Source organism: Schistocerca americana, chromosome 4 (genome assembly GCF_021461395.2).
Source record: "Schistocerca americana isolate TAMUIC-IGC-003095 chromosome 4, iqSchAmer2.1, whole genome shotgun sequence".
Taxonomy (NCBI): Eukaryota; Metazoa; Arthropoda; class Insecta; order Orthoptera; family Acrididae; genus Schistocerca; species Schistocerca americana.
Window position 1 is genome coordinate 533,479,263 of NC_060122.1, and position 72,089 is coordinate 533,551,351.

Below are 72,089 nucleotides of genomic sequence, written 5' to 3' on the forward strand. Positions count from 1 at the left end.
GCCTGTAGAAGCGCCTTGTGACGTAGCTGGGTAGGCAGAGGGGGGGACTCGCTCGCTCGCTCTTCAGTTTACCGACAGACTATATAAGCGTGTCTAAACACACAGTGCACCGAAAAATCCTCCGCAGCCGACTACCCTTGGATGTGTGTGAATTCTTAAGGGACCAAACTGCTGAGGACATCGGTCGCTAGACTTACACTCTACTTAAACTAACTCAAACTAACTTCAACTAAGGACAACAAGCACACACATGCCCGAGGGAGGATTCAAACATCCGGCGGAGAGGCTGCGCAATTCGTGACATGATGCCTCTAACTGCGCAGCCACTCGGCGCTGCCCAATGTTAACACCACGACATCGGCAGCTGCGACTGAAATAGGGACATTACCATCGGCACTGGACGTTGGCGCACGCAAATCCGCCTTCTTCCAGGTTCCAACAGCTCTTTGACACCTGTACTGCGGGACAGAGACAAGCTGATGGCAGCTCCATTATGGTCGTGGGAAAATTCACGTGGGCATTCATGGATCCTGTGGAGCTCGAGCTCGTGCGAGGCACCACGAGGGCTAAGCAGTATCGCACCCTGGTTACAGGCCATGTACAACCCTTCATAATGATCATGTTTCCCGACAGCAGTGGCATTTTTCAACAAGACAATGCGCGATGCCACAAGGCCAGAAATGCGATGGAGTGCTTCGAGATAAAGAGTAACGAGATCCAATTGACGTGCAGCCCTCCCCCCAACTCGCCAGATCTGAACCCGATGGAGCACATCTGGGATGTGACTGAGCATGGCATCAAAACTCATCGTCCCCCTCCCCGCAATTTATTGGAAATAGATGACTTGTGTGTGCAAATGTGGTGCTAACTCCCTACAGCTACCTACCACGTCTTCATTGCTGCTGTGCAACGACGTTCGCCACTGTTTTACATGGCAAAAGCGGACATACTGCTACTAATTAGGTGGTCATAATATTCTGGCTGAGCGACGGCGTTCTTGTAATGCTACACAGTATTACAAATGTTCTTGAGACACTCTATGGGTAAGTCGGGAAGTCTGTGTATGTTCGTCAGCTCACTGTCATAGCCATGCACCTCGAACAAATGTAAATGGTCCATTGTCTGGATTTCCCTACACTCACTGTGCGAGACTGTCTGACAGGCCCCATTTGTTCATTAGCTGCTTACAACTAACAACACTCTTCCTAACGTGGTTCAAAGCTGTCCAAAATTTCCTTGGCAGTCTGCATCCATCGATCTTCTTTTTTGGTTCGTCCACCAAATATCGGTTCTTAAGTCCACTTACAGCAAATAGTCGTTTCCAAACTGTCTCCGAATCGAAGCCTTGCAGTTCTTGGCCGATTTTCAATAAAGAAGGCCTGGACTGAAGTCTGTTTGTAGTGGCTAGGTCTTGATGTAGAGGGAGTTCTGGGTTGTCTCGGATTTTTCTGTATAATCTCACAGCTAACTGCGATCGCCTAATTTCAGGGGGCTCTATGTTTGCTATGTTGTTCCACTGATTATCCACGTTGTCTCCTTTTGGCTGGACGTCCACTTTAGCTACGTGTGCATTTCTGAACCAGACTGGCAAACAGTATCCAGCCACGCTGTAAAGCAGCACTACTGCTGACATGCTGAGTGCGTTCGCTCCACAACCTCATGTTGTTCCTGATAGATTCGACAGAATAGCATTACGAAATTTTGGTTTCTGATTCGTGTCTTATAGATGTGTGTTATACGATAGAGTACGATCTGGCTATTGAACGTGCATGAATTCTGTTTAGCAAAATCGATGACACAAAAATGTGCTACTAAATGCAGTCATACACTGATGAGCCAAAACATATGACCAACTGCTTAATAGTTTGTCCGTCTTTGGAGCAAAATACATCACTGATTCTGCGTATCAAGGATCCGGCAGCTTTTTGGCCGGTTTGTGGAGGCATACGGCCTTAGATCTCTACACATAGACCAAGTTAATTCGCGTAAATAACAAGCCGCTTATTTGTATACGCGGTGATGGTGCCCAATAGCGACCCACGTGAGTTCCATAGGATATACATCAGGCGAATTTTGTCGTCGAGACATCAACGTGAGTTCACTTTAATCCTCCTCAAACCACTACAGTACGTTTCTCACTCAGCGACACCGATAATTATACTGCAGACCTCGTCGTCGGGGAAGACATCAAGCATGAAGGGGTGCAGGTGGTTCGCATCTGTCAGCGTGTCTTCGATTACTATCGTAGATTCCATGAGGCGCAGGAGAATGTCTCCCAAAGCATTATACTGTTCCCACCAACTTGTGTCCATAGCGCGCTGCACGTTTTGAATCACCATTCACCTCGATGGTGGAAAAAATCTGTTTCATTCGAAGATCCGACACGTTTCCATTGATCGACTGTCGAATCCTGACGGTCCGGTGCCTACTGCAGTAATTGATGATGTCGGGTCAACATGCAAATACGTAGAGGCGGTCTGCTGCGGGGCTCCATGTTCAACAGTCTACGATGAACGGTGTGCTCCGTAACACTTGTGCGTGCACCAACATTGTGCTCTTTCAGCAGAGATGCCACAGTTCACCATCTATCCTACTTCACAGAGCAAACAAGCCTCGGAACCTCACGTTCTGTGAAGAGTCGTGAACGTCCAATCATTTAGCGCCTAGTGGTAGTTCCACTGACTTCTACCTCTTTCCATAGATGCTCACAACAGCAGCACTTGAACATTCGACGAGGTTCACCGTTTTCGTGATACTCGTTCTCAGGCCCCGCATAATAATAATCTGCCCTTTGTAGAAGTCGACTGTCTCAATGGATTTCCTCATTTACAGCCCATTTCTTCGCTAGGGTGATCCCCCGTCCGTGTCTGCTACACTTACATTCTTTTGTTATCACATCACGTGTCCCCATCGGCACCAGGAGGCATCCAGCTTCACCGTCCCCAGTGGTCATAATGTTTTGCCTTACGATTGTAAATCAAACGTTGCAGTGCAGTGCAGTGAACGGTAATTTTTACTGCATATAAGAATAGTAATTCACTTACAAGGGATTAATTATGGCCGGCCAGTGTGGCCGTGCTGTTCTAGGCACTTCAGTCTGGAACCCCGTGACCGCTACGGTCGCAGGTTCGAATCCTGCCTCGGGCATGGATGTGTGTGATGTCCTTAGGTTAGTTAAGTTTAAGTAGTTCTAAGTTCTAGGGGACTGATGACCACAGATGTTAAGTCCCATAGTGCTCAGAGCCATTTTTTTTAATTAATCATGCAGCGATGGTGCACAACATTGAGTTATCAGTTAATGTAACCAAAATTAGCTAGTTCACAGCTGATATTCGCAGTGATTAGTCTACTTTCTCCACTGCATCTGTTGTCAACCCGAAGGTGACCTGATGCAGCTCTGCATTCCTGTGGCTCGCCAGCTCTATTCCTCAGTTCAGCATAACTGTTGTAGCCCACGTCACAAATGACACACAGAGACACAGGTAATTGTACTGCTGAAAGATGACCTCGCCGTCGGGGAAGACATCACGAATGAAGGCATGGAGGTGGCTCGCAGCTGTCAGCGTATCTTCGATTACTACCACAGGTCCCGTGCAACCGAAGAAGAGTGTCTCTCATAACATAATCACCAGCCTTCGTCCAGAGCTGCACATTTCGAGCCGCCGTTCACCTCGAAGGTGGCGTTTGTGGAGACGACCATCTACGTAGCGTAACAAAAGTCTGTTTCATTCGAAAAGCCGACACGTTTATATTGATTGACTGTCGAATCCCCATGGTCCCGTCTCCACTGCAGTCGTAACAGACGATACCGGCTCAACATGTCAATCCGTAGGGGTGGTCTGCTGCCGGGCTCCAAGTTCAACAGTCTACAATGAACAGTGTGCTCCGTAACACTAGTGCGTGCACCAACATTGTGCTCTTTCAGCAGAGATGCTGAAGTTCACCATCTATCCTACTTTACAAAGAAGACTGGCCATCGAACCCCACGTCCTGTGAAGATGCTCACAACAGTAGCCCGTGAATATTCAACCAACTTCGCCGTTTTAGTGGTACTCGTTCTCAGTCCCTGCGTAATAATAATCTCCCCAATGTCAAAGTCGATTATCTCAATGGGTTTTACAGCCCATATCTTTGCTAGGGTGATCCCACGTCCGTGTCTGCTCCACTTAGCATGCTTCTGTTACCGCACAAGTGCCCGCAACGCCACCCGGCGGCAGCTACCATCGCGGTAGGCAGTGGTCGTAATTTTTCGGCTGGTCAGTGTATATCGTTTCTATCTTGTATCCATCCACCTGTTCCAAGGCTGTCGTACCAATTTACAGTTCCTTTTTCTGTTAATAATTGATTGCATTCCTGATTCAGTGGATGAAACATTTTTGATGGCTTTTAGCGATAAATCATATTGTGATAGTGACCCTTAGATCCTTTTCATAGATCGATGGATTCCCCTATCAAGATTTCTGTGTTGGGTGCCATATCCATACTTTCATTTTTAATTGGGAAACGCCTACTAATATCATTAAATAAACCGCTATTTGTTACACTACCTTGTTTTCTTTTAATGCTCATGATCTTATGGGAAGTTTTCTATCGCTGTGGGTTTCTGGGAATAGAATCTGTAGCATCTCAGGGGGTGTGATAAATTGCTCAACCCACACCTCGAAATATACCAACTGACATCATCCACAAAGATCACATACGCCACCAGTACACATTCCACAGCTGATAACAACACTCAGTAGTTGGCAGTAGCATTCAAAACAACAATATCCAAAACAAAGCACGAGGAAATGTGTGTTTATATTCTCAGTGCTGTATAAGTGTAATTCGAAAGACTGGAAGCAGAACAGCAGCTACAAAACCGGCAAAGCGAGCACTCATGTAGAGCAGCAGCTACAAATCTTGTAAATAAAAATTTGGACTGTTATAGCGTTGTGGTAACTCAGAAGATGCCAGAAAAGTTTCTAAACAGGAATTACAATCTGTTATGTAAAAAAAAGTACACATAAACATCTACATATTTCAAACACTGATGCTGCTTTGCAGAAAATGAATGTGAAGCGCGTATGGAATGATAAAATTTAGCTTCATCAAGTGAAATACAGATGGATCTAAAGTGACACTTAAAAACATATTACAGGCAGCTGAAGATGGCAGGACAAAAATAATTTAAATATTATGATGGTATCTGTTCTTTCGGACATGCCTTGCATCTCTCGAAGAATGAAATTACAATGAAATCCAGACCATTACTTACTTACAGGCGTTGATAGATATCAGTGGGAACAGCTGAAAATGTGTGCTCTATCCGACTGAGTCACCGAGGACATAGACCATCGCGCGACTGTAGGGACTTATCTCTGGCATGCTCCCCGTGAGACCCACACTTCCAACATACTGTCCACACACAACATTTGTAGTGCCCCTGCCCTCTATACTCATAACTCGTGGCAGTCAAGTTACCGGTTTCCGTAAGATTTTGAGCAATTTCAGAGCATCAACACTGAATAATGTCATTGAGAGGTAAGCCTTATCTACATGAAGATGGTATCTGTTCTTTCGGACAGCTTGAAGCTCTCGAAGAATGAAATTACAACGAAATCCAGACCTTTAGCTGCTTACAGGCATTGGTAAATATCAACAGGGACAGTTGAAAATGTGTGCCCCGACCAGGCATCCGCACTGAAGATCATTGACGAGAAAGCCTTATCTATATGAAGATAGTATCTATTCTTTCGGACATGCCATCTTGTACGAAAGAACAGATACCTTTTCATATACAGGGTGATCGAAAAGTCAGTATAAACTTGAAAACTTAATAAACCACGGAATAATGTAGATAGAGAGTTAAAAATTGACACACATGATTGGAATGACATGGGGTTTTATTAGCACAAAAAAAAAACAAAATTCACAAAATGTCCGACAGATGGAGCTGGACAGCAAAACTGCTACCGTGACTGGTGAGAGGTACGCCGATATGTTACAGAATCGCATCATCCCCATCCTGGCTGATAAACACCTGCTGGAACGTACGACGTTTATGCAGGATGGCGCTACACCCCGTATTGCTAGACGCGTCAAAGATCTCTTGCGCGCGTCGTTTGGTGATGATCGTGTGCTCAGCCGCCACTTTCGTCATGCTTGGCCTCCCAGGTCCCCAGACCTCAGTCCGTACGATTACGGGCTCTGGGGTTACCTGAAGTCGCAAGTGTATCTTGATCGACCGACATCTCTACGGATGCTGAAAGACAGCATCAGACGCCAATGCCTCACCATAACTCCGGACATGCTTTACAGTGCTGTTCACAACATTATTCCTCGACTACAGCTATTGTTGACGAATGGTGGTGGACGTATTGAGCATTTCCTGTAAAGAACATCATCTTTGCTTTGTCTTACTTTGTTATGCTAATTATTGCTATTCTGATCAGATGAAGCGCCATCTGTAGGACATTTTTGAACGTTTGTATTTTGGTGGTTCTAATAAAACCCCATGTCATTCCAGCATGTGTATCAATTTGTACTTCTCTATCTACATTATTCCGTGATTTATTCAGTTTTCAAATTTATACTGACTTTTTGATCACCCGGTAGATAAGGCTGACTGGCCAATGATCTTCTTCGGTGCAGATGCACTCAAATTCCTCAAACTCTTATGGGAATCGGCAGATTGACTGCCGCGAGTAATGAGTGTAGTAGGCAGGGGCACTACAAATTAGTGTGTGAACAGTAAGTTGGAAATGTGGGGCTCACGGGGAGGGTGCTGCAGTCACACTGTCCTGTGTGTCCCTGGTGGCTCAATAGGATAGAGCGTCTGCTATGTAAGCAAAAGATCCTGGGTTCGAATCCAGGTCAGGGGGCACACATTCTCAACTGTCCCTGTCGTTCTTCCCGCGAACCATACGCGACTGGAACAGGAAAAGGAGGTAATGACAGTGGCACGTAAAGTGCCCTCCGCCACACACCGTTGGGTGGCTTGCGGAGTATCAATGTAGATGTAGGTGTAGATGTAGATATTTATCAACGCCTGTAAGCAGCTAATGTTCAGAACTTCATTGTAAAAAAGTTTTAAGCTGTTACAAAAATTCAACATTGTCTTAAGAAATACATGATAGACATGTTAGTAGTTCCCTTGGTGGTAATATTGCGTAGCGTTAATTAATTTATAATTTGTTTCAAAATATTTTATCTCTTAACTACCTCTAGCTATAAGGTAAGGTATCATGGCAGTTATTAATTCTAATTATTATTTACGAAACGTATGTGCTCAAGCAAATGCCCAAGGGTATTTGCGAAGAAGGGTCGCCTTTTTCGTGACATAGTATGAAAACAGCGAGTGATGCTGCAGTCTCTGCCTTCACTAATTTTGCTAAGATGGTGTAATGCTTTTCTTGACCTTACGCAAATATACCCTACAATAAAAACTTATACTTTTGTGCTACGAACTGGCTTAAATCAAACAGCTTTTCTAAAAAGCACAAAAGGACTCGGAACACTGCATGAGTGAATATACAGGCTGAACTATATTTTCAATTTGTTCACAGCCTCTGATTTTGACATTTGACTGCAACCCGATGCATAATTTCGGGGCAGGATTCCACATTAAACACAAGACACGTAAACCAGTGAAAAGTGATACGCCTTCATAAAAAGTCAGTAAGTTATCAATCCAATCATGCATTATCCTAGTCAATAAAGGACACCATTCTTTCGTCATTCATACCTCACATATCACTTCTTCCGCACTTGTAAAAAACTTGCTGAATCTCAACAACTATAATTACCCGGAATCATATTATTTCCTAGACTTTATACACCTTTTTTCATTGACTGTTAATCTCTGAGTCGTTGAAATAATTTCATACATTCGATGCCCATAAATATACCCGTCCATTCTGTCTCTCTCTCTCTCTCTCTCTCTCTCTCTCTCTCTCTCTCTCGCTCTCTCTTCACTCACTACCTCTTCTGTCAACTGCTCTCTCCTTGCTTTTAAACAGATATTGATCCTATTTTGGGTACAACGCTCATACAACAAAAAATTATACATGTACGATAATCACATACATACAGATTTAGATTTTAGGTAACATAGATAATACTAATTGAAGGAAAAGGTACAAAACCTATGAATAATCACACCTGAAAAGTTCTACCACACGTTCCAGAGTCACAATCCCCTTCGTTTGGTACGCTACAGAAACTTTTCATGTATTTTGCAACCAACGTGCTTCGTTTAGATAGGCAGGCTCCCAGAAATCTTTATAAAGTGATCACTTTGTGTGTGAATTATTTTCACTTTCTTAAGACTTGTTGCTTGGGAGCAACACAAAAGAAGAGATAGTACATTAAATATTTGATTGGGTGAAAAACGGCACAAAACTGATTCCTTCCAGCATTATCTGTACTGACGCGTTACCACCCTTAAATAAATTCAAGGACATAAATTTCAATGATTTAATATAAATTTAAAAAAGTGTAGGTGTCACCAGATGGTGGTTGCGCATATTGACGTCCGCAGTACGTACGGCTCGGCGGGGTAATACGGCCAATGCTTCATACAGAGTTCGGATGAAGCGGAGAATGCAACGTGTAAGACAAATTAAAAACCAAAAACTTTTAAATGTACGTGGGGCCTGTGTCCGACTGCTGTGACCGCACAACGGTGTCACTGTTAGTAAACGAATGACCGAATCATTATTAGCATAGTGTGCGTGAAAATCCTGCGAGATACACATAAAAAGACCGCTCCAAGTACCTGAGGGACGTAGAGCGTAAGACGCAATGAAAAACAATGGTTGAACACGAAAAGTGTTCGGTCATTAACGTCCACTAACAATGTGCCGTCGACGCCTCTGTTCCAACCGCGATTCTCTGAAAACACATCATACAAATTAAAAATCATATAAAAGTGACATGCTTTTTGTTAGAAATAAAAGGCAGAATAACTTTAACTTCATACCTAATTAAGAAAACCTAAATATCATCTACACAATAATACTTACAATGAGCACAGTAGAATAGCGTCTGGACCTTACGAGAGCGGACAACGAAAGACAGAACTCACAAGTGATAACAGAACATCCAAAGTACAAAAATATCAGACGAACGAAATTAGTACAGTGATTAGATATGAGGTTTTAGCGGTCGATACACTCATGTAAATGCGTAAATATGAAGTAACAGTATAGGTGCATTGTTATCACAGGTATTTCACAAACGGTTCATACACACAAAATAGGATGAAATAAAAAGTAATAATACATGGGCCCCTCGAAGGCTTTAAAGTATGTGAAACACAGTATACTTTAAAGTCTTCGACCACATTTAGGGTAAAAGCCGTGGTCCAATGGTTTGCCGTATTTTCATTCTGAAAAGTATTTCAGTTCATTACATAAGTTGATATAAACGTTAAGTGTTCATATACCTTAAGAAATTCAGGCCGTATTACATACAATAGGCGTCCTGAACGAGGGTCATATTTAACTTCAGTATCACCGAGTACGGCTTAAACACTCATCACTGTAGACTTCGTACATGATTTGTTGTGCCTCTGTAAAGGTCATCTTGAGTTGCAAGCAAAATTTAATGCATATCCGCTGCTCCTCTAGCTCTGCCATCCAGAAATTCGCGAAGTGTGCGACACAATGTTCTACTCAATACAACATTGAACAACAAATAAGTGAGAAAACCATGAAACTTCCGGCTGTTCCACATTAAACACAGGCGTGTGCAGGAATGCCAACCACATTTCGCTCCAAAACACCACTGGCTCGAAAGTACGAATGTTCTGGAATGTTTTGAACAGACCTCGTATTTTCCCAAGTTCGGAATTTATCGGTCAACAGGACACTTGCAAATGGTCCAAGGTCTAACAAATGAGATAAAAGATTGGGACAATTAGTCTCCTAAACCTGGACTTGACAGAAAGCAAAGCAAAACGACCACAGCTACAAAAGCAACAAGGCTCGCGAACGCAAATGCCAACACGGCAATACGACACAAGTTAACCCCACATGATGCACTTTTAAAATCAGCCCAGTAACTCATGTTCCGCATCACGTTCAGGACATAGACAAAATATACGTACTTATAGTTAAAGCATAAATTCAAATACACATGAGAAAAACATGTCATCTAATACATTATAGCAAACACAGGAAACATATAGTTTAAAACTGATTTACTAATTAGGCAATTAAGAATTACTTTCACTGAAATATTCAGTTCATGAATTTTAAAAAATTTTGGACCATTTGCTTCTAGCGATCTGTGTCTCACAGAAAGTTATCGAATAGCGACTAGAGCTAAATCCATGTTTGCTACGCTTTGTAATCTATGTAATGATTGGTTACGATTGTTATTATTAGATGCGCTTTAGGCACAAAAGTCATCCTCATACAGTAACTACAGTGATATTTCACTCACTAGTGACACATTTAACGAGAGGATCTTAATTCTCAATTATTGAATTCTAGATTACTGTTTACATTACATAAAAGAAAACATTAGACAAATGAGAAGTTAAATATTATTGGCTTGAATTTACTTACGTTACTAAAATTTGTAGTGCAGAAGGACTAACTAGTGTATAGTGGACACAACCCTCAAAACGTGAAACAACATTTGAATGCATTTGCATTCAGTATTTCCAGTGACAAGCTCTATCATTCATGCATTAATAGACAAAATGTCAATTCCTTTTAAGTACGCTACATTGACATACTTACGTGTACAAACTAAAAGATAAAAATGCAACGCGAATCAAAAAAGAGCAGATATAGCTATATACAATAATAAAAACAAAATTCTACTTATAAATTTCTTTAGCTTCCGGTGGTGATAAAGCCCTTTGACTTTACACAAGTTTGGATGCGCTAAGTGAAGCATCCATCATGTGGAATTTTCATTATTCGGTACAAGCCATTATATAATTACTGCCATTTAGTTTTTCTTTTCCTTTAGAAGAGATGGCTTAGGATGAGACCTAAGTAGCACCGTATCGTCTAGGACAAACGGCTGGGTTCGAACTATCTTTTTATCATGTGGTCTCACGCGCGTCACAGTGCTGGCATACAAGGTCACAAGCGCTTGGTGTTTTTTCTCTTCCCATGATATGTCGCATCTCGGGCGAGTGGAAGCAGAGCCAGCCAATCATTTTTCTCGACTTTGCTTAGCATAATTTCATTTGGTGTGAGCCCTGTGGAAAGATGTGAAAGATCGTTCATTAGCTCCTCAAACAGAGTGACAAAATCAACCCACTTTGTAGGATATGGGTTCCGCCTTTTTGCAAACACACTGCTTTTTCTTTTTACCCAAACATGTTTCAGCACCTCTGTGCCATCATCAGTGGGTTTTTTGTTTTTACCGAAAAAGTGTAAGTATTTTAGGTTATAATTGTTTTAACAAAGTGAGGCGTAAAGGAAGTTTTTGTTCGTTTTGCTCCTTACCGCGATTTTACATTACGTGGTTTTGCAGCACCAACTCTATTGTGTCCTGCACTGGTGGTTTGTCATCTGCAAACCAAACGATTTAAATGCAAATTTCATCGGCACTTGCACAGCCCTTGATTTTTACAAACTTGATTTTTGGCATGTCAAAATGATTTGCGTATATATTTGTTACTAATCACGTTTTCTTCTGACTGTTCCTTGTTTTGGATTCCAAGCTCACTGCAAACACATATTAATGTAATTTATTTCCTTATAAACTCCTTTTTACTTCGCAAGATGCGGTGAGCACTGTGTTGTGTTTACTAACCTCGTCGGCGTTCGTTTTTTCCCGAAAGAGTTTGGCGCCAAATTTGAATTTTGTTTACGATTTCTCTTTCTGTGTGTGTGTGTGTGTGTGTGTGTGTGTGTGTGTGTGTGTGTGTGTGAGTAGGTTCCTTTAGCTGTTTGTGTTGCCGTTTCTGTAAAGTTCCTTTAATGTGTTAAATAATGTGCCTTTACAGAGTGTAGTGCTTTAATTTAAAACTGTTTTGAGCCCGCATCTCGTGGTCGTGCGGTAGCGTTCTCGATTCCCGGCGGGGTCAGGGATTTTCTCTGCCTCGTGATGGCTGGGTGTTGTGTGCTGTCCTTAGGTTAGTTAGATTTAATTAGTTCTAAGTTCTAAGCGACTGATGACCTCAGCAGTTGAGTCGCATAGTGCTCAGAGCCATTTTTAAAACTGTTTTGCCTTCTGCTATTGCCTTCTGTATGTGAAAGTTCTCTTGAATTGTCAATGTTTGGTATAGGCTGCGGCTGGATTTCGATATTTTCAAATGTGTTTCTATTGTAATTATGTGGTGGTTATAGACTACTAAGTGGTCAGCAAATGTGTTAAAGGTGCTCTTACTTTTTAGGGCTCTGAGGTGTTCCGAGTATCTTATTTTAAAGTTCCTGCATGTTTGTCCTATGTATACTGACTGACAAGTATTACATGCGAGTCCATATATTCCTGATCTGTTGAATTTATCTGTGGTTGTTTACCGTGTTCCGAGTCTTTTCTGTGTTGTGTTGTCTGTCCTGTATCCTATTTGAAGACGCTGTTTCTTCAATAAACTGCCTATTCTGTGGACAACTTTGTTATTTTAAGTGAGTATATACGATCTTGTTTTGTATGTGTGTTGTTGTACTGTTGTACATGCATGTGTCATTTTTTGTACGTTGTGTTGCTCTGTGTTGTGTAGGATTTTGTGTGTGTGTTGAGCTTTCGTTCATTTTCTGTTTACAAATTTGTTGTTTTAAATCCTCCATCATGTGGGTCTTGTAACCATTTCCTTACGCTCCCTGTTTTATTGTATTTAGCTCCTGTGTGTAATTCAGTTTGCTTATGGGTGTTCTGTTCAATCTGTTGAGCATGAATCTGAAGCTTGCATGCTTGTGTGCTACCAGGTTGTGGCTACATCAGATCAGTTTTCTCGAGATTGGCGACAGATGGATACCTCTACCTAAGTCTAAAGAAAAAATCAATATGTTAGCTACTTAGCAACATATTATGTAATACGCATAAAACGCAAAATCATAGCGACCTCTATTTTTCATTGCACACGTTTCCGAATTTCGCGAAGTGTCATACTTCCACGTAAACGTCACAATAGCTAGGCCATTAACGAAATTATGGGAAAATCATCATGCACCTGACATACAAAGCTGTGAGTAAAGAAAAAATGAAATTTTTTACCGTGTACATTCTGTGCAAATGGAAATGAGCGTTTGGCGTCATTGTCCGGGAGGCCCCTTGCGGGGCAGGTCCGACCGCCTTGGTGCAGGTCTTATTACATTCGACGCCACATTGGACGACCTGCGCGCCGGATGGGAATGAAATGGCGAAGGAGAAAATCTCCGACCCAGCCGAGAATCTAACCCGGGCCCGTAGGTCGGCAATCCGTCGCGCTGACCACTCAGCTACCGGGGCGGACAATACTTCCTGTAAAATCGTTTGAGAAAGGTTGCAGGGCGCGCGCCTCGATTCTGACACCGTTGACCACCCGAAAACTTTCAGACACTGTCGGCCTAGCCTTCGGAACAAACAAATGAACTCGGCCAGCGCATCGGCCACCGTATCCGGCGCGAGCTATACCGTTAGACCCTTTAACCAATAAGAACGTGCACTCAACTGCTCCGTTCTCAGATTCTATTAAAACCAATACCGCTTCTTTACTCTTTTCATATGGGTGCGAGTAGATTCCGACACAACGCCATCTGTACCGGCAAAATTGGAACCTTAGTTCTTTCAAAAATTCTTTTTAGGAAGTGACTGGCTATCACACTCATACTAGTTCCGGTGTCAATCACTAAGGTGACTGCAATACCGCCGACTTCACCTGCTCTGCTCAGACTTCCCTACATGACACCGTATGGCTACACAGTCATCAGGGATATCTCGATTGTCATTTTACGTAGCATGTTCGCCGGATTACAAGACTCCATTAATACCCGCGGACAATCAGGAAGAACGATGAGACCGCATTTAGTTTGACGGATTGTCCGTTTGAGAAGGTCGCTCATCAACGCATTCCGCAGCCCGTATTGTCTCATTTCGTGGGGTTTGTGACCATTCTGTTGGTGGTCTTGGCTCGGAAACAGGTTGATTCCAGCCGTGATTTCCTTTCGGTAGATTATTATTCTGTGGACAGTTTTGTCTCCACTTGTTACCATTGTTCTACCCCGGTGATTACTGCTCAGTATGTGATCCATTCCTACTGCTCTGGTAACCAGGATGGAAACTATTACTCCGGCTTAGACTCTGGAATCCGCCTGCTGATTTCTGTTTACCGTTTGCTGCGCGTCTCGCGTGGGAGGGGTTGCACCGTTGCGAGCAGCTCCACTCCAGCCATTGTTATGGCTGCAGGAGTGCACTGCTGGCGCCCCACCGTTTCGGTTCGAGTGTCACGTGTCGTCATGCATTAAGTCTAACGCATCGACGACAAAATAGAACCCTAAATGTTATCTTCCGGTAAGTGAAATAACTTTTCCCGTATGACCACCAGCAATGTGCCGATCACATCCTTGAGTGCGATGGGATTATCCCATTATCACTTTTTATTAATGTACCACTCGAAATATTTTCGAAGGCTCTTTTCCTTAGGGTGGGGACCTTTCAGGATTGAAAACTTCCCGTCGTAGGAGGGCTTGTGTGTGCGGTGACTAATACTTGGCCATGAACGGTTGCTCGAACTGATCGTATCTAGAACGATGGTTGCTGAGGCCTTGCATATAAGCTGCCGCGATTTGTATTGCCTGGCGATCTGTCCATGATGTAGGCAACTCCTCGAAAGCTTCTTATACAACGGGGTCTGGGAATTTCTTTTAGGAATAAAAATCTCAGGTTGACAGTGTTTCAGTAATTCTTCTTCCAACAAAATTGCGGATAAAGTCGTTGCCGCCCCCACAGGTTCCATTGGGGAATGACCATACACATTGTAAGGTCCAATATGTTGCGGTCAAGTTACAGTCTTTTCTCTCGCCCCGCCGAATTATCATGCAAAAACAGCGGTGAAAATATTGTCACGCGCTGTGACTCTTGTATCTATCAGATTTTCCGCTTTAAAAGTCGTCGACAGGCAATTCGTTTGTTAAAATATTTTGCATCTGACTAACTTCAATTGCGAAGAGATTTGCCTGATATTTCAGATTTGAACAATACTTCTCCATCGACAGCTTGAACTGTAGCACGTATTTCCTTCTCCGCTTTCTGAAATATGCCCATATTGTGTCAAGAAACCCGTTGATCAAAAACTTTATGTAATTTTTCACCTAGAGCAGCGAGATTTTCCTGCAGCTTACGAACTTACTAAAGGAAAAGATCGTTAAATTGCTTTATCAAATTTGACATTTTTGTTTCCACAGCTGACTATCTCTAAACTACCTATTTTACATCTTAAACCAATATTTTAACTTAATCAGGAATCTCACGCTATGCCTCCGTGAGGCTCGTCATCTCGGTTCTGATCTGCATGAGATTCGCATTTAATTGACCGTTCAAGTCTATCACCACAGTACCAAATTGCGTGTGCATATTTTTGGACAAATCTTGAACCTCCGAATTTTAAATTTAATTCATTATTTAAGTTTCTTGTCACGTTATCAAATTTCTCTTGAATATTTCTCGTTAAGTGTTCCAATTTTGAATTCAATTCAGCACTTACGTTTCTTGACGTATTTGCAGCCAAGTCGGCATTTTGTTTCGTAGCAACATCGTCCAACGTATTTGTCAGCTTTTGGTATAAGTCACTGAATGATGTAATCGGTTACTCAATATCAGCAGTTGCTTCACTTGTTCCCGGTTGCATATTCTCCGACTCAGAGGGTGGAAACATTCGCGACTCGGATTTCCGAAACGTCCGTTTCGGAATCGATCCGCCATCGACTTGCGTTTGTCTTTATACTTCATCACCGGTATTCATTTTGGGAAATTTTCCGTATTTCAGCATTTACAATAGAAATAAGTCCAAAATTGACATTAAAAATGATTAGCAAACTGAATTGCGTAACGACAAAGTACAGATGTCTTAATATTATGCGCAGCTGCAATAATGTTAAACTGCAAAGACAAGATGGATGTCTGAAGAGCAGAGAAAAACAATAGAAAAAGTAGTATCCCATTTTGTCACGATGCACCGCAAAGGCAGACATGTATAACAACTTTTGGCAACAATGAAAATTGACTTTATAACGGAAATTAACACTGAGCGATTACTTAAAGCAGTCAATCGTATGAACAGACTAAGTGCATTGATGTTCCTTACTTTTTTTACAAATGTGTTGCTCAGCTTCAATTTTAGAATACTCGTTTTAGTCTGGTTTCTTCTAATTAGAACAATTTTTCATCATTTCGGGTCTCGAAATACGGTACATGAAACACAGAACAAAGTACAGATTAGTACAATAGAACTTTTCTGTGGCCCCCCGTTTGGCGTCAGAATGACACGTTACTATCCTTAAATAGATTCAAAAACAGGAATTTCAGTTATTTAATATAAATTAGAAAAAAGGTTACGTATCAGCAGACGGTGGTTGCGCATATTGTAGTCCGCAGTACGTACAGTGCGCGGTAATACAGTCAATGCGTCGTACCGAGTTCGCGTGAAGCTAAGAATGCAACATATAAGGGAATTTAACCACCATAAAGAACTTTTAAGTGTTCGTGGAGCACGTGTCCGCGGGTGTAGGCTACACAACGGTGTCATTGTTAGTAGACTAATGACCGAATCATTCTTTGCATAGCTTGCGTGAAAATCATGCGAGATAGAAATAAAATGACCGCGCCAGGACATATAATGTAAGACGCAATGAAAAGTAGTGACTGAACACAAGTGTTCCGTTATAAACGTCCACCAACAACGTGCAGTCGACGCCCCTGTTCCAGCCCTGATCCTCTGAAAACGTCAAACAAATTAAAAATCATATAGAAGTGACATAGTTTCTGTTAGAAATAAAAGGCGGAATAACTTCATACAATGTTAAGGAAGCCTAAGTGTCACTTACATAATAATATTTGCACTGAGCACAGCAAAATGGCGTCCGTGCCTCACGAGAGTGAGACACGAAACACCCAAATGATAACAAAATGTCCGAATTACAAAAATATCAGACGAACGAAATTAGTCCAGCGATTGTATACGATGCCTTAGGAGTCGATACTCACGTAAATAGATAAATTAAAAGTAAGAGCACAGATGCATCGTTTACAGAGTTATTTCACTAACTGTTCGTACATACAAAATAGGATGAAATAAAAAGTAATAATAAAGTTCGTCGTTTGGTTCTCCGTAGACATCTAAAAGTCATGCTGTGTTACCTATCACTTCAGTTGTCATCCTTGTTAAAAAGTCTTTGAGGACGCTGAAACCTTTCTCCTAGTTATGTAATTACACTTTTTTTTAATTGGGTGAAAAGATTTCAAATGGCCATTGGACTTAACACGAATAAATATATATTTACAGAAAGGAAGTGACACTGGATGTCTCGACCTCCACTGATCTGGCGACAGCTCTGAGGAGCTTTTCGTTTCCAGGCGACTAGCTGCTGGAGCAGCCCCACGGAAGTAGGTCACGTGGAACCCTTCCAAGAGACGCTGCTTGTGTGAGGAATGTTTATCCGATTTCTTGCCGTTGTATTGGCTTGTGGCACCATTTGTACTCGTCCAAGTGCAGCGCGCGATAAGGTGTTGTTACCTAAAGTAGTCGACTCAGGATGAAATACTGAAACAAAATAGTTTGGAGGATAATGACTGGAGATTTTGTTTCCTGCATTGCTACCGAGTGAAGCTGCGTATTGGTTAAGACATTAGATTCGGACTCGAATGATGGAACACTCGTCCTCCCAAACTCTTACGAGTTCGCAATGATTTCCATAAACAAATCAAGGCAAATTCGGAATGGTTCTAAAAATAACACAGCATATGTCATATGAGTGGGCTGAAGTTTAATAGAGTAGTCAGGAAGAATCAATACGCAAAGAAGTAGGGTACGGAAGTACGAGGGCTACTCGGAAAGTAAGGAATGATAGGTCGCGAAATGGAAACCACAGTGAAAATCAAAACTGTTTTATTTGCAGCGGATAGCTGCACCTTCCAGCTACTTCTCTACACACTCGCCGCCCAAACTTAGACATCTGTCGTAGCATTTACCATCTTTTCAGTTCCCTCGTTATAGAAGACAGCCACCAGTGGTTTTCGACAATTTTCTACTCTGGGTTGCAGCTCGTTGTCTGTGTCAAAAATTGTCTTCATTGCCAGCGGTTCATTTGAGCAGAGATGAACCTCAGGGGTAGCCAATAACGGGCTGTATTGTGGGTGATCAAACACTTCCCATCGAAAGCGCTGCAGGAGCATCTTGATTGCCCCTGCAGAGTGCGGCCGAGAATTGTCGTGTTGTCGTGTAGAGCAAACTGCATGAAAGTTATGTTACGTGGATTGCATAGCTTCAGGCAAAATCTTTAGCCAAGTCCTCATACTTGGCGGAAGACTCTAATTGCTAGTCATCTTTACGTTCTCACTGTGTGCTCAGAACTGAAAAGAGCGACATGATGCTATCGACGGGCGTACTACACCCAGTGCCCAACGCAAACGCATCTGTGGCAAGATTCATCAGATTTTCACTGTATTTTCCGTTTCGCGATCGATCGTTCCTTACTTTCCGTATAACCCTCATACTAAGGAATGACAAGACACGCTTGAAGTTCTCTAAGGCTGTAGACAAGGCTATAAGGAATAGATCAATAGACAGTACAGTTGAAGAGGAATCTCTAAAAAGAGCAACCACAGACATTGCAAAGGAAAATACAGGTACAAAGAAGGTAACTGCGAGGAAATCAGGGGTAACATAAGAAATACTTCAGCTGATCGATGAAAGAAGGAAGTACAAAAATGTTCAGGGAAATTTAGATATACAAGACGCTGTGGAATGAAATAAATAGGAAGTGCATGGAAGCGATGATGAAATGGCTGCGCGAAAAATGTGAAGAAATCTAAAGAGAAATGATTGTCGGAAGGATTGACTCAGCACATCGGAAAGTTAAAACCAGTTAAAAGCAAGGGTAGCAACATTAAGAGTACAACGGGAATTCCACTGTTAAATGCAGAGGAGAGAGCGGATAGGTGGAAAGAATACACTGAAGACCTCTATGAGAGGGAAGATTTGTCTGACGTGATAGAAGAAGAAACAGGAGTCGAGGGGGATCCAGTATTAGAAACAGAATTTAAAAGTGCTTTGTAGGATAAAATAAGACAGAAAGGATAGATAACTTTCCATTACAATTCTTAAAATCAATGGGGGAACTTGCAACAAAATAATTCACATTGGTTTGCAGAGTGTATGAGTCTGGCGACATACCATCTCACTTCCGGAAGAATATCATCTACACAAGATTGTCAGAGCTGACAAGTGCGACAATTACCACACAGTCAGCTTAACAGCACATTCATCCTAGTTGCTGACAAGAATAATATACAGAAGAATGGAAAAAAATTGAGGATTCGCTGAATGACGATCAGTTTGGCTTTATAAAAGATAAACGCACGATAGAGACAATTCTGCCGTTGTGGTTAATAATGGAAACAAGACTAAATAAAAATCAAGACACGTTCACAGGATTTGTCGAATTGACAAAAGCGTTCCACAACGTAAAACTGTGCAAGATGTTCTAAAATCTGAGAACAATAGGAGTAAGCTATAGGGAGAGACGGATAATACACAATATGTACAAGAGCCAAGAGGGTATAATAAGAAAGGACGACAAAGGACGAAGTGCTCGGATAAAAATGGTGTAAGGCAGGGATGTATCCTTTCGCCCCTACTGTTCAATCTGTACATGGAAGGAGCAATGATAGAAACAAAAGAAAGGTTCAGAGGTGGAATAAAACTTCAAGGGGAAAGGATATCAATGATATAACTCGCTGATGACATTGCTATTCTAAGTGAAAGCGAAGAAGGACTACACGATCTGCTGAACGTAATGAACAGTGTAATGAGTGAAGAATATGGATTGAGAATAAATCGGAGAAAGATGAAAGTAATGAGAGGTATCAGAAATGAGAACAGCGAGAAATTTAACATAAGGATTGATGACCACGAAGTAGATGAAGTTATGGAATTCTGCTACCGAGGCAGCAAAATAACCAATGACGTACTGAATAAGAATGACATCAAAAGCAGATTATCACTGGCAAAAAGGGCATTCCTGCCAGGAGAAGTCTACTGGTATCAAGCATAGATCTTAATTTGAAGAAGACATTTCTGAGAATGCATTGTATGAATGTGGAAGATGGATTGTTGGAGAACCAGAACAACAGAGAAACGAAGCATTTGAGATGTGGTGTTACAGACGAATGTTGAAAATTAGGTGGACTGATAAGGTAAGAAATGAGGAGGTTCTGCGCAGAATCGTAGAGGAAAGAAATATGTGGAAAACACTGACAAGGAGAAGGGAAACGTTGATAGGACACTTGTTAAGACATCGGGGAATAACTTCCATGATACTAGAGGGAGCTGGGCAAAAACTGCAGAAGACAGATATTGAAATGCATCCAGCAAGTAATTGAGGACGTAGGTTGCAAGTGCTACTCCGAGATGAAGAGGTTGACACAGGAGTGAAGTTCGTGGCGAGCTCCATTAAACGCGTCAGAAGACTGATGACGCAAAAAAAAGTCTGTTCCAGTCTACATGGAGCTCGTGTCGTTTCAGATGAGCTCAATATTGATCTACGATAAGCTTTAAACTTCCTTCTTTTGTTCCAGTAATAAGGTAACGGCACTAGGACGCCATAATTTAACCAAAAAAACTCTAATACCAGAACATTTCTTCCTGAGGTACAATGTCCTATTGTCATTGCGTCGACGAGTTGTTCTGCAGGTCATCAAAGATTTGAACCAACAATTACTAACAAGGACACAAACTACGACTGTTTTCATTTTAAGTTGACTTAAGTATCCCTGCCTACCTCCTTTCCTGAAACACCTGCATTATCCATTTAACAATAGAAATTTAGGTTAACACCACGTCGTTAACTACGTCTCTCCGAACGGTAGGATTTTTAGGTGCACGTTACGTCTTGAGCAGGACAGGGAAAATATGTTGCACTTTCACGAAGCTTACGCATTCATATCACTTCTTATAAAATTTCTGTAGTACTTGACTTATTAATCATGTACTGAGAAAAGCCACAGTATTCTTCTAGAATTCCATGTTATATTTTTCATTTGTATGACCATATTGTCCGGAGTTGCTTTGTTCTTCCTGAGGGTATTTTCGTTCCTTGGCTACAACTAAAAGAAAACGCATGTTACTCTCCCCAGATGAATCTTACTTTATTGAAGTAATGCATTATCTGTATCTGTAATTAAGGTTATTTACAATTTTGTTTGTTTTTAAGATCTAAATACAGTTCGTTAACATTTTTTTGTTTTTACTTACGGTCACTTCCGCTTGGTTCTTCGCTTACGTCAGGAAATGCCTCGTGCTACACGTCTTTGGTTTCTTTCTTCTTTATACACTGGTAATTTTAGTCTACACCATTGTTAACAGTTTATTGTTTTATACATCTAAGCGTGTATTGTGATTTCTAGTGTTGCCACCATGTTGCCATTAGTTTGCCTGTGACCTATACGTTTTTTAGTTAATTGTATGTGTTTTACTCTAATTATGTTGCTATGTATTTATACACTGTGTAAGAGTAATGAAGGAATAGTGATGGAGTGTATTCTTTTAATAGGTGGGGGAGGTAGAAGCAAAGATGAGTGGACATAAGTGCATAGCAGGGTGATGGAGAGTGAGTTGTAGGAAAAAGTGAGTAGCAAGAATGAAATGAAGTCGTGGGAGAGGGGGGGTTGGGTGGGTGAGGATGACAGATGGAAAAGGCTCTTCTTTTTCAAGCGACTTTCCAATTATTTCACATAGTAACTGGTCTCCAGTATTTATTTAGCCACTGAGCAACTGTTTATTTGTGTTAATGGTTTGTGTACGTGGAAAATTATCTTGTAAAGGGAAGAGGTGTTTGTCTTTATTGATTCGTAGGATGTTCGTACCTTTTTCAATATTGCTTGGTCTGTGGTGCTCCTCTTTCAGATGATCTGCAAATGTTGACTCGTTTGTACGGTATTTCAATGCTCTGATGTGTTCTTTCTGCCTTGTGTTGGATGTCCTGCCAGTCATTCCACTGAACTAGTAGATACCAGGTTGCTGTTTCAGTTTTGGAATACGCTTTTGCATTGAGTTCTTTGTTTTGTAAGAAATGTTTATGCTTTGTTGTTTTAATATACTACCTATTCTATGTGTGAATTTGTTATGGTTCGTCATTGTATGCCATTTTTTGCGGTAGTGCGGGTTGTGTGTGTTGGTGTGGTTTGGTTAGTTTTTTTTCATTGTTTCTATTTTTCTGGTTAGTTCGTCTAACATTGTTTCTTTGTGTTCATTTTTAATACTATTTGTTTTATAATGGCCAGCTCTTTTAGATAATCATTAGTGTTTAGTGGGATGCTATTCAGTCTATTTAGCATGCATTCGATTGCAGCCTGTTTCTGAATCTGCATGTGGTTTGAGGTTGCATTTCAGAATGTGTCATTTGTTGTGGGTCTTCTATATACGTCAAATATGTGTTTGTTGTCTTTTCTTATGCTTATGTCTAGAAAGATGAGTGAGTTTTCTTGTTCTCTACTGTGAACTTTATGTTTTTGTGTACAGTTTTTATATCTTTGTGTAGTTCATATATTGTATTTTTAGGTTCATCTACCATGCATATTATGCCACTGTGAACCTGTACAAGTAGATGATGTTGTTGCTTCCTTTGTTATTACGTCTTCAAATATTAATTCTTCTGTATGATTCACGAAAATATTGGCTAACGTTTCGGAAAAAGAGAAACCCATGGGTAAGCCTTCATGTTTCTAGTATTGTTGATTGAATTCAAAATCTTGTTGTGTTATTAACTGTAACAATTTCATTGTTTCATCTGTGTATTCATGAGGTAACTAGTTTCGTCTTTTCAGGTTTTCTCCAATTAGTTTTATGATTTCCTTAACACAGATGCCGTTTTACATAATTTCTACATCAAAGGACAACAGTGTTGCCGTGCCAGGAATTCTAATGTCTCTTATGTGTTCTGCTAGCTGACAGGTATTTCGTAGTGTTCTATCATTTTCTAGTTTTCGTATTGGGTGAGTTGTGACTGCATTTGTTTTGCTATTAGGTATGTGGGAGCTGTTCTGATATTCACTATCAGGCAGACAGAATAATTTTCTTTATGGACATTTGATTCATGTCTCACTCTGGGGGCTTGAGGATTTTTTGTACAAATCTTTCTGTCTGTAAATGTATCCTCTATGTTTTAAGTGTGTTTCTATCTTACATTTGAAATCTGTTAGTTGGATTCGATTTTAACTTTACGTTGATTTTAGTTTTGCGATGTTAGCAGACTAAGGGAAGTACAATCCACTGTCAGTATGTCATAAGACATAAGTCGTCGACATTGAGTTCACAAGACTAGGAGAACTCGGCGAATGGTTTCCATCGATTGTAGTTAAGTACCTGATTTGGCTCTTTCTGATAACAATATGTGATTTTTCGTGCAACGTTTTTTCAAGCACATGAGACACTATTCATCTGTTTTAGTAAGAGAAAGATCAGTAATGACTGATTTACGATAGTCTCTGGAGGAACAAGATGGAGGCAAACACATTTATAAAATAAATGCAATTAAAAAGAAATTTTCTTAGATTCCCACACATGCACCTACCAATCAGGCGAATAAAGCTTTATAGTACAATGAGCCACAGTAGTTTATTCTAAACTACCTGTACACTACAGTAACGTAAACAAATACAGTGATTTAATGTGTGAATGACAGACTAATAATTTCTACATTCTTATCGAAAATTTTTTTAATTAAATGTTTTACTTCTTTTCAGGTCCATGAAAGAACAAGCTTATAGTACTCATGTCTAGACTCTTCTCTAATGTCATACACAATACCACAGGATGGCGCTAGAAGGTTGTGTTAGATTAGATTAGATTAGATTAGATTAATACTAGTTCCATGGATAATGAATACGATATTTCGTAATGATGTGGAACGAGTCAAATTTTCCAATACATGACATAAATAAGTTATTTAACAACATAATTAAGTTAATATAACAACTTCTTTATTTTCTGTTTCTTATAATTTTTTTATAATTTATGTTTTTTTTCTTAATTTATATCTAAAAATTCCTCTATGGAGTAGAAGGAGTTGTCATTCAGAAATTCTTTTAATTTCTTCTTAAATACTTGTTGGTTACATGTCAGAGTTTTGATACTACACTCCTGGAAATTGAAATAAGAACACCGTGAATTCATTGTCCCAGGAAGGGGAATCTTTATTGACACATTCCTGGGGTCAGATACATCACATGATCACACTGACAGAACCACAGGCACATAGACACAGGCAACAGAGCATGCACAATGTCGGCACTCGTACAGTGTATATCCACCTTTCGCAGCAATGCAGGCTGCTATTCTCCCATGGAGACGATCGTAGAGATGCTGGATGTAGTCCTGTGGAACGGCTTGCCATGCCATTTCCACCTGGCGCCTCAGTTGGACCAGCGTTCGTGCTGGACGTGCAGACCGCGTGAGACGACGCTTCATCCAGTCCCAAACATGCTCAATGGGGGACAGATCCGGAGATCTTGCTGGCCAGGGTAGTTGACTTACACCTTCTGGAGCACGTTGGGTGGCACGGGATACATGCGGACGTGCATTGTCCTGTTGGAACAGCAAGTTCCCTTGCCGGTCTAGGAATGGTAGAACGATGGGTTCTATGACGGTTTGGATGTACCGTGCACTATTCAGTGTCCCCTCGACGATCACCAGTGGTGTACGGCCAGTGTAGGAGATCGCTCCCCACACCATGATGCCGGGTGTTGGCCCTGTGTGCCTCGGTCGTATGCAGTCCTGATTGTGGCGCTCACCTGCACGGCGCCAAACACGCATACGACCATCATTGGCACCAAGGCAGAAGCGACTCTCATCGCTGAAGACGACACGTCTCCATTCGTCCCTCCATTCACGCCTGTCTCGACACCACTGGAGGCGGGCTTCACGATGTTGGGGTGTGAGCGGAAGACGGCCTAACGGTGTGCGGGACAGTAGCCCAGCTTCATGGAGACGGTTGCGAATGGTCCTCGCCGATACCCCAGGAGCAACAGTGTCCATAATTTGCTGGGAAGTGGCGGTGCGCTCCCCTACGGCACTGCGTAGGATCCTACGGTCTTGGCGTGCATCCGTGCGTCGCTGCGGTCCGGTCCCAGGTCGACGGGCACGTGCACCTTCCGCCGACCACTGGCGACAACATCGATGTACTGTGGAGATCTCACGCCCCACGTGTTGAGCAATCCGGCGGTACGTCCACCCGGCCTCCCGCATGCCCACTATACGCCCTCGCTCAAAGTCCGTCAACTGCACATACGGTTCACGTCCACGCTGTCGCGGCATGCTACCAGTGTAAAAGACTGCGATGGAGCTCCGTATGCCACGGCAAACTGACTGACACTGACGGCGGCGGTGCACAAATGCTGCGCAGCTAGCGCCATTCGACGGCCAACACCGCGGTTCCTGGTGTGTCCGCTGTGCCGTGCGTGTGATCATTGCTTGTACAGCCCTCTCGCAGTGTCCGGAGCAAGTATGGTGGGTCTGACACACCGGTGTCAATGTGTTCTTTTTTCCATTTCCAGGAGTGTGTTTCGTAAGTGACCAAAGTCTTAAGTGGCAGTATAATTAACCCCTTTCTGTGCCAAAGTTAGATTTAATCTTGAATAGCGAAGATCATCCTTTCTCCTAGTATTGTAGTTATGCACACTGCTATTACTTCTGAATTGGGTTTAGTTGTTAATGACAAATTTCATAAGAGAGTATATATACTGAGAAGCTACTGTGAATATCCCTAGATCCTTAAATAAATGTCTGCAGGATGATCTTGGGTGGACTCCAGCTATTATTCTGATTACATGCTTTTGTGCAATAAATACTTTATTCTTCAGTGATGAATTACCCCAAAATATGATGCCATATGCAAGCAATGAGTGAAAATAGGCGTAGTAAGCTAATTTACTAAGATGTTTATCACCAAAATTTGCAATGACCCTTATTGCATAAGTAGCTGAACTCAATCGTTTCAGCAGATCATCAATGTGTTTCTTCCAATTTAATCTCTCATCAATTGACACACCTAAAAATTTTGAATATCCTACCTTAGCTGTATGCTTCTGATTAAGGTCTATATTTATTAATGGCGTCATACCATTTACTGTATGGAACTGCATGTACTGTGTCTTATCAAAATTCAGTGAGAGTCCATTTAGATGGAACTATTTAGTAATTTTCTGAAAGACATTATTGACAATTTCATCAGTTAATTCTTGTTTGTCAGGTGTGATTACTATACTTGAATCATCAGCAAAGAGAACTAACTTTGCCTCTTCATGAATATAGAATGGCAAGTCATTAATATATATTAAGAACAACAAAGGACCCAAGACCGACCCTTGTGGAACCCCATTCTTGATAGTTCCCCAGTTTGAGGAATGTGCTGATCTTCGCATATTATGAGAACTGCTTATTTCAACTTTCTACACTCTTCCAGTTTGGTATGAATTAAACCATTTGTGCACTGTCCCACTCATGCCACAATACTTGAGCTTATCTAGCAGAATTTCATGATTTACACAATCAAAAGCCTTTGAGAGATCACAAAAAATCCCAATGGATGGTGTTCGGTTATTAATATCATTCAAAATTTGATTGGTGAAAGCATACATGGCATTTTCTGTTGAAAAACCTTTCTGGAAACCAAATTGACATTTTGTTAGTACTTCATTTTTATTGATATGTGAAGCTACTCTTGAATACATTACTTTCTCGAAAATTTTGGATAAGGCTGTTAGAAGGGAGATTGGACAGTAATTGTTGACATCAGATCTATCCCCTTTTTTATGCAAAGGTATAACAATAGCATATTTCAGCCTATCAGGGAAAATGCCCTGTTCCAGAGAGCTATTACACAGGTGGCTGAGTATCTTACTTATTTGTCGAGAACAAGCTTTTAGTATTTTGCTGGAAATGCCATCAATTCCATGTGAGTTTTTGCTTTTAAGCAAGTTTATTATTTTCCTAATTTCAAAGAGAGAAGTGGGTGAGATTTCAATTGTATCAAATTGCATAGGTGTGGCCTCTTCCATTAACAGCCTAGCATCTTCTAATGAACACCTGGATCCTACTATATCCAGAACATTTTGAAAATGGTTATTAAAAATAATTTCAACTTCTGACTTTTTGTTCGTAAAGTTTTCATTCAATTTGGTGGTAATACTGTCTTCCTGTGCTCTTGTTTCTGACGCTTGTACTATTTGGGAAACTGCCGGCTGTCGATCTTCCACATGCACCTGCAAGTAGTTCAGAGTGGGTGGTTTCAAAATCTTTGGCGCACTGAAATCTTCGTGCTTTGGCTTTTGAGGAGTATTTTAGAAACATTGTTCAGTCGATTACAAAAAATGGTTCAAATGGCTCTGAGCACTATGGGACTTAACATCTGAGGTCATCAGTCCCCTAGAACTTAGAACTACTTAAACCTAACTAACCTAAGGACATCACACACATCCATGCCCGAGGTAGGATTCGAACTTGTGACCGTAGCGGTCGCGCGGTTCCAGAGTGAAGTGCCTAGAACCGCTCGGCCACTCCGACCGGCTCAGTCGATTACATCCTCCGTCTTTTACGTCAACGGTTTAATGATGTGCGACATGGAGCTTTCTCTGATTCTATTAGCTAATCATTCGTTTCTTACAGTGTTGTAAAGAAAAGGTCAACTGGCTATTTTCAGACAAATCAGAGTTCAAACATGGTGAGAATGGAGATTCTTCCTCAGTCGAAAACGTCCCTATGCATTGTGATCCATCTTTGGGACGTTCACGCTCCAACTATGGCGAATCCTACATGACGATCTGAAGTTTCATCACGGCATAATGGTTATCATTCAACAGCTGCGTGAACGGTATTTTGCAGAAACAATGATTAAAATCATAGCTTCGACTCATGTTCAATTGATAATGAGTAACGTGTGACGTTTCCACTTCAATGTGTTATTATTATCATTATTAATATTATTATTATTATTATTATTATTTTAATTTCCTACGGCTCTCTAGAACTCTGGAAGATAATCTCTATGCCTTAACAAATGTTGTGTCATCCTGTCCATTCTTCTCGTCAGTGTGCTCCACATGTTCCTCGCTTCGTCGATTATGTGGGGAACATCCTCATTACTTGACAATTCACATAATTCTCAACATCTTGCTCAAACACCACAGCTCAGACGCTTCTGTTATTTTGTTTTACAGTTTCCCCACAGTCCAGGCTTCACTACGATACAATCTGTGCTTAAAACAAACATTCTCAGAAATTACACCCTAAAATTTCCGTCTGTATTTGATACTAGTAGATTTCTTTTGACCTGGAATTCCCACTTCGCCTATTCTAGGCTGCCCTCTTTGCTTTATCCATCAAGTGTGATTTCACAACCTGCTACATAGTCGCAAATAAACGTTTAGAATAAATTTCTGTTATTTCTGTCAATGATTAATAATTTTCGGTCCTTAGACTACCGATTTCGATCAGTGATGACCATCTTCAGAACTGCAGAAAAATGAGAAAATCAGATGATTGATGTAGAGCATTGTCAAATCACTCTGTCTATTCAGCATTCTTGTTGCCTTCTGTTTCATGAATTTACAAATTTGAAGTTGTGCCAACAAACAGAGGGCATGACAACCATGGGCAGGCTGTCAGTGGTACATCCAAACAGCTCTTTGGCCAAGGAAACAGTAACTAAGTATAAAAACAGAATTACACTAAATTGAGAGATATTTACAACTCAATTCACACAATTTTTACAGGTGAAATTAATGCAACGATTTATATATAAAAAACAGTACTTCCTTCCTTTTCAATTTAAAACATGAATAGTAAAAAGATAAAACAAGAACAGTAAGGATAAATTTAAAACAGGATGTAAAACAATTATGTTATAATGATCTACTTCTCTGTCACTAAAACGTGAAGGACCTACTCAGGAAAAGGTCGTCTGATGTTGAAGGGGCATAAAGTTGGGCGTTGCAGTTGATAGAAGGGTGTGGATATAATGACAGATGACTGATGAATAGTGTAGATGTAGAGGGAAAGGATGTTGGGAGACAGGAAGGAAATAGTAGTTGGAGGTGTCGATAAGATCAGAGGAAACGGGAGGTAGGAAGAGAAGAAGGAAGGAGGAAAGAAGCAGGGAAGGACGGAGAGAGAAGTGAAAGTCAGCCCTTATGAGACTGATTGTGTGGAGTACATTTATAGTTGGTAGGATGGGAAAATTGTGGGGCCGATTACATGGTCTGGGGAAAGAAAATGGTTTAATTCTTGCTGGGAGAGGATGTGGAGGCTATGCCAATGTAGGGTCTGTGGGACATGTTGGTAGAGGCGCAGCAGTGTACTAGAATTGGAAAATGGAGGGAAACCAATAGGATTATTGGAGTCATGTTTGTTAATGGTGGTCCAATCCAACATGTCGAACCTCGCACTAAAATTTCCCACACAGGAAAAAATGCACTGTCAAAATTTTAGCTGCTAACCGCACGGCAAATATTGGTGACGCACAAAGAACCGCATACAACAGCGATTTCTTCCTAGCCAGAGGATCGACGAATAAGCACACACAGCCATGACAAGCGAACGTAGCACCATACAGTGCAAAGCACAAAGTACACACACGCGTATTTTAAGCACTTTAATCATACAAAAAATATCAGTTTTTGAGTAACTCGTAGTTCGTTTCGACATTTTAACTGTTGCAAATATAATTGTTACACAAATGAGTAGCAGAGAAAAGAAACTCAAGGCAGTGTATGATGTTACGTAACAGACGTCTTCCATCACTCGGGACATTAATTTGTTGACCTTGTGGCAACTATGGATAAGTGAAAAGTGTGTTTTATCTGTGAACGACTTTGTTTGGAGAAACCCGAAGCTAGCTGTCTCCTGTGGTGTAGCCAGTGGCGGATTTACATATAGGCCCACTAGGCACGGGCCTACAGTGGCACCTTAAGGGGGCGGTATTTTTTGCTCTGTACTCATTTCAACCATTTACATTTTAAAATAACTGCGCTTACAAATGACAACAATTTTTAATATTTTTAAACAACTTGCTAGTTTAAATAAGCCTTAAGAACGAAATTCGACAATAAAGCTTGGAAATATACATAGTTTACTTGGTGTCTGATTCGAAATTTAACACTGGGTTTCTGTCTGACATCATCTTCATGACTGATCCAAATATTTTGAAGTGGGATGTCAGGACGGCAATCTACAATACAATGTTTGAAACGTTATTATACCGACAATGTTGTCGGCTGCCACTTAATCCTACCATATTTCCCCCGTGAAAATACTGGGCCCCTTGAAAATCTGTGATAAATTAATCAGCAGTTTCTTAAATACTGTAACATGTGTGGGCCTCAGAATCTAAAAACCAAATCAACTTAAATTTCTTGTAGAAATTACAGGGAAGTACCAAGTCAACCCTCCATTATTGTAATTAATGTGAAAGCTCTGTGGTCTTCAATATCTGAGGTTTGATTTAACGACACCTCTTTAACAAAACATGTCGATACTGGGAATGTTTTACATTTTTAAATACATGCTTATACGAAAAGGACATAAGCGAAAATCTAATAATGTGTGAAATACACTTCACAATAGTTTAAAAATTTTATTTATTTACTTAGTAACTCTTTTTGGCGAAAAAAGAAGAAGAAACCAACTTTCGCTTATCTCATTTATTCTGCTGCAGTCTGCACGATATCAAAGTTCCCACTCTGTGCAATTGAATAGTATGTGGCATTGCAAATTTTATATTAAACTTCTTAACTAAGCTTCTTTGTTCTAGGAAAGGTTATTCTTATTTTATGTTGGAACAAAAGGTGCACTTGTGTGTAGACATCAGCGGTGTTCACACAAATCATAGCACGCCACATCAACAACCAACAAAACTACTTAAACTTTGTAGTCTGTATTTTCTCCCCACGGAAACTGCTAAAATATTATCAGAATAAGTGTGAAAAGAGTCGACCCAGCACACCTCACTGCAAAAAATTCCAAAAATTATTTGCTTTTTAAATTAGCAAGACAGTATCAAGAATATTCAGAACATATTTGCGTCCCAGCTAAAATTCTGGCGACGCGGGAAACAGAAGCCAAAAAAGGGACTGTGCCATTTTCTTTACAAGACGAATTCCAGCCGGCAGGTGTGCTTCTACTGTTCACTAACAACAGAGAAACAGGCAACAATGAAATTAAATTATTCTGCATTGTCGTTCTTTCGCAGCACTGTTAGGTCGAGTTCATCGCTATGTGTTTAAGGAAAAAATCTTTGTGCCCATGTGCCATGTTTAAAGTAAAAAGCTTTGTGCTCATGTGTGGTGTACTACAATTGGAACTGGATACAGTTTTTCTTTCGTTCCCTTTACATTTTTTTCTTTTGTTTTGACTCTTGGCTGAAAATTTTGGAAGTGCCTTACATGAATAACAGCGAAAAAAGCAAATGTGCAAAATTAACTGGGGCGGCATTTCGAAAAATATCAAAGGAAAGGCGAGAACGAGAAGCCAATGTTCTAAAAACGCATGGCAGAGTAGATAAGTTTTTCGCAAAAAATGTTGCTGGTTCAACTTCGAGTTCAAGTAGTATGGATGATATTTCTGGCACTACAGCTGTTGTAAAAGATGTAAATAAAAAGTTAAAAATTAAGAAAAGCAAATTGTTCCTATTTCGAGTTAAAAATGTTAAAAATGAAGAAAAGCAAATTGTTCCTATTTCGAGTTTCGCGAAAAACTAAGTGTCGAGTCAGACATTACAAAAAGAATTACCTCGTTAGTGATGATCCTGCAGAATGGTGTGTCAACGAATCAACAATCGACATTCTCTTACAAGGTGGCATTAATCTACATCTACATTTATACTCCGCAAACTACCCAACGGTGTGTGGCGGAGGGCACTTTGCATGCCACTGTCATTACCTCCTCCCTTTCCTGTTCCAGTCGCGTATGGTTCGCGGGAAGAACGACTGCCGGAAAGCCTCTAAGCGCGCTCGAATCTCTCTGATTTTACATTCGTGATCTCCTCGGGAGGTATAAGTAGGGGAAAACAATATATTCGCTACCTCATCCAAGAACGCACCCTCTCTAAATCTGGACAGCAAGCTACACCGCGACGCAGAGCGCCTCTCTTGCAGAGTCTGCCACTTGAGTTTGCTAAACATCTCCATAACGCTATCACGCCTACCAAATAACCCTCTGACGAAACGCGCCGCTCTTCTTTGAATCAAAATTGTAATGGTGATTTTTCTAATTCAAGAAGATCAATAGGCGATAAAACCAGATATTTGAACAAAAATATATTTTACCGTAAACTTTTAGATGGTAAATCAACTTTGCGTGATTTTCTAGTATACTCATGTAGCACCGGTGCTGTTTTTTGTGCACCATGTAAATTGTTCGGAGGTAAGGCTGTAATTGCTACTAATGACATTGCTGTTTGGAAAAATATTTTTAATATTTTATCTCATCATGAGAATTCACTTGACCACAAAAATTCTGAGTTATCACTCCTGCCAAGCAAAAAGTTACTTGGAACAGTAGATAACCATTTCGAGTCATATCTTGAGACAGAAAAAGTGTACTGGCCCAGTGTATTGAAAATGGTGTTTGCAGTAGTGAAGACGTTAACAAGTCTTTGACTTCACCTACGTGGACACGTTGAAAATTCCATTCATTACATAATGGTCAATTTATGATGTTTCTTGAACTTGCAGCTAAGTTTGATCCTTTTCTTACAGAGAACATTGAACAATATGGAAATCCAGGGCAGGGACATAAAAGTTACCTTTCTTCAACAATCTGTGATTAAATAATAGCCTCTTTCTGAACAAATAAAAACAATTATCGTAAGTGAAATAAAGCAGGCCAAATATTTCTCTATAATACTAGTTTCTACTGTGGACATTTCACGTATTGATCAACTATCTTTCATATTAAGATATGTGAACGAGAATGGTGAACCAGTTGAACGTTTCTTTCTGTTTTTACCAAACGCAGGACACAAGTCTGAAAACTTAGAAGAGGCAGTACTAAAAGTCCTGTCTACAAATTACTGACTATAGAGGCCAATCATATGACATCGCAAGCAATATGTCAGAAACCTACACTGGTTTGCAGACACGCATTAAAGAACGAAATCCGAAAGTGCATTATGTGCCTTGTGCAGCACATTCTTTGAATTTAGTCGGGAGCAGTGCTGCAAGCTGTTGTCAGGAAGCATGTTCATTTTTCAATACAGTGCAAAATCTTTATAATTTTTTCTCTGCTTCTACACAGCGTTGGAATAAACTTCTTTCTTTCATAAAACCAAGAAGCAAAACGGTAAAAAGTTTATAAAAAACACGTTGGTCAGCAAGAGAGGAAGCGTGTGTAAATCTATATGAAAACTGAGAGGGCGTTATCAATGCCCTCACACATATTGCCAATAATACGTTTGAAAGACCACTTGTGCGAAATGAGGCTCCAGTTTTATTGGAAATTGGAAATTTGTGGTAAGTTCTATGGGACCAAACTGCTGAGGTCATCGGTCCCTAGGCTTACACACTACTTAATCTAACTAAAACTAACTTATGCTAAGGACAACACACACACACCCATGCCCAAGGTAGGACTCGAGCCTCCGACGGGAGGAACCGCGCGAACCGTGGCACGGTGCCCAGACCGCACGGTTACCCCGCGCGGCATAGGTTATTTGAATCAATTCAGTAGACCAGAAACAATATTCATAATGACATTTTGGAAGGACATACTCCAGAGATTTAATGATGTAAATCTGAAATTGCAAAGTGTAAATATTGATACTAAAATAGTGTATAAATTATATGAATCACTTGTAGGATTTATTGCATCTATTCGTGGCACTTTCGACTAACATGAAAATAAATCCATGGAGATTGTGACTGATGTAGACTATGAATGCACCTATAAAAGATCACAAAAACGCAAACTTCATGATGACGAAGAAGTGGACTCTGAAGAAATTTTGTTGACTGGAAGGGAAAAATTTAGAGTCGAAATATTTCTCCCAGTACTCGACAACTTCTACCCTTATTTAGCGAGGAGGAAGGAAAGCCATAGAACACTGTTGGACTCTTCCACAGTTTTCAGTAACCTTAAGAACAGTTCATCTGACGATATTGCTGAACACGCAAGAAAACTCCAAGCATCATATGACACAGATCTAGAGCATTCCTTCCCTAGTGAATGTGTACATTTCGCGGAACTTTTGAAATCTTCTGACATTAGTTTTATACCAGTCGAAATGAGTAAATTTTTACGAAAAGAGAAGTTACAGCCGTGTTTCCGAATGTTGAAATTGCTCTTAGAATATTTCTATTTATAGCACTTAACAAATTGCTCAGCAGAACGCTCCTTTTCGGCTTGTAAAAGACTGAAATCGTACCTACGTTCTACGTTGTCTGGGGAGAGGTTGAACACCTTGTCCATTCTTCACATCGAAGTCGACCTCCTATGTGACAACCGTCTGAACTGTGAAGATATAATCAACGGGTTATCTGCCGTCAGAGCCAGACGCAAACTTTGCTGACTGGTGAGTTTGTTTATTTATTTATATTAGTTTTAAAAATTTAAGGTGACAATGTGATTTTTATTATAACTTAGTTCACAATTATTGGACTTACAAACTACGTATTACCTGTTTATTTTACAACTGCCGATGGCAGAACGCGGAAGTAAACCTCGTTTACTTGCAGACGTGACCGAAGGCGCCTGACAATACTAAACAATACCCGAATGAACCAGGCCGTTCGGCGCTGTACAGTCAAGTCATACTGATACTGTAGTATAATGCAACTGACGCATATTCTTGACGTCTGCTGAAATGTATAGTTATTGCGCAAATATACGTTATCGGATAGTACGCTCAGATGAAAAAGTGTTAATAAATAACGTAGTTCAGTTCTGTCGATAAATACGTAAAGGCTTTGCTAATAACTTTAGAAAGACCTATGGTGAGAGCAGTAGCTGCTGTACAAAACTGTTCAACCCTTACGTGGATTAAAGGTATTGTGCACACTTATTATGCATCATCTAGCTACACAGACCCTAATGCTTTAAACGTTTAACTATTAGATTATAAAACAAATATGATTTTTCCACACTCACATTGCTCCCTCCCAAAACAGCAATTGTGATGTGATAGGGTAATAGTTATTATTTAAAACAAGTGTGCCTAGGGGTGCAAAAGTTTTATATGCGCCACTGGCTGCAACACTCCTATCTTCTGCTGTACTGTGTCTAGTTATTCAATGTTTAGTAAATGTATTTCCATCAACATGTGTGTTATCATAACAGCCCCATTGGTGACTCTGGCAACCATTAGTAATATTAATAATCTGTGAATGTTCATCACCTTTGTTTCGCGAGCTTCGATTCCCATTGTTCACTTCCAACATGGACCGCATTATTCCTTCACGTTTGGATTTCTCCTACCTACAATGAAGTTTGACTGTGAATCCGCTATCTTACCTGCCTCGTCACTCACGGCTGAGACGGAACCACGTGACTTGGTTTCACAGGTTTCCAACGCCACTGAACCAGCCTCACCCAGCACAATATGAGCGACCTCGCCGGCCGCCCTGCATACCGACCAGGCTGCGCCGAGCGGCCTGCCTACTGACCTCGTCCCTGGAAATGACGTCGCCACACAACAGCTCCACACCAAATCGCTGGCTCATGGACAATATTGTAGCTACACGTCCCATTTGGTGAGTCCACAGCATGCTTCGTCGTGCCACTCGGCTCCTCATTCAGCAGTGTTCTCAAAGTTCGCGTCGACGACACCCGCCCCCCTTCAGCGACAGCCTGCGAACACACGGTTCCGTTTTCACATGCTTACTCAGCAATGCCGGTCGCCTCTGCCGAATCGGTTCGCCTGAATTCTCACCAGGCGTTGCATTTCACCTCTTCTAAATCTGCTCTATGCCCGCTTTAGCAGCGACGCAACTCGCATCCGCCCCATCGGACGGCCCCATCTCCGAGCATCTCGCCTCCAACCCACAGTGATTTTTGGGGAAGCTGGCGGCTTCTGTCACCCAGATGCCTTCGTTTTAGATCCTTCTGTACCGGCTCCTATCACAGCGACCTACAGCGCCCATACTCTGCTCGCACCAGCTTCAAATGCACTGGGCCATGGCGTCGCAGCATCCTTTGTACCCGCCACACTCATGCCCACTCCTGCCGCTACAGACCATTGCGTCCCTTTCTTGCTCATGCCTGCCTCGTTCGCGCCTACTGTCTCCAAGTATGGCACTGCTACCTGCTCAGCGCACCACAGCCCCGAGTGCTGACGCACCTGTTTCGACCGCACACATTTCTGCTAATAGCAGACTTCAACATGTGTCTGACTACAAGCCAGGACAGGCTTCTGCTGCTTCTGTCACCAGTCTGATAACGATCCTCTCACTGCTCAATCACAGGCCAGTATGACTTCCCTCCCTCAGTGCATGTTGGCTGGTTCATTTCCCACTCATAATACTACCCCTCTGAGGATTCCAAAACTGCCATCCCTGCAAAAAGACTATCCTAAGATGTGGTTTGCCCTAGTGTACAATATCCTCGATTTCTGTTATCTCAGATGATAGGATGAGGTTCATTTGCTTAATAAGTTATCTGCATGACCACATTGATCTCATTAATGCCCTAATGCTTTCGCCACATGAGGACTGCAAATGTATGTCAGCTAAAAATTGCCTCTCCCCTTCTCCCTCAGAGGCCATAAATCACATTATTCATGTCAAAGTATTAGGCGAGCACACTGTTCCACATCTGGCTCCACCTTCACCCACAAATTGACAATGCAGTTATGCCTGTCATTGCTCTCTGGATCCTTTGACTTGTCAGACTGCCATAAGAGCAACAGCTGCTATTGCTTTCGCAGACACAGCCCCTCTGGAGTCATGCCTCCGTTTCACTGACCTAGTTTTCACTATTATTCGGCACCACCAGGGCATGCCTCAAGTGCCTTTGCTGTGCACAGTGGTGGGGGCAGCGTCTTCCCCACTACCCTGTCCCTTGTGTGGCCACAGCCGCGCCCACCTGGGCCAGTCCGCCATTGCTACGCCCCTGCCACCTGGTGGCCTCCAGCCTGCGCTGCCAGTGTCAACGACCCAAAGCACACCGACTTCAGCTAAAGCTGTGCCTGACGGACCCTCAAGCGCTCAATAATGACCCAGTCCGTCCATCGACACCGCCTCCCTGCCTCACCTCCCTACCAATCTGCGCTGTTGGGTTCACACAACATTTGGCGCCGCTGCTAGTAACTTCAGGCCTCTCTGTAGTCACCCAAACGCCAAAAGCAGACACGTTTACGCGCAATGATGCTACACACCGCCAACCAGCACCCAGATCACACAGCATCTGCCTCAGGCACACGCTCATCACTTCTACATGCATGACATTGTGTCCACACACTAACTTCCTCAATGACACAGGCGTGGATGTCGGTGTCATCCCTGTCCTTCTCTAGCTACGTTACCTCTCGCCATTGCAAACAGATGTTCACAGCTCTGTTGGGATAGCACTCTGTTTTGCTCAAAATAGGCTGTTTCCATCGACTCTTTTATGGTAGAAATCGATGAACCAGTCGAAGGGTTCGCTTCCTCCACCACTATGACCTCTCGCCTGATCTTCAAGCTACCACACTTCGCCACTCTTCATGTGCTTTGCTCTCCTTTGATGACAGCCATATGCCGCACCTGATGCCTGTTCCTCAGGTGCCACAACTGGTAACTCTCATGGAATGCACATCACCGGCCTCTGACGTCGTGACCATGCACTGAGCTCTCGCACAAGTGTTCTGACAGCAGCTCTTCGCACACAGAACTCGGAGCTACTGTCATGCACTGTGGCGATGTCCACAAAGTATCATGTGTATTGACGGATTTCAGTTGCCTCTCTACCGACACCCAGGCTTCTGAGTAAAATCTCGACCTGACCTGACCTGACCTGACCATTCTAACATTGGCCAACACACCACCCCTCTGTTCAGAGCAACAACATGGAGACCACTACACAAGGCCCAGCCAACACACCTGCTTCTGCATGATGTGCACAGTGATTATAGCATCATCCTTTCTGCTAGTGTTCTGCCACACTAACCACCTGTCATTGCAGCACCTCGCCCAGGACCTCCTGATATCAGTTGACACACCACTAGCACTGCCACTGGACCCATCCTCCCCTCTCATGGGCCAACAGCCCATCTCCCATTGACGCTATGTTTTATCAGCTACCAGCAACCCACAGCTCATGCCATCCAGCTGCCCCTCCCACCTCACCTGTTGCTTAGGTGCTATCACCAGTAACACCAGTTATAAAATAAATACCATGGACATGGTTCTGGTTTGACACAAGGCTCAGTGCTTTAATGCTTTCAAGCTATGCTACATTGAAGACATCGTCAAAGGCTTACTCAGTGAGGGATAGCAACTGTTCCTCACCAATACACCTCATATTAAAGAAAGATTGTACATTCTGTATGTGTGCTGCTTATAGAAAGCTAAATTCTCACACAATCATCGATGACTACCCTATTCCCACATCCAGAACTTTACACTGCTGCTAAATGGTGCCAAAATGTTTTCAGTGCTTGATTGCCATAAGGCGTGCCACCAAAGTACCATGCACCCTCCTGACATACCTAAGACTGCTATCATTATGCTGTTTGGGCTCTTTGAGTACAAGTTCATGCCTTACAGCCTTAAAAACGCCGTTGAAAGGTAGAGATATTTTATCTATTCCGTGTCGTTTAAATTCCCCTTTGCCTATGCATACCTGGAGAATATTCTCATTATCTGTCAGCGAGCATCAGCAGCACGTTGAGCACATTTGGGTGGCCTTGGATTCGAATGGCGGCAAGATGAATCATGAAAAGTCGCACCTTAGCAGCAGCAGCATCATCATTATGGGTCATACCATTTCGTCTGATATCGTGCACTCCACTTTGGAGTCCATGGTATTTATGCATACTTGCATACTTGCGGCTCTTCACTGCCCCTACTCAGGACCACATAAAGTGCTCACATGTAGCAACAATAATATGCACAATGTCCTAAATGGTAAACCTCAAACAATATTGGTACAGCATGTAAAATCCGTTTGGATCCAGGAAGAGTCCTCTGAGGCATTGGCTCCACCATCGCCTGTTGACAGTGCGCCCTCAGGCCTCCTTTCAGCGCACAAACATGAAGACATTCAACTGACACAAGCTGATGTGTCTACCACCTCCAGAGCTGGATGTCATATTCAATTACCCCGCTGGCATAAAACTATTACATCTTGCTGCAGCCAGTCTCCTACACACCAGCACAGGACCTTGGGGCAACCTTTTCACAATGCTCTGCACTTCTAGGGGAAGGGGGGGGGGATGGGATTTTGGGGGGAGGGGAGGGAGGGGGAGGGGCTCAGTGGGTACTATCGACAGGTGAAAAGTGTTTTCTCTGTGAACGACTTGCTCTGGAGGTGTCTGATGCCAGCTTTCTCACGTGTTGCAACACTCATATTTCTGCTTTACTGTGTCCAGTTATTCAGTGTTTAATAAATGTATTTCCATTAAGACGTGTGTTATTATTGATGCACATTACCTTAGTTGCAGTAATAACCACAACCTCAAATATTTTATAACTATGCCTATTGCACAGTTATGATAAGTTTTGAATAATGTACTCCCAGCGGTTGCGACAAAATGCGAAGTGTCTACTGTTTGAAGAAAAACATTTTTCCTATTCCAGGCACGCCTGATAAAAGAAAAATTAATGCATTCAGGCACTTCAGTCATTACTAGTTGTATTTGGATAGAACTTGAACTGAGTAAGAACCGGCGTTGTTCTGCATATTGCGCTGTGCACCTGGCATACTTGATAAAAATCGTAAAATGTTGTGATGCAGAATGACAAAACTGTTGCATTGATAAACCTGAAATGACAGTTATTGGAAATTAACTGTCTGACGACTTGCTGAAAAATGCTTAGCATGCCGAATTTTCTTTTTATCGAGAGGCGGAATCACACTATTAATCCTGGGTGAAACCCAAATTTTTTTCGTCATTCTGCTAAAGGGCGAGCTGTCACTATATCTAGGCCAAGAGTCCAACAAAAGTGATGAATTGTTTCCTACAAATGGTCGGATGTAACACTGAAAATTATCTTACCCATTTTTCTAGATTTTGCTACATTGATTACAGGAGTTATTCAATTTTTTTACATTTTTTGTCCTACTTTGGCCCGATGTTCCTGAAGACATATATAAGGCAGCGAAAACAGCAACCAAATGATACTTAGTGATACCTCACGACTAGGGTTGGGATAACTTCAAGAAAAAACACGTGGAAGGTGTACCCAAAAGGCAGCGAAAACAGCAACCAAATGATACTTAGTGATACCTCACGACTAGGGTTGGGATAACTTCAAGAAAAAACACGTGGAAGGTGTACCCAAATTTTTCGTCATTTGTTGTTTTATGGAACACATTTTGTTGTGTAACAACAATATTATAATTACAATTTTTTAAAAACTTGTTAAAATAATCAAAAATCATAACTTAGAAAAAAGTAACAGACTCAATTCACTAAAAACAAACTTTAACTAATTATATCACTAAGAGCAGGGCTTGAAACCGGGAGTATACAGTTCCCAAATAGAAGAAACTCACACCAACTAGACGTGCAAGCAGGTTCAACAAACAATTTAATCAGTAACATGAATTACAGTGACAACCACTAAATATATTAACAACTTCCAAGCATGAGTAACAAGTTACACAAGTGGGTTCCCAAATACAGAAAGAGTAAAAAGTCAGGGCACTGATTGTGGCTGCTGGAAAGCCCTTAATTTACAAACCTTAATAAAAATCCCTTAAGCAATAAAATACAGAATCCCGCAAAATACAGGTAAAACTGAGAATGCATACAATTTGAAAGTGGCTCGCAACAGGTACACACCATCAGTAATGTTGACAATGACCCGTAATAAAAATACAATAGCCCAAAATACAAGAGATGCTGAGAAATACAGCAGGCGGCTGTCACAGCCAACAGGCAACAAGCAGGGAAGTTTCACAATGAGTGGAGTTAGCTAATGACTGTAGGCCAAGGGAAAAGTTCAATAGTTCTAAATAATAAGTAAGAGGTCTTAAGCCTTATGTGCTCCTGAAGTAGTAAAAAGCGTGCCAGGTTTCAAAGACTAGTTAAAGAGCAGGTATAGCAAGGATGAACTTCGGGCTTGCAGGCACACTTTAACCTTCATGAGCTTAGTGAATTCACCAAATAGGACATACTACTGGTTCTTAATTAATCGGTAACATTCTGCCGTGGCACACATCAAACCATCAACTTGAGCCACCATTATGCGGCTGATAGAGATGCTAGATTGCTGGCCAACACAGATGTCATGTGACGACTGAAGTGCCACCGCAGCGGGAAGTAAACACGTCCCTGCTCCGGGCCTAGGCAGCAGGAACACTTTGTCCACTGCCAAAGCTACCCTGTCAACACAGATCAGAAGGCAACAGTAGTCTGTGCAAATAAAGCTATGGCTATGGCTAAAATGTAGGAAATCAACTCCTTACACAAGACTACACTCCTTAAAATTACTTGTAAATTAGAAACCAAAATATCAGCACCTTCTGTTGTAATGATTAAGGCATACTGATCTACAAAGGGAGCTTTCCCTCCCACACAGATTACGTTACAAATTTAATTTCATTGATTCAGATTATAATAGAGAATACTCGTACACTTGCACCGAGTATTTCCTGAAACAAATAACTGAGATCAGTTACATTCGCCGATACTCATACACTTAATCACACAGAGGCGTGTTAATACAGGGCGTTTATAAATGAATATCGGGGTTTTAACGCTTTATAATATTTATTATATTAAACTTACAGTTATAAATTATATGTCAAATGAAAGAGCAACTAAAACAGTTTTACAAAGAACCGTATAAATGTTCAATGTGAGCAACATTTGTCACACGGCACACAAAGTCTGTAGCCGAGTTTTTCCCAAACGTTTATAAGTGTGTCTTAAGTGATTGATGCAACAGCTGCTTCAGTCCGGTGTCTTAATTCAGGGAGGTCTGCTGGTAGCGGAGGTACGTACACACGATTATTGATGAAGTCCCAAAGGAAAAAATCGCATGGCGTTAGGTAGAGTGAACGTGGAGGCCATGCAAAGCAAGCCCTGTCATTGGGCCCCTTGCGGCCTATCCAGCGTCTGGGTACTGTGAAGTTCAACCAATCGCGTATTTCGCTACGCCAGTGAGGTGAGAGCACACTGGTGCCAAACACAACTGTTTGAGTTGCTCTTTATTTGACATATCATTTATAACTATAAGTTTAATATAACAAATATTATAAAGCGTTAAACCCCCGATATTCATTTATAAACACCCTGTATTACAAGTCCTCCAATTCCACATTGACACAGATGTGGCCTTATAATATCAAGCCCTCGGTACATGTCAACAATCGAGAGGAAGTAGCGGTGGACAGCTGCAGGGTTAACTGAGTCCTTTGGGCCATGTGAAAGGTCCAGGTGAATCCGTCGCCTAGGTGCACACCATGGAGGTGTACGTGAATGGACCTGAATTATAGGTGGTAAAGGCAAGGACTCCAGTTCGGAAAGAAGGGATCGGACATGAACTGCAATTGGAAGCCCTGACCTGGGCCGTCAATGCAGGAGATGAACCGACGTGAGCGGGAAAAGGAGACAGTGATTCAGATGCACAGGACAACTACAAACGTGTGCAACGTAACTGGCCAGCAGTTGTACACGCCTAACCTACAATGGAGGGACTTCGGCCTCCAAGGACACTGGTCACCGGACTCGTCCTAAAAGCTACTGTCGCTAGGTGAACGCCACGGTGGTGCACTGGGTCGAGTAAACGCAACGCTAAGGGTATCGCAGAACCATACATCACACTCCCACAGTCAGGGCGGGATTGAACAAGGGCTCTGTAGAGCTGCAGCAGCTTAGAGCGATCTGCACCCCGGTTGGCGTTGCTCAGGCAGCGGAGGGCATTGGGGTTCTCCCAGCACTTCCGCTGAAGCTCACGAAGGTGAGGAAGCCAAGTCAATCGGGCGTCGAAAACCAGTCCTAAGAATCGATATGTCTCCACTACAGTGAGTGGATCGTCATTAAGGTTCTCGCTCTGAATGAACAGTACGACGCCGACAGAAGTGGATAACACACGACTTTCCGGCCGAAAACTGGAAACCGTGGGCTAGAGCCCATGACATGACACCTTGTGGATGGCTCCCTGTAGGCTCCGCTCAGCAACATCAGTACTGGTGGGGCAGTACGAAATCCTGAAGTCGTCTGCACATAGAGAAGGTGAGACGGACGGCCTCACAGCTGCTGCTAGACCATTAATGACCACTAAAAATAGAGAGACACATTCTCCTGGATATGGCGGGGAATTATGGAAGGCACCAACTTGCACATGGAAAGTACGAAGCTACAGGAAATTTTGTATAAAAATTGAGAGCGGGCCTCAGAGACCCCACTCGTAAAATGTAGCAAGGATATTATGTCGCCAGGTGGTGTCATACGCTTTTCGTAAATCAAAAAAAGACAGCAACCAGGTGTTGGCGTCTGGAAAAGGCTGTTCGGATGGCAAACTCGAGGGATACAAGATTATCAGTGGTAGAGCGACCCTGGCGGAAGTCGCCCTAACATGGAGATAGTAGGCCACATGACTTCAGGACCCAACCCAACCGCTGACACACCATACGTTCCAGCAGCTCACAAAGAACGTTGGTGAGGCTGATGGACCGATAGCTATCCACATCAAGCGGGTTTCTACCGGGTTTGAGCATCGGAATGATGATGCTCTCCTGCCATTGCGGTGGAAAGATGCCATCGCACCAGATCCGGTTGAAGATGACGAGGAGATGTCACTTGTTGTCAGGTGAGAAATGTTTAATAATATGACTGTGGATCCGATCTGGCCCAGGAGCCGTGTTGGGGCAATGTGCAAAGGCACTGACGAGCTCCCACTCTGCCAATGGGGCGTTATAGGATTCACCGTGGCGTGTAGTAAACGAGAGGACTTTCCCTTCCAGCCGCCGTTTGAGAGTGCGAATAACTGGGGGGGGGGGGGGGGGCAATTCTCCGACTCAGAGGTTGAAGAACAAGCCAAACAAGAGAAAAGTGCTCGGCAATCACGTTTGCGTCGGTAGATAACACGCCATTGATGTTAATGCCAGTAACACTTATCGGGTTCTGGTATCCGAAAACACGTTTGATCTTTGCCCAGACTTGGGAAGGTAACGTATAGCACCCAATGGTCGAGACAAATCTTTACCAACACTCCAGCATTCGTCGTTTGATAAGTTTGCGAATGCTGGCACGGAGCCGTTTAAAGGCTATGAGGTGCTCCAGGGAAGGATGCCGCTTATGCCGCTGTAGAGCGCGCCGACGCTCCTTAATTGCTTCAGCGACTTCCGGCGACCACCAAGTGTCTGCCTTTCGCCGGGGGCACCCTAAAGAGCGAGGAATCGTGTTTTCTGCCACAGAAACGATTGTTGTAGTCACCGACTCAACCATCACATCGATGTTACCGTGTGGGGGAGATTCTGCGGTGACAGCAGAAGTGAATGTTTCCCAGTCCGCCTTGTTTAAAGCCCATCTGGGCAGACGTCCGTGGGCCTGACGCTGGGGCAGTGACAGGAAGATAGGGAAGTGGTCACTACCACACAGGTCGTCATGTACTCTCCAGTGCATAGATAGGAGAAGTCCTGGGCTGCAAATTGATGAATCAGTGGCCGAGTAGCTACCATTAGGCACGCTGAAATGTGTAGTGGCCCCAGTATTTAAGAGGCAGAGGCAGAGGTCGAACTGAGCCAGTAAAGTTTCGACATCTCTGCCTCAGTCAGTAAGCAGGGTGCCACCCCACAAAGGGTTATGGGCGTTAAAATCTCCCAAAAGTAGGAAAGGTTTAGGGAGTTGAACAATTGGTGCAGCTAATACATTCAGCGGTACTGCACCACCTGGAGGAAGATATACATTGCAAACCGTCATTTCCTGCGTCGTCTCATTCTGACAGCCACAGCTTCAAGAGCGGTTTGAAGGGGCACAGTTTCACTACAGACTGAGTTTAGGACATAAACGGAAACTCCACCTGACACTCGATTATAGTCGCTATGGTTCCTGTAGTATCCTTTATAGCTGTGGAGGGCGGTGGAAAAAACCATCGCAATTCCACTGGAGGATGATGTCATTGTGAGACTGGAAAGGCATAGAACATTCAATGAGGCAGTTTACGCCTCAGGGTCACTTGCTGCCACCGACCTATTGCCTGAGCAGTCTATATCCATTGTGTCTGTTCTATGTCCAGCTGCTTTTGGGCTCTTCGGCCACTGGCGGTTGTCATCTTTCCCACTGGCAGAAACCTGGAAAGGGAGTGACCCAAGGGACCCCTCCCTAGAGAGAGGAGCCAAAGAAGACTTACGCTTTTCTTGTTTGGAAGTGGGGACTGATAGCATCGATGGTTGGGGGAGGTGTTGCTCCCAAATCAGGTGGTGCGGGAGCAACAGCGAGGAAAGTGCCCACCACCATCAAGGGGGCAGGTGTAGTCTGCTGGTCCTGATAGGCGACAGAAATGCGAGGAAATGGTGGGGGCGACAACCGATCTCGTAGCGGCGGCGTGAGAGGAGGTCATAGCCACAGGATGTAGTCGCTCAAATTTCCTCTTAGCCTCAGTGTAGGTCAGTCGGTCCAGCGTCTTATATACCATGATTTTCAACACTTTCTGTAAAATCCTGCAGTCGGGCGAGCAAAGTGAATGATGCTCTCCGCAGTTGACACAGATGGGAGGCGGGGCACATGGAGTATTGGGATGTGATGGACGTCCACAATCTCGGCATGTGACGCTAGAAGTACAGCAGGAAGACATATGGCTGAACTTCCAGCACTTGAAGCACCACATCGGGGGAGGGATACATGGCTTGATGTCACAGCAGTAGACTATCACCTTGACATTCTCAGGCAATGTATCACCATCGAAGGCCAAGTTTAAGGCACCAGTGGCAACCTGATTATCCCTTGGAACCCGATGCACATGCCGGACTAAATGATCACCTCGCCGCTCTAAATTGGCGCGCAGCTCGTCCTCAGAGTGCAAAGAAGGTCCCTGTGGAATATAAACCCTGGACCATATTTAAGTTCTTATGGGGCGTGACGGTAACAGAAACATCCCCAACATGTCACAAGCGATTAATGCACGTAACTGGGCAGAGGATGCTGTTTTCCTCAAGACTGACCCAGAGTGCATTTTGGACAAGCCCTCCACCTCCCTGAACTTGTCCTCCAAATGCTCCACTGAGGCTTTATGGACATGAAAGATTCCCCATCAATTCTCGTACATATGAGGTACCGGGGCAAATAAGCTTCACTGCCATCAGTAGCCTGGCATTCCTCCCATGTTGTGGCCATGGAGGGGAACGATTTGGGGTCATATTTCCTAGCGGGTTCGGGTAGTATGGTTGGTTGTGGTGTACCATACTCCTGTTTCCAAACAGAGCACTCGAAACGGCGCCGAAGTAAAGGTATTCTGCACGGACCAAAGGTTCCAAATAAGATTTCTAAAGGCTTGATGGTTATCTGTGTAGTGGCGCCTCTTCATATTAGTCACCAGCGTTGTGCAGAACCCGTTGACAGCGATGTGGAAGGCGAAGTATACTGTTAGCAGAGCCTGTTCTGTTGATGGTGCGAATGGAGCGCTCTACTGCCTGTCGAATCTCTGGAACAGTTCTGAAGCGAGTGCCACGAAGTGGTTCCTTCATCTTTGGAATAAAAGTCACAAGGACTTAAGTCAAGGGAGTTGGTGGATGGAACAGTACATCCCAGCCTCATCAACCGAACAAAGCAGCCACAGCTTGCGCTGTATACGCCCGCGAATTGTCGTGTTAAATGATGGGTGGGTTGCGCAGAATGTGTCGCCCCTTCTTCGGCAAGGCTGGTCGCAGGTGATCCTCCAAAAACGAACAGTAATACTGTGCATTGATGATCTGCAGTGGAGGAACGTAATGCGTTAGGGTAACATCACAGTCGTTCATGAGAAACACCATAACTTTAGACTACTCCATTCGCACCATCAACAGAACAGGCTCTGCTAACGGTGTACTACGCCTTCCACTACACAATGCTGGTGACTACTTTGAAGGACAGTAACAGGTGCAAACATGTAACACTTTTGTATCTGTTGTGAATAAATAGTTGCCACTGTTTAAGTTCCAACCCTCGTAGGTGTATTTAAACTGAAATTTAAGTTCTGAGAATACTCTGTTCAGTTTCAGGAAAAGCACAGTGGCCCCAGTGACAGACCGAAAGGCAATAGACTGAATGCATGAAGATACCAATCCGTAATAAAAGCGCTCACTGGCCTGAACGCAAAAGCGGCCACTGTCTTGGACGCCTCGGCCAAAGGAAATTGATAGCATATGTGGTTAACGTCGAGAGGGGCAAACACCCTTGCCACATAAAATCATCCAAAACAGGACTGGAGATCGGGTAAAGGAATGGATTGGTGCACTACCTTCTTGTTGAGCTCTCTATAGTCAACAACTGGCCAGACCCTCCCCTCTCGCCCGGCTCCCTTTTGCCCCATACGCACCATCAAAATGGGGCATACGTAAGGTGACTTGGATGATCTAATTACACCTGCCTCCAGCATCTTATCGATCTAGGTTTTCAATTGTCCAGGGTAGAGATAGTCGGTACGGGGGCCGCCTCACCGGGATCTTGTCAGTTATTTCTCTTCCGTATTATTCCCCACGTACCCACTCCCAGGCGATTACGTCCGCAGCTCGTGGTATAGGGGCTAGCGGTTCTGCCTCTGGGTCACAGGTTCCCGGATTCGATCCCGGCCGGGTTGGGGATTTTCTCTGCCCAGGGACTGGGTGTGTGTTGTCATCGTCATCGTCGTAGTCATTTGTGAAAGTGACTAGATTGGATTGTGAAAAGAAATTGGACTGTGTAAAAATTCGGACTTTGTACGGGCGCTGATGACCACGCAGTTGAGCGTCCCACAAACCAATCATCATCATTCAGCGATTACAATACATCACGAAACTCCCCACACTGTTTTCTAATCCTGCTTCCTTGCTAAGGCTCCAAATGCTGGTGTATGAAGATATCACCCTCACCCCTCCTCTAGCGGCAAATCGCGAACCAGTTTGCTCCCCAGAGTGGCAGTGACAAAAGGAAAAGGGATGGACACTCCCTTTCGGACCCGAAGCAAAACTTTCCTACCTCCAATAGGGAATAAGACTACCCGATAGATAAATCCGAGGGTAATCGCTACAATAAGACCTTACGCCACTCAACATTACCTTTCAAGTGAAATCCTATATTCTAACGCTCATCCAGACACCACTCAACAAGGCCATTTTGTGTAAGTTCGCCACCTTTATCATTAACTTATAGATTTGCTTCTTATTTTTATATCAGGGCTGACATTAGTCTGCACCAACTACCTAAGTCCAGCAAGGCGTACTGCGGCTGCTCATTGAAACTAGCGCAGCAAATGGCACTTCGCGCCCAGCCGCGGCTACTATTCGCTTAAAAAATTTCATTCTTGTAGCCGCGGCTCTCCTCTGGCTTCAGAACCTCCGCCGTCGCGAAAGAAAGTGCAATCCCTCTCTATATGTACTGCTTACTGACACCTGTAACAGCGGGCCTTGACCTCACCTTTCCTACTTTCTCGTTTTCCTCGTCTCCGCCACTCCCGACCTTCATAATCGAAACGTAGCCGTTTTCTGTTTGCCTGTCTTATTGCCTGACCCCGGCTAATAAAATCAGATAGTTTCTGGAAGGAAGTCGGCCTACTGCAGAAGGTGAACCGCAATCTATCATTCGGATTGATATCCTCTGTAATATTAACTACCTCCCGCTCAGTGTACTTCAAAAGTAGACTACGCACTGCGTCACTCACCGTAATTACGTAGCGTTTAACAGTTCATTTTCCCCTTGTGCAGAGAAATACCTCATCGTGACCAATTCATGACGAACACGAAGCGACAAGAACTTCTCTGCAATCCCCCACCCAAATTCCACAAACGTCAGTTTACCACCTACCAGAAAATATGGGAGTCAACAACTGGCACAAATGCTTACTAGCTAACCCCATTTCCTCTGCCCGATCTGGCAACATCAAAAGATAGTTCAGATTACAGTCGGTTCTCTCCACTGAACTGACATAACTCTCCTCCGTCCTGCAACAGCGTGAGCAATGAATCTGGTAATCTGGCAAACATTTTAACCAATCCCCTCTAGAGCACAAACTCTCCATGCTTCGCTGTTTAACATTCCGGAGGTGTCAGCCTTTGGTGAATAATCTTCTCCGCCTCCTGCACTCACTTTAAAGACTCATTCGCCTGCCGTTCTAGGTCATTACGTAACCCCTAATGCCTGTATCCTAACTACCAGCTCATCCACTTCTACTTTCAATGGAGCACAAACCAATTCCAGGATGCCGCCGCTGCGCAAATCTAAAAGTCTATTAGCGTAATGTAGTGTTGGAGCCCGTAAACCTACCTAGCTGCGCCCGAGGTAGCTCTGCGCCCTCGAAGAAAGTCACTAGAGAACAGAGCTCGGCCAAAGCAGTAGGCCGGCCGCTGTGGCCGAGCCGTTTTAGGCGCTTCAGTCCGGAACCGCGCTGCTGATATGGCCGCAGGTTCGAATCCTGCCTCGGGCATGGATGTGTGTGATGTCCTTAGGTTAGTTAGGTTTAAGTGGTTCTAAGTTCTAGGGGACTGATGACCTCAGATGTTAAGTCTCACAGTGTTCAGAGCCATTTGAACCAAATCAGTACAAACACAAGACGCAGTACTCCTCACCTCGTCCTGCTGTAGCTGCTGCGTCACCCCCAGCAGGCCCGCCGCATTGCGTAGCGCTACATCAGCTCGACCACACACTCCCGCTTACTTCCGCGCCCCGGATCACCAGCTTGTCCTTACGTAGTTCTGCAATACCGGCCACCTTCCTTCCTGACATCCTGGAAGACAATATGAAACAAGAGGCAGCTGCCGGTGCATAGCAACTAAATCACACAAAGCCAGTACCCCCGAAATAAGCAAAGTAGTCACAACTCGAATCTCAACTACGAGCCATAAAGGATTTTTGTTGATGTATGTTCCTTTCACCAACCCACAACCGCGCTCTGCTACTAACAGTGTATCAAGGACGGGTTGCATTGGGTATGGTTAGTGGTGGGTTGAGAGAATACATTTTCAGTTGTTTTCTTTTGTCAACCTTGCCATCCATGAAGGCGTGAGACATGAACAATACGCTACTACTAATATCAAATTTCAAATAGCTACAGTAATTTAAAAATACGAAATAAAATACTTAATATCAATGAACATCCAGAATACTAATGAAATATCAGTCACTTGTTTTCTTTCTTAGAAACCAACATTGGCGTCAATCGAAAAAAAAAAAAAATTACATGGCACCCAGTCACAGTTCAACGTCAGTACTATACTGTTTGGTACCCAACAGCTTTCATTAGGACAATATCAATGTATATTGACAACTCGACCTCAAACGTCTTTCTTTAGCCTGTTACAAATGGCTACTAATACCAAAAAAAAAAGATCATTACAAATATACATGCGGCAAACCTACAATAGTGATTTGGTAGAATTTCATTCGTCGCCTACACATCGACCTGAGGCAATGTTTCTAAGTACACCTAAACGCTGATTGGCCAAACAACAAACATCAAATAAGCCCTTACCGCCCAAGTCAAGTTATGTGCTAGGAGGACGCAAAATCACAATTTCCTTTGTCAGACTTCTCCACAGGGAAATTCTACAATATTAGCAACACAGGTTAATTTCTTTAACTTCACCCAACCACAAAGGACACAAATACATGTACAAGCATAACTTTGTATGTACCGTACGCCAAGGGATAAACAACTGTAAGTAGACAATAACTGACACATGAAAAGACAACAGCTCGATAACTTAACTAGAAAGCTCAATCAGAATAACAACCTAACCAGTTGACACATTTGTAGAGAAATTCCGACCACCAAGTCACTGCTTCGGCACAACTGACAAGTATCGTAAAGGCTTAATTTTTTTTTCCATTGCAGTGCAAGGTTCCTTCTTCCATGCGTGTATAAACAGATACAGCACAACACTAGCGGCAAGAAAGCCCTACAAATTCAGAACAGTGAACAACCGCAACAGACGATTTCACAAAACCCTCAGCACCTAGGACAAAATGTTCAGACACAGTGATAAATTTAATACGCTAGGCTGAGTGCTTGCAGCAGACACAATATTTCATTCCAAGCGAGCAGAATACTGTCTGAAGCAAATGATACTTTTCACTCCAACTTACTCCAACACCATTCTGCCCTATCCTCTGTACCGATCATTTGCCATCACACATGCACAAGCAGGACCCCCACAGTCAATGTCCGCACACGTCCTCAGTTCCCTTCACGCCAATGTGCAGGGCCTGTTTACTCCTTCCTGGACTGGACTGGAATCCACTCCAGCTTCTCCTTGACGAACGCCAAACTGCTTCGCGTCATCCACAACAGCGCCCTCTTTCGCCGCTGGGGGACAACCGCTGCTCTCCGGCGGCACGCTGTTTTTAGTGGCGGTCACAGGGGGGAGTTCAAGCTCCGGCGCTCGGTGTGATACCGTAACGTCACTAGTCTATTGCGGATTTCCTGTTGGACATTTATTAGATGAGCTTTCCATATTAGTTTGTGATTGATGCTTACTCCGATATATTTTGGTGTATTAGCTAACTGAAACCCACTGTGGTTCAACAACAAAGTTAGGAAACTACTGCGAAAGCAAAGAGAGCTTCACTGCAAATTTAAGCGCAGCCAGAACCTCTCAGACAAACAGAAGCTAAACGATGTCAAAGTTAGCGTAAGGAGGGAATTCGAAAGTAAAATTATATTTACCGACTTGACAGAAAATCCAAGGAAGTTCTGGTCTTACGTTAAATCAGTAAGTGGATCGAAACAGCATATCCAGACACTCTGGGATGATGATGGCATTGAAACATAGGATGACACGCGTAAAGCTGAAATACTAAACACCTTTTTCCAAAGCTGTTTCACAGAGGAAGACCGCACTGCAGTTCCTTCTCTAAATCCTCGCACGAACGAAAAAATGGTTGACATCGAAATTAGTGTCCAAGGAATAGAAAAGCAACTGAAATCACTCAACAGAGGAAAGTCCACTGGACCTGACGGGATACCAATTCGATTCTACACAGAGCACGTGAAAGAACTTGCCCCCCCCCCCCTTCTAACAGCCGTGTACCGCAAATCTCTAGAGGAACTGAAGGTTCCAAATGATTGGAAAAGAGCACAGGTAGTTCCCGTTTTCAAGAAGAGTCGTCGAGCAGATGCGCAAAACTATAGGCCTATATCTCTGACATCGATCTGTTGTTGAATTTTAGAACAAGTTTTTTGCTCGCTTATCATGTCATTTCTGGAAACCCAGAATCTACTCTGTAGGAATCAACATGGATTCCGGAAACAGCGATCGTGTGAGACCCAACTCGCTTTATTTGTTCATGAGACCCAGAAAATATTAGATGCAGGCTCCCAGGTAAGTGCCATTTTCCTTGACTTCCGGAAGGCGTTCGATACAGTTCTGCACTGTCGCCTGATAAAGTAAGAGCCGACGGAATATCAGACCAGCTGTGTGGCTGGATTGAAGAGTTTTTAGAAAACAGAACACAGCATCTCGTTCTCAATGGAGAGACGTCTACAGACGTCAAAGTAACCGCTGGCGTGCCACAGGGGAGTGTTATGGGACCATTGCTTTTCACAATATATATAAATGACCTAGTAGATAGTGTCGGAAGTTCCATGCGGCTTTTCGCGGATGATGCTCTAGTATACAGAGAAGTTGCAGCATTAGAAAATTGCAGCGAAATGCAGGACGATCTGCAGCGGATAGGCACTTGGTGCAGGGAGTGGCAACTGACCCTTAACATAGACGAATGTAATGTATTGCGAATACATAGAAAGAAGAATCATTTATTGTATGATTATATGATAGCGGAACAAACACTGGTAGCAGTTACTTCTGTAAAATATCTGGGAGTATGCGTAAGGAATGATTTGAAGTGGATGATCATATAAAATTAATTGTTGGTAAGGCGGGTGCCAGGTTGAGATTCATTGGGAGAGTTCTTAGAAAATGTAGTCCATCAACAAATGAGGTGGCTTACAAAACACTCGTTCGACCTATACTTGAGTATTGCTCATCAGTGTGGGGTCTGTACCAGGTCGGGTTGACAGAGGAGATAGATAAGATCCCAAGAAGAGCGGCGCGTTTCGTCACAGGGTTATTTGGTAAGCGTGATAGCGTTACGGAGATGTTTAGCAAACTCAAGTGGCAGACTCTGCAAGAGAGGCGCTCTGCATCGCGGTGTAGCTTGCTGTCCAGATTTAGAGGGGGTGCGTTTCTGGATGAGGTATCGAATATATTGCTTCCCCCTACTTATACCTCCCGAGGAGATCACGAGTGTAAAATTAGAGAGATTCGAGCGCGCACGGAGGCTTTCCGGCAGTCGTTCTCCCTCGAAACATAGGGAATGGAACAGGAAAGGGAGGTTATGACAGTGGCACGTAAAGTGCCCTCCGCCACACATCGTTGGGTGGCCTGTAGGGTATAAATGTAGATGTAGATGTAGATGTACACTAAGGTGGATTTGGAAGGATCATTAGGATTCCAGGAGTGTAGGGTAGATGGTCTGAAAAAGGATACCAGCAGCATACTGAAAAAAAGTGGACTGGCGGAAGTGCTTTGGTCATGTTTGCAGTGTAGAGGAGGTAAAGGATAGGAAAGAGGAAGAAACCTTGGGGGCACAACTGCAGTGGTACGGAAGGTATGGAAATTGGTGTTGTTAATAGTGACAATGGCAGGGTGATTAAGAGAGGGAGGACATAGGTAACTGGAAGCGGAGCCTGGTGTGAAAAGGAGTCCATAATGCCACACATGATCATAGACTTCCTCTAGGTTGAAGGTGTGTTGAGCTGGTGGAATTGGCGATGAGTGAGGTACAAAAGCTGTCATACTAGGAAAAGTTGGGTCAGAAGTCACACTGGTGTTGGTTCAGGTGTTGATGTATGCATCGAGAGAGGTTGGATTCGAAAACGTTCCTGAACACTGAGGTGCAGCAGATGGATCAGTAGGAGGAGGTATCATTAGGAGGATTGTATGGTTTGAAGAAAAGTAGGATTTTTAAGTTTTCCACAGTTCAGGATAGTAAACTGTAGACAGAAAAGTGGCACAACGGGTTGCTAGAGTGACCACAAAGGAGAAGGGGCGTTCAGGAAATTTTGTTATTGTCATGGAAGGTGTTGCATATTAATTGAAGTAATTATTTTATGTTGGGTGCTGTGAATGATGTACTTAAATCTCTTTGTCGTATGGTGTCCAAGTAGTGACAGCTGGGAGACCTGTTGGGTGAGGAAGAGGTTGTGGGAGGGGAAGGGTAGGCAAAAGAAAAGATTGTAGATGGGGATGAGACAGTGGGAAGGGAAAGGTGGTGATGACAGCAACAGATGAAGGGTGTGGCAGCAGTAACGGACATAAAGGTGGAGGTGAAGGTGCAAGTGGAAGTGGAAGTGGAAGTGGAGGCAGAGAGACTACTGCAGCGGAGCAGCAAGACGATTGCATTGGAGGTGATGGAGATGCAAGCGATGAGGTAACTGCCACGACACTGACGATGATCCACAAGGCGAGATGAGGATGTTGATGGACACATACACATACACTGGTTGAAGAAGTCTTGAGGACACAAACAAGGTAGACTGCACACACACACACACACACACACACACACACACACACACACACACACACACGCACACACACATAGCAGGTACTGTTTATGAAGTGTTAGAGAGTGCTCCTACCAGTATATCCAAGACTCTAGTGATTTCGACCCATTGATCTAGCAGCAGAGATTGCCTTAGCCACTCTAGACAAACAGCTGTAGGGAAAGAGACATTCCAGTCCTCAGAAAAATGACTAGTAATCATGTTCTTCCTTTACTTTTATATCGTTCCCCCTCTCCCTATTGGAGCCGTCCGTGGTACAGTCAACCCGCTTTGCAGCCAACTGACAGAAAATAAAGATGGAAGATCGTAGATAAAGATGAGACTTAAATATCTCGAGGAAAATTTAATTATAGGATCTATACGATCTCGTGAGGTCCAGGATTTCCCGATAATGACCAGCGCTGGGGTGCTATTCCAATGCCAGAGAGCCCTGACAATAGTGATGATTTAGGGAGAAAATAAGCTGAAGATACGAAGTTTGTGTTGGAGAGGGCATTTGAATTGGGCAATGTCACCCATAGAGTTGCTGCAGTAGTGTAATGGAGAGCATTCCTGCCTAATAAGCAAGGAGTCCCGTGTTCAAGTCCCGACCGTGTCACGAGTTTTAACTCATTTGTTCAGCTTGAATCATTTTCCTTGGTCGACAAACCCTGTGAAAGTATCCTGAATTTCCTTAAGTCTTGCTTCAGTTATCAGACGCGACGTCAGAACTGCCTTCCTCGTTCATTAACTTCCCAAAAACCAAACAGGTCGTCTACCAGATCCCCAATCTTCGTTTTCAAATTTTTTTTTTTTTTTTTTTTTTTTTTTTTTTTTTTTTTTTTTTTTTTTTTTTTGTATACCACACTTGTAAGTAACGTAGACGCATGAACTGTTAAGCTTACTTTGCAACAGTTCTCGCACTTATCTGTCCTTGCTATCTTCGGAATTGTGTTGACGTTATTTTACCAAATGTCTGATAGTATGTCTCCAGTCTCATAGGTTCCACACACCAACCTGAATAGTCGTTGTCACTTTCTCGAATTACTTTAGAAATTCCGAAGGAATGTTATTTATAATTGCTATTACCAGAAGTCTTCGGCCGCCATTGCTGACGAAGTTTAAGCCGTAGCTGGAATCCAAATTGGGACAGAAGACATTTTAATGCTATCCCTAGGCCATGGTATTATCCACATAAACAACATTCGGGCAGCGGACCGCAAGACTTGCACAAGAAATCTCTCAGTCGTTTTAAAATTATCATTTGCTTGGGAGGGTCCAATATTGAATATCGTTCGGTCCTTCTTTTTTGCAGAAAAGTTATATTTTTGGTGGTAAGGGGCAGGCTACTCTAACAGAAACTGGAGTGGAGCAGCGCTTCATTAGATGCTACCCAGCAGTAGATTGCGATTTACAATGTGAATCATTGGGATTAAAGGGGAACATGGAGAGAAAGGTAAAGGCTCGTGAAACTAAAAAAGCTTTACTGTTCTTTAAAAACCAAAAAAATAAGCAAAATAAGCAGTCTGTTCAAAAGTAGACATTTCTGCTCATCTGAAAAATCAAAATCTGGTACTGGGTTACATATAATGCCGTAATTCTCCACTCCATGCAGTATGAGACGGTTGGATTCACCTTGGGACGTTGTCCACAAGATGGTAGATACCTTGCCACTCCGTCCTAACCCACTCTTCGACGGTGGTATTGCAGAGGCAATACAGAGTGTGAGGAGTGTTCATGTGACCAAGAAATGCGAGCTTCCTATAATCGTAAGCATGGTCCAACAGATTCACGACGACGGATATCGCAGGACATTCCATTCAGTTGGTTCCCGACTTCTTTAAAATTTTGGCTAGGTGTGCGCGATGTGCTCGTGTATTCTTGTCTCAAATACTATGAAATCATCAGCGAAATGTTGAATGCAAGGCTGGGCAGTAGTTAGAGGCGATCCAGTCCCGATACTGCACAGCCCTCAAATTACACTCAACAGCGACTACAGGTGTCGGATATCTCTTCAAGCTACCAACCCAAAACATATCTTCAAATGGTTCAAATGACTCTAAGCACTATAGTACTCAACATCTGAGGTCATCAGTCCCCTAGAACGTAGAACTACTTAAACCTAACTAACCTAAGGACATCACACACACCCATGCCCCAGACAGGATTATAATCTGCGACCGTAGCAGCAGCGCGGTTCCGGACTGAAGCGCCTAGAGCCGCTCGGCCACAGCGGCCGGCTAAAATATAAATGACCCACCTGGTTGTACCCCCGCGTTTTCACTTCACAGTATCACCAACACTCGACTTGAGCAACTTTAGATGGATTGAAATGTCCATGAAGAATTTGTTACACAGGTGACAACCAGTGGCAACTTCACATTCGACGTCACTGAGCTCTTGTGACTGACCAATCCTGCCGTTACCGCTTCTAGGTGGGCAATACAATACTCCGTGCCTCGTGTTATGCCGTCGGATCAGCCCTTCGTGATACCTAGTGATCACTTCTGCCATATTGGTATGTTCGCATACTTTTGGTTAGACAGTCTATAATTTGTGGATAGTGGTCATAGATTGTTTTGTCGAACCCGGGCTACCACTAAGGAGCTGATCTTCGATGTTTAGTGTTTCACGACAAGGATTGAGTGTTCGAATGACATCACTATTTTCTACTCTAATACAGTGGGTAGCTGCCCATGCTGACAGTCCTTTAGTGACAGTGCGCTCTCAGTCCAAACTTGAAATGGTCCTTCGAGTCAAGCTGACGGAGTGGGCGACGTACAGTACACAAGCCACACTTGCAGAATGATATTTCATGCCGCTGCGGAGAGTGTGCTGGCATGAAGCTTCCTGGCAGATTAGAATTGTGTGCCGGATCGAGTAAGTTCTCTACCAACTGAGCTACCCTTTCTTCCTGAAGTACTAGCCCCGCAAGTTACGCACGGGAACTTCTCTGATATATCATAGGTAGGAAATGAGGCGCTGGTGGAAGTAAAACCGTGAGAACTGGTCATAAATCGTGCTCGGGTTGTCAGTTGATGAAGCTCTTGCCCGCGATAGGCAAAGGTCTCGGGTTCGAGTCCCGATATGGCACACAGCTTTAATCTGCCACGAAGTTTCGGAAGACATATTGTCCTGTTCGCGATTGGAGACACAATGCACCCCTATCGAATTCCAATAGGTTAGGTGGCGCAGTGGTAGGACACTAGATAGGGTGGAGCTGGTTCAAATCCGCATTCCTTCAACCAGATTTGTGTTTCCAGCAATTTTCTCGGTTAAGACAAATAGCGGGATAGTTCCTTTGAAAAGACAAGGCAGATATCATTCTTGGTTCTTCCCCCAACCCGAGCTCTTGCCTCGCGTCTGTTGACCTCTTCATCGGCAGGATGTGAAACGCTAATCTTCTATCATTCTTTCTACTAAGTTGCATTGGAAATGCCGGCCTACATTTACCTTCACCACCTAGGTGTCAGTATGTAGAAATTTCTTGTGACCAAAAGTCTTTCTGATTTAAAAAAAGAAGGAAAAGGAAAAAGTTGTCCGGGTGGTTCTAAACATTGTTTTAGCAGTTCTTGTTGTTGAGGTAGTAATATTTTAAGGGCAGCGTTCCTCAGGTATTATCTGACCATTGAACGAAGCAAGACGCAAGTCATGGTCCAAGTTTGCAAGTGAAAACAATAAAGTGTATTGAAATGAATATTTGTGTCCGATCTTAGTTTTCAGTACAGACACGGTTCAGTTTACACACGTGCAGGATGCAGGAAGAATACAATATTCAAAGAAGTTATTTACAGTCATTTGTCTTCATTTCAAGATAAACCCCATCGACCACGTCGCAACAGCCACTTCTAGAAGAAGATACCTAAAGCAATGTCAATATACTTTGAAAATTATTTCTTTCAGTCAGTTTTGATACCTACTGCAATGACATCATCTGGAACGTTGAAGACTAATTGGATTACTTTGTTTCTGTTACATATGAGTTTTCAACAGTGAGCAGATTGCATCTACGTAACGCACTAGTATGCAAAACATAAGTACGTGGTGCATGTGGACGTTCTACAGTACGTCTCCCCAACACAACCCACACGAACTCGATGGGATTTAAGTCGAGGGAAAACTTCCGCAGCTCGTGGTCTAGTGCCTAGCGTTGCTGCCTCTGGATCACGGGGTTCTTGGTTCGATTTCCTGCCGGGTAGGGGATTTTCTCTGCCCGGGGACTGGGTGTTCGTGCTGTCGTCATCATTTCATAATTCGTGACAATTGCTGGATTAGACTGTGTAAAAATTGGGACTTTGTACGGGCGCTGATGACCGCGCAGTTGAGCGCCGCACAAACCAAACATCATCACCCCCAAGCTGGGGCAATGGGCACCCAAGTCCATTAGCCACCCTCTCGTTCCAAAAGCTCCTTCACCTGCGCTGTTCGCTACTGCAGTGCATTGCCGTTTATAAAACTGAAGTCGAGGACGAATGGAGACGTGAAAAGAAGCAGGTGGAGGGGGAGCGCAGTGTCACATTAACGTTGAGCAAAGAGTGCACGCTGTTCAAAGATTTGGAGATCAGTACGCTCATGCAAGATTACAATTCTCCACTCTGTAACACCTGGACCATCAAAACGATCATGTTCGACAGTGTTCGTGGATATATTACTGGTTCACACCTCTCACCACATGAAGGTACGTCCACCATTGTTGAATATATTTGTTCTGGTGGTCCATGTGTTGTGGTAAGGAGAGGCATAAAGTTGCACTGGCGTACTGACTTGCAAATATCTGAACAGGTACACACACCGGTCAACGTTATTGTGACACTGTGCTCCTTCCCCACGTGCGTCTTTTCAAGAGTGCATTCGATCCTAGACTAGTTTTTATAAATGACAACGCGCGGCTGCATCGAACAGAGCAGGTGGAGGACCTCTTGGAACGAGAGGACTTTTGGCGAATGGAATGGTCTGCTCGTTCCCCGAACTTAAATCCCATCGAGCACGTGTGGGATGTGTTGGGGAGGCGTGTTGCAGCACGTCAGCATGAACCACCGACCGTCAAGCCGTTGTCAACCGCGCTCGAAGAGGAATGGAACTCCTTAGCAATCCTGCGGCCAGAATGTGACCATGTTGCGGGGCATGCACTGTCGTCCATGATGATCACACACCCTATAAAGAACCATATCCCGCCTTTTTTAATGTCCAGAGAACCATCATACATTGTGATGGCTTTAGTGTAATTAATGTTTAACCTCACCTTAACGTCTCCAAGTTGCCGAGTTAACGTTGTTTTTTCGTATCAGCAAGTGTTAGAATGTGAGATCAACACCCAAGAGCCATCGGTACCACGAGAGCAGACTGCAGTTTAGATGAAAATCTAAAACTTTGATATGAATGGCATTAATTTTTTTACGTACGTCTACACATTTTACACTGCGTTTTTGTCCCAGTTATATAACTGTTATATTACTGCTACAGTAATGTTTATATTCCAAACGACAGTTGTAAGTAGAGAATTTAATGCTTATGTTTCTAGTGTATATTCAATGTAATCATTCTTCTGGATCAGTTTCCTTAATTTTTACTCAGTTATGCAGATATTCCGCAATGCCAACGAAAACCTCAAAACATTCTTAAAATATGTCGAAAGGAAAAGAAAACAGCTGAACTTTCAAATTGAATATAACATTGAAAACAATAATAATGAACCTTATGAGGTTGTGCTTTAATTTACATTTTTACAGAACATGGAAAGAGGAGATTTCAGCCAAGATCTGTAAATAGGAATCATCCTGACATTTGCCTAGAATGATCTAGTAAAATCACGGGAAACCCAAATTATGATTGCTAGATCACTTTGAGAGGTGGCATGAGCCCCCTCTCATATTTCTATCTTACGATTTTCCTCTCTAATTGCATGCAGTGAAAAGTCGCTATTCCTTCACACGTGGACTTCCCACGCAGCGTCTCTCGTCACCTGGGTGGTCCGGTGACATGCGGGCTCTGCTGATCTGGAAAGGATTAAGCCGACGGGTGTGAGGAAGTCGAGTGAATGCTTTGCAGACGCCGACATGGTCAAAAGACACGCCCGGAGGGGTCTGAAGTAGCGGCTGGGCTAGAGGTTCCGTTACTTCGCAGAAACTTAGCGAAAACACTTTCTGGCGGGCTACCAGCGAGGCGTGGAATGACTTATGTACCCAGGCAGTTGTGGCGGGAAAATTCCCGCGCTTTCTGCAAAATAGTAACTGTGATTGGCTTGCTCAGGGCATAGCTTCGTGACGTAGCAAAATCAGCGCAGAAATTGGCGCCAAGAATCTCCATTGGTGGAATGGTAGTGCTCCAGCAATAGAGTGGAATTTTCCGCCGGTTTTCGAGTTGCTGATTGGAACGTTTAACCACAGCCCCTGTTGTGGGGGCGGGAATGTTGTGTGTTCAGCCTGTCCGGGTGCTCTAGGTAGTCGGCTCTCGCCTTTCGGTCGAGGACGTCGAAGCAACCAGCCATCGCCTCCGGTACGCCAAATCGTGTTCTTGCAGTTAAGAAGACAGATTGGTAAGGTATGTCCGCAGCACCGGCAGACTGGGACTTTCCTAGGTGATAATCAGAGCTCAGCAGAGCGCGCCTGTTCGTCTTTTTCTAACTTTGTTCTGTCTTGGGTAGCAGCAATTAATGTTGGGTTGGCTATGTGTTTTCTCTTAAGATTTGAGTTGCAAGGAATTGGCTCCACATATCACTTCGTCATAATCCTCACAATCTAGTTTAGGGACAACTTCACATTCACAGCGTTTGTTTGAGTATCCAATTTGAGCCAATTTGATGTAGTGTAAATGTTTCATGTGTTTTTGTTTATTATTTTGTGTTTAGTCTTAATAAATCATATTGTTATTTTGGACAGAACTTTCATTCTGTTAATCGGTAGAGCAACCCTATCATTCCTCACTATGTTAATGAAACCTTCGTTTATTTAACTTATTTATCAAATTGAATTATTGCAGGTGCCAAACTCTCTTCTACTCCACTGGCAGGGTTGATTAGAGTCAGTTTGCGTTTTTTTTTTTTTAATCCTTGTGCAACAGCAAAAGTCGGAGTTAGAATAGGGGGGGCTTAGAGCATCATTTACATATGTAAATTCCAGAAGAATTTAGTGTTAAATACACTGCTAGCCCCAGCACCTCGCATAAAATGGCGACCCTTAGCCTCGGATCTTTCCTGTGAATCGCTGATAAGCAAGTATTATTAGTAGTAGGGATATTCAGAATTTTTTTTGCTTAAATTTTTTTATTGATTAATACCCAAGTTTTTTTTTCTGGTAGTTCCGCGTTTAGTTTTAAGAAGCGGCGCATGATTACAGTTTTTGTTTTCAGTGTATATATTCTTTTGTTCATTGTTTTTGTGTTCCTTTGATGGTGTGTCCGTATCACATCACACTTTGTCGGGTTTGTGTGCGGTTTCTGTACCACAACAAATCGTGCGTATAATTACAGCGTTGGAGAGGCGTTGTTGAAATTTTATGTCTATGTGTAAAAAATATATGGAGTAGGTTAATTTTATTGTGCATTTTAGATAAATTTGTTTTTCATGAATGATAACGAGAAGTAAGGCACGACTATTATCGAGCGAAGCTAAAACAAAAGAGGATAGCATAATGGATAAGAGGCAGTTTACTGACGGGAATAGGTTCAGAGATGAGATGGGCACATTTTTAGCAGGACAGGACGCCAGGGCCATTGATGAGGAAGGTGATTTGGACGCGATCTCAGAGCAGCGTTGCGGCCGTGATTATGATAGTGAAGTAGAGGATGAAACAGAGACAGGCACACAGGTCGAGACGGTAGGGGAAGTTTATAATCAAACGAACGAGAGCAGACAGGGGCTAGCTCGGCCACGTCAGAGCTCTAGCGCCCAGGTGTCCAGAGTTACATCTCCCACATTTGAAGAGGATCAAAAAGATGACGTATACCCAATACTGAGCTTCCTACAATCAATGAAAGAAGAAGCTGACGAACAGCGTAAGAGGGAGAAGGAAGAAGAGGAGAAACAACGTAAGAAGGAGAAGGAAGAAGCTGACGAACAGCGTAAGAGGGAGAAGGAAGAAGAGGAGAAACAACGTAAGAAGGAGAAGGAAGAAGCTGACGAACAGCGTAAGAGGGAGGAGGAAGAAGAGGAGAAACAACGTAAGAAGGAGAAGGAAGAAGCTGACGCACAGCGTCAGAAGAACACTGAGGCAATAATTTCGCATATAGGGGAAATTCCTGGGGAATTACTAACAATAAAGAAAGAATGTGGAGAAGTAAAACAAATGTCAATGGCTGCACAAAAAGTAGCAGGCCTGGCCAAAACGGCAGCAATAGGGGCAATGAAAGTCGCTGAAGCAACTTCTAAACTCGCAGGGCGCTTGCGACGTACAACACAATCCCACTCAAAATCCCTAGCATTCTTAAAAACTCAAGGTAATATCGCGGTTGCGAACACCACGAAACGAATGGAAGAAGTAGCGAGTCGGATAGCAAAACTAGAGCAAAACGGGCACACGAGCACTGCGCGTTCGGATACCAATGATGGAGTACACAGAATTGTGTCTCCGAGGAAAAGCCCGCCGTGCTCTAGCCCAATGACCGAGTGCGGAACTAACAACGCACACGCAGAAACAGCGAGTAATAGCTCCAATAATTATAGCCCACTTAGGAGAGTGAATTCTGAGTGCCACTTCCACTGTGATACAGAGGTAGCACATCACAGTTATCAGCAAGATAGAGCAGGACACTCAGCAGACGTGCAAGTATCGGAAACGAGTGACAACACCAGTTCGAGGATCAGACAGGATTTTGGTCACAATCACTTCCCGTCGATACTAAAATTCCAGAAGTTCAAGGAAAATGGAGGGTCGATCCATCCGAAGAGCTGGGTGATGCAGTTTACAAAATCATTACCGGCATCATGGCCAACCCAGGCAAAATTAGAATTCATGTGTGGACACATCGAAGGCCAAGCCGCGGAAAAGATGCGGGGTGTGGCAGTGACGTGTCGGACTTATCAGGAATTCGTTGGTGCATTCCTGCGGACCTACTGGTCAAAGGAAACGCAAGACAGGATTAAAGAGGAAATAATATTTTGTTCTGAACTGGAAGTGTCCGGGCATAGGAGCGCAACCAAATTTCTTGATGATTTACTCAAGAAGAATCAATTTTTAGATAGTCCATATAGCAACGGAGAAATCATTAAATTTTGCTTTTCCAAATTGCCAGTTAGGTACCAACAGACACTTGTCGGCAAGTGTGGATCTGACATAGAAGCATTCAAGAGTCTATTGCGCGAACTCGAAGTAGTCTTTGATAAACAAGACGCAAAGGACAGGAAGAAGGGGCAAAGTAACAAATACCACGGGCCAGGAAGGGAAGACGACAACAGATCCCATAATCGCACTGGTCAGTTAGGAAACCAGGGTTACGGAAGTCAAGGTTACGCTATTCAAGGTTATGGAAACCAAAGCCACGGAAACCAGAACGTCAGGGAGCAGGGTCAATCTAGACAAGGAATCTGGGATAGGAGGAATAACGAACGGCAAAGCGACCGTAATTGTAGAGAGCGAAACCAAGGACAACAGTGGAGCCAGGAGATTGAAACTACACCCGCAAATCCTAATGCACGTCAGAGGAGGGGGAGCTTAACAAGGGATTGACGCCAGACTAGTGCGAACACAGGCCGCCGGAATTTCGCACGTAATATCGGACCTGGGCAACTACGGATGATACATTACGAAGATTTATCAGAAATCCTGCTCGAGGAACATAAAGCAATTCCTCGACAAGATCGGCAGCCTCTTATCACAGTAGCAATAGCTGAAAAGAGTATGAATGCGATAATAGATAGTTGAAGCTACATAACAGCAATATCTGATGCAGCATACAAGAGGTGCTCTCAGGAGATGGACTGGCCTGTTCAATCGGTTAAGAAAACCAAAATAAAAGGGGCATTAGCGGGTAAATGTACGGAGGTCACCCAACAAACAAGACTGGAATTCTCCTGCCAAGGACACAAAATAGAGTCTAACTTCTGGATCGTGCCAAATCTGGCGATCGATATGATAATAGGAACGGACTTCCTAAATGAACATGAAGTGATAGTTGATCTAGGACGAGGTGAAGTGGTTTTGAGGAAAGGGAATCCCGTCCACATTAAGTTCGACGACCAGCTGATCCCAGCTCAACTACCGTCTAACTGTGTACGGATAATCTATGCGTGTCTGAAAGACAGAAAGGAAGAACAGGTCGACGTTGCGGGTAGGGGAGAGAACACGGATGAGAATGAAGTCGGAATAATGGGAGAAATAAAGGAGAAAATAGAAGAAAAAGTGGAAGCAATAAAGAATATAAGGTGCGACCACCGCAAAGAACTTCATAAATTACTAGTAGAACATACGGAGGTCTTCCTTCCCAAGACAGGATCAATAAAGATCTTCCAATATGAATTTCGTGTACGTCCGCACAACCAGTTTCGTGTGCCACCCTATCCAATCCCCTTGGCATATCGACAGAAAGTAGCAGCTGAAATTACGCGAATGCTGAGTGAAGGAATAATAGAACCTACGGCTTCAGCCTATAATAACCCGTTAAGAGTAGTCGAGAAGGCAGATGGTAGTATTCGTTTAGTCTTGGACTCGCGACAAATTAATACCATAATAGAACCCGAAACAGACAGACCGGAACGATTAGAGGAACTCTTACAAAACTTCCATGGAATATCAATCTTCTCATCAGTTGATCTAAAATCGAGTTTCTGGCAGATCGAGCTCCATCCAAATTGCAGACAGTACACAGCCTTTTTAGCATTTGGAAGATGTTACCGTGAAAGGTGACTACACTGAGCCACAGCGCCAGAGATTGCGCCAAAGAGTATTATTCAGCCGCCTCCACTGGCAGTGCTTGGTGAGAACTCGTAGTAGTCAGTGCTTGTTGAGATGTGCTAGTGAAAAGTGCTTGCTGAGATGTGATACTGAAAAGTTCATGTTGAGATGTGGTAGTAGAGAGTCGGTGTGGAGATATCTTGTAATGATTAGAGTGATTTTCGTCAATATATGAAGGTAAAAAAAAAAAAAAAAAAATTCCTTTTCTTTTTATTATCTCAATGTCTTAAATAATGCAGCATTACAGGTTCAGTCAACAAAGCATCTGGCGTGTGTTCTTGTATTAGAGTGTAATTCTGGGTTTCTTGTGCAATTATAGTATTTCTAATTTTTTTTATCACGTCAGTATAATTGGTATTTAAAAATTCTTGTCTTGTTGAAGAAGAACCGTGCCAGATGTGCGTTGAGTCATACTTCCACATACAGAACAGTTATACTTATGCTTTGGTTTCGTAGGTTTTATAGTTGCTGGGGACTTAATTAATTAATTGTGTTAACAGGAAATTTTCATTTCATTCTTTGTTGTTGTTCTATGCATTCAGATTGCATACTAAAACTAGTCAGGGCCAACCGTTTAAGACACAGCGTAATCGGACATACAGCTACGAAGAATAAAAATTATTTTCAAATTTAATAATTAAGCCCCCATGCACGCTACGGCACATATTCACTTAGTGTAGTGAATCCCCTGAGGACATTAATAGACGCACATAATTTCCAGTTTGTGACTTAGTGGCAGATTTGGCGGAAGTGCGTACGTAAATTGATCTAACCATGAACATGGATGTATGTCGTTCTTAGAATTGCGGAAGATCTTAAATTTCCGAACAGTCAAAAAGTGTTTATAGTCAAAGTTTTCGCCTCGTGGCGACAAAGACCTACCGCGACTGTTCCAGTCCGAATGTCGATTATTGTCAAGTTCGCGCGCCTGGCGCTCTCTTGTTGCATCCCGTAAATGAAACAAATTATTTTCTTCAAACCCCTCTGCTACCTGTGATTCTAAATTTTTTTTGCTATCTTTTCCTACGATTTCCCCTTCAATTTGTTTGACTTGCTTTTTTAATGTCTCAAATTCCCTTTTACATTAAATTTTCCCTGTTTTTCAACATGCTTATTAATGTTCTGGTACTCTTCGGTTTCTGCAAATGGTAATGGAGCTGTATCATCCGAATCTCTGTCCCCATTTAAACTAAGACTTATCAGTTTATCTGAGATCTCCTCAACTCTTTCGGATGAGTCACCTATTTTTTCTTTCTGTTTATCTACGTCTGCCGTAAGTGTCGCGACTCGGGTTTCGGTATTGACACATTTGGTAGTTAACTGTTCATATTGTTGTGCTAAGTTATTCACTCTGTCATTTGGTACGGATTCCTCGATTCTCTCAAACATCTCCTCCTTATCGCGCGCACGTTGTAAATTCAACTCTGAAAATTTCTGCACTACCACACGATCTCTTTCTTCCTGTTCTCTATCCTGTTCCCTTTGTCTAATCTCTACTGCAATTAATCTATTATTGTGAGAATTCAAAATCGGTTGCGCCTCCTCTCTAACTTCCCTCTTTAATTCATCTTTCATGTTTTTGAAACATGTCCCCGTTCGTGAGCCTAACTGTGTTTCCATTGTTCCCATATCAGTTTCTAATTCAGATCGTAACTGTGATCCCATTGCTTTCATCTCGGTTATAATTGTTCCTATTTCTGTTTCAATTGTTCCTATTTTTGAGCTTAACCGTGTTGTCATTGCTCTTAATTCAGATTCCAACTGTGATCCGACGTTTAATACTGCACTCATTAACTGCTCCATTTCTTCTGTCGTTAACCACGTAATCTGAGAATTTTTCGATTGTGAAAAATTTTGAACTGTTTCCGGACTATTTTCCCTACTTATTAAATTGTTTTCAACACCATTATTCATCATACTGTTGTCCTGTGTTGGCGAGTTCGCCATGTCAACAATTTCGTTATTCTGACTATTCATCATTTTTGCCTGTTTCATTGACCGCGTAATCATTTACAAAACATAAAAAATTCGGTACGAAAATTACACACAATGACTCCTCATCTCCAACAATACCATTCACACGAGATGTTTCCCTCAAACACGATTAACGAACAGTTGAAATAATTGCACTAAATTGTCAAACCCATAGACAAGACAACAAAATTAAATTCTGAAAAAAAAAACCATTAGAAGAATGACAATTACCAAATCTACACATGCAAAATAGACTACAATTACTAAACTACAAATTACTACAACAATACTACTGTCTACTATTTTTACAATCAGAAGAATTCCAAGGGACGATCCGAAGCAGCGGACGCCACGTGCATGGGGGCTTAATTATTAAGTTTGAAAATAATTTTTATTCTTCGTAGCTGTATGTCCGATTACGCTGTGTCCTAAACGGTTGGCCCTGACTAGTTTTAGTACGCAATCTGACTGCATAGAACAACAACAAAGAATGAAATGAAAATTTCCTGTTAACACAATTAATTAATTAAGTCCCCAGCAACTATAAAAACTATGAAACCAAACCATAAGTATAACTGTTCTGTATGTGGAAGTATGACTCAACGCACATCTGGCACGGTTCTTCTTCAACAAGACAAGAATTTTTAAATACCAATTATACTGACGTGATAAAAAAAATTAGAAATACTATAATTGCGCAAGAAAACCAGAATTACACTCTAATACAAGAACACACGCCAGATGCTTTGTTGACTGAACCTGTAATGCTGCATTATTTAAGACATTGAGATAATAAAAAGAAAAGGAAATTTTTTTTTTTTACCTTCATATATTGACGAAAATCACTCTAATCATTACAATATATCTCCACACCGACTCTCTACTACCACATCTCAACAAGAACTTTTCAGTATCACATCTCAGCAAGCACTTTTCACTAGCACATCTCAACAAGCACTGACTACTACGAGTTCTCACCAAGCACTGCCAGTGGAGGCGGCTGAATAATACTCTTTGGCGCAATCTCTGGCGCTGTGGCTCAGTGTAGCCACCTTTCATAGACTGAGCCACTGCGCCAGAGATTGCGCCAAAGAGTATTATTCAGCCGCCTCCACTGGCAGTGCTTGGGGAGAACTCGTAGTAGAGAGTGCTTGCTGAGATGTCGTAGTGAAGAGTGCTTGTTGAGATGTGGCAGTACTCAGTTCTTGTTGAGATGTGGTTGACGAAAGTCACTCTAATCATTACAATATATCTCCACACCGACTCTCTACTACCACATCTCAACAAGAACTTTTCAGTATCACATCTCAGCAAGCACTTTTCACTAGCACATCTCAACAAGCACTGACTACTATGAGTTCTCACCAAGCACTGCCAGTGGAGGCGGCTGAATAATACTCTTTGGCGCAATCTCTGGCGCTGTGGCTCACTGTAGCCACCTTTCAACCGGTTTCGTCGTCTCCCATTTGGTTTGAACATTTCGTCTGCCGCATTCATTCGGGGGCTGGACGGCATACTAAGCGATAATTTGAAACGTCATGTCACCAGCTATGTGGACGATTTGCTGATCGCGGAGAAATATTGGGGAGAGCACAATGCGGTCCTCGGTGAACTCCTTGCGACATTCAAGGAATACGGAGTGACTATCAATATCGAAAAATCGAATTTTGGGACGTACTCTGTCAAATTTCTAGGACATATCATCACGGGTGAGGGCATTGCGCCAAATCCCGAAAAGATCGAAGCGATTGAAAAGTTTCCCATTCCTACGACAAAGAAGCAGTTAAGGGGGTTCTTGGGGATCATAAATTTTTACAACCGCTTTATACATGTCAAAAGTCAGAGCAGTCCTAGGTTGCATCAACTTACAGCAAAGAAGATTCCTTGGGAATGGGATGAGGCGGCCGAATCCGAATGGAAAGCATTAAAATTCGCATTATTACAAGCACCCATCCTATCACACCCTAATTTAGCAGAAGAGCTTTGCATAGTAACGGACAGTTCATACTCAGGTCTGGGTGTCACGGTGTTCCAAGACTATATACATGAAGGAAACAGGGTGTGGAAGACAATTGCGTTTGGTAGCAGAGTACTAGCCAAGTGTGAGAGGAATTACTCAGTAACCGAGTTAGAGGCGCTGGCTATTGTATCGGCGTTTGAAAAATTCAGATACCTTCTGTTTGGTCGCAAGACGAGGGTCTACACAGACCACAAGGCACTCGAGTTCTTGATGACTGCAAAGCTTAATCACAGGCGGCTCATTAGGTGGGCATCATATCTGCAGCAGTACAACTTTTCGATAGAATATATCCCCGGCAGTCAGAACATTATTGCAGAGGCCTTATCACGGTCACCGATCGGATTTGAGCACAACATGGAAGAAGATCTGGAGGAAAATCACTACTGCCTTTTCTATATGCAGAAAGTAGCCTTTGAAAATTTTATTACCAGTAGTATGCAGGACATCAAGAAGGAGCAAGACAAGGACCCTGCCCTAGTGTTATTGAAACAGAAATGGATAGACAGAAGACACGCCACCGTCAGGCAGTTCTACCTTTTGCGGAAAGGCATAATTTTCCACCGAAATTATGCCAATGACACTGAATGGGGGGTATGCATCCCTGAACACCTAATAAACAAGGTTATATGGCATACTCACCTCAGCTATGGACACTTCGGACCACGCAAGTGCAATCTCAAGCTAAGGACCATGTGTTACTTTCGAAACATGGAGCGTCGAATACGGAGGGTACTGTCGGTGTGTAAAGACTGCCAAAAGGCTAAGCACACCACTGTGAGCATGCAGGAACCATTATACCCAATCGTACCGACCAAATTAAGACAATTAGCAGCAACAGATTTGATGGGACCTTTGCCAAGAACAAGAAGAGGATATACTTACGTATTAGTGTTTGTTGAACTAACGTCCAAATACGTTACCTTTACGCCACTGAAGAGGGCGACAGGACGAACTGTATCACGAGCCCTAATCCGGGATTTCCTACCACAGGTTGGTCATGTGAGTAAAATTATTTCTAATTACGGGCCACAGTTTAAGTCAAAAACATGGAAGGAGACGTTGCGTGGATGTAAAATTGATCCCATTTTTATATCTTCACACCATCCGAGCTCGAATGCTGCAGAACGGATTATTAAGGAACTCGGAAACTTGTGCCGGTTGTACTGTAACAAACAGCACACGACATGGGACGTTTTCCTTAAAGACTTCCAGGAGGTGATCAATGAGGCACCCCATGGGATAACAAAATTGGCACCCATTACAGTACTGAAAATCCGGATTCCTAAGGACTTGATAACCGAGGTCGTAAACTCCCCACCAAGAGCGCGAACGCAGCACCAAGCCATAGTGGATTTGGCTCTCAAGAGGATACGGGCTGCAGCAGAGGTCAGGAAGAGACGTGCCGACAGGGGAGCACGTCTACGACACTTCCAAATTGGACAAAAGGTGCTAATGAAGTCTTTCCGATTTTCGAACAAACAAAAAATGAAATGCCAAAAATTCTATTCTGTTTACAACGGCCCGTGCCGTATAAGGAGAGCTGCTCACCACAATGCTTATGAATTGGAGACGCTGAAAGGAAAGAAGTTCATAGGGCTCCACCACATCTCTCACATAAAGGAGTTCGTGGAATTGTAGTAGTGTAAGTGGTGTACATAGTAGAATGGGCAAATACATGAACCTTGCTATAGTAGTAGTGTAAGTGGTGTACATAGTAGAATAGGCAAATATATGAACCTTTCTCCGGGGAACGATAATCGTTGCATTAATAGATTAAGATTGCTAAAGTATTAACACGCTGCGTTGTCTCGCATAAGAATTTACTGCTGCTATACTTTTTTTTTTTTTTTTGTTCGCGACTTCCAATGTCGGTGGAGTAGGAGACACCATCTTTCCATGATGCAATGTTTTAGTCCTTTCCTGTCTGGTGTCCATGTTGAGGGCTAATGATGAGTGAGGAGATGTCGCACAAACGGGCGCATACAAGAACGTGCTCTTAGAAGCTTTCTGAGAAGTCGTGATACGCTCCATAGCGGCCACAACCAGTTCGTGAGACGTTCATACCAATACTTGCAGGCACGCGTAAGTGCACTGCAAGATTGTGGTATATTGCGTGATTTCGAGGATGAATATGGGCAGTATAGTTTTTGCAGAGCTGCGCCAGCATTGTTGTCTTGCAAGTCAGGGTGAACCTGTGAGCGTTTGACTCCAATGGTGCC